The sequence below is a fragment of the Triticum aestivum genome, chromosome 5B (assembly GCF_018294505.1).
Source record: "Triticum aestivum cultivar Chinese Spring chromosome 5B, IWGSC CS RefSeq v2.1, whole genome shotgun sequence".
NCBI classification, from domain to species: Eukaryota; Viridiplantae; Streptophyta; class Magnoliopsida; order Poales; family Poaceae; genus Triticum; species Triticum aestivum.
In genome coordinates this window covers 706,976,524-707,045,594 of record NC_057807.1, presented here as the reverse complement: position 1 = coordinate 707,045,594, position 69,071 = coordinate 706,976,524, and the positions used below count along the sequence as shown (strand labels likewise).

The 69,071-nt window shown below is 43.1% G+C and overlaps 1 long non-coding RNA gene and 2 pseudogenes across 1 annotated transcript; all 3 read right to left on the bottom strand.

The window, feature by feature from the left end:
- Nucleotides 1-17,228: 17,228 nt before the first annotated feature.
- LOC123117860 (uncharacterized) lies at nucleotides 17,229-17,716 on the bottom strand. The gene is made up of 2 exons (XR_006457542.1): nucleotides 17,565-17,716; nucleotides 17,229-17,479 (listed from the first exon to the last, which is right to left on the bottom strand). It is a non-coding gene; the product is annotated as an uncharacterized lncRNA (long non-coding RNA).
- A 4,863-nt stretch (nucleotides 17,717-22,579) lies between these two features.
- Nucleotides 22,580-22,991, bottom strand: LOC123115360 (protein AMEIOTIC 1-like; annotated as a pseudogene).
- A 268-nt stretch (nucleotides 22,992-23,259) lies between these two features.
- On the bottom strand, nucleotides 23,260-50,375 carry LOC123115359 (uncharacterized; annotated as a pseudogene).
- Between the last annotated feature and the right edge of the window lie 18,696 nt (nucleotides 50,376-69,071).

Sequence of the window (69,071 nt, the reverse complement as noted above, 5' to 3'; positions counted from 1 at the left end):
CTTTGCACACAAAAGCATAGCAAACAGATTTGCTGAAATCTAGCTCATCAATATCAGATTTGGTGGCAAATAAAAATGCACTTTTCAATTTAATTTCAGAAGCAACACTAGATGGTTTATTATTAGGCTTCATTTGTTGCTCAAATTCTTTTGCCACAATCTAATTTTCATTCTTATTCTTCTCATGTTTTGCTTTATTAGCTCTATTAATATCATCTTTCAAAATAGAATCAGGAGTCATAGGAAGCAAAGTAATATTTTTATCCTTATGAACAAGAGTATACTGATTGTTTCTACCATGGTGTACAGAATTTTTATCAAATTGCCATGGTCTACCAAGTAATAAGGAACATGCTTGCATAGGTACCACATCACAATCAACATAATCAGCATATGTAGAGATACTAAAATGCACACGAACAATATGTGTTACCTTAACCTTGCCGCTGTTGTTGAACCATTGGATGTAGTAAGGATGTGGATGTGGTCTTGTGGTGAGAGAAAGCTTCTCCACCATCTCCATGCTAGCCAAGTTGTTGCAGCTACCTCCGTCTATGATGACGTGCACAGAACGTTCCTTCACAACTCCCTTGGTATGGAACAAATTGTGCCTCTGATTTTGCTCAGCTTGTGTGACCTGCACACTCAAAACACGTTGAGCAACTAAACATTCATACCTGTCAGCGTCTTCAGGAGCCATGTATTGCGTCTCATGATCAGAATCATCTCCACCATGTTCTTCACGTGTAATAAGAGTCAAAGCCTCCTCATCATAGTCACTAGCGGACTCATATCCACCATCCTCGGTAGCAATCATCACACGCTTAGATTTGCATTCTCTCGCATAATGACCTCCTCCCTTACAACGACGACAAATAATATCACTTGTGTGCCTTGTTGATGCAATGGAAGAAGAAGAACTCTGTGCAGGCCCGACAGGCGCGCTCTTGGCAGATAACGGTGGTTGTGCCTGTTTTCTTGTATCACGGCTGGAGGAGGCACCTGATTGAGGTGCTGGTGCAGTTGAAGTAGAAGATGCACGCGGTGTCCATGATGAAGGTCGGCCTGCAGAAAAGTTAGTTCGCGCCAATGCTTGTCGATCCTGCACTTCACGTTCAGCTTTACAAGCAAGATGGAATAAACGAGTGATATTAGTATACTCCTTATAGTCTAGAATGGTCTGAATCTCTCTATTTAATCCGCCCAGAAAACGTGCCAGCATAGCTTCATTCTCCTCAACAATACCACATCTAATCATGCCAGTTTGTAATTCCTGATAATATTCTTCTACAGAATTTTTCCCTTGTCTTAAACGCTGCAATTTTTGAAGCAATTCACGTTGATAATATGGTGGAACCCAACGCGTACGCATAGCAGTTTTCCAAAGCAGCCCAAGTAGTTGGAATAGGATATAATCTACAATGTTCAGACCACCATACACATGCAAAACTAGTGAAAGCACAAACAGCAGCAGCAACCCGTCTCTCCTCAGGATATTGTAAACATGTAAATCGTTGTTCAGTTTCTAACTCCCAAGTAAGATATATATCAGGAACATATCTACCCTCAAATGGTGGAATATTCAATTTCAGTTTAGGAATATGGACATCATCTCATACCTGAGGTGGTGGTGCAGGCCTACCATTGCGAATATTTGCATGTGGACGACCTGGTGGGTGTGGTGCAGGTGGTTGCACGTAGTTCTGATTTTGATCAACCTCATCCTCGTAATCTCCCACATAATCATCCTCCTCCGCATCAGCAGCAGGAGCCACAGAAGTATCAACAGCAGCACCAACAGTTTGGCCAAACGCAAGAGGGACACGGCTCGCTCGGCGGAGGTCTGTTTCACGACGTGGAGGTAGTCGTTGTTGTTGTTGTTGTTGGAGAGGTGCGTTAGGTGCAGCGGTGGTGGTGGTGGAAGACGCGCGAGCAATTCATTAAACTTGTTATCGAGCTTTGTTTCGAACGTCTTCTCCATGCCATCTATCTTCTCCATGGCCTCTTCAAATCCGTTTAGCACATCTTGCACCTGTCCACTCATCATTTGCTGAAATTTATCATGCAAATCCTTATTCGTCATGTTCTCCCAGTCAGTCTCGTCGGCTTGTGATCCTGGCATGGTTAGCAGCAATAGAAACATACAAGAATATGATCCTACAGACTACTAACAAGAGGTGGTGGTGGGTGTCACAAATCCGTCAAGCAAATCTCAAATTCTTACCAGTTCTTACCCAGCAGCAGGTGGTGATCGGCAACCGTTGGAGTCAAAACTCTCAAAGCTTGGATAGAGCGATTACCAGGGAGAGTCAAATGCACGACGTAGATGTATGTGGAGCTGGGAAGGCTTATAATATGGTAGCAAAAAGGGTCAGCAATAATCAATTCAGAGATGCAAAGTTGAATAAACGCTCAACGACGGTACAGTGCTGGTCCTAGGCTAGACTGTGCTAGAGACGCATGCCTAGAACACCAACAAAATCATGGCGCGGCACGTAAACAAGGGAGGAGCACACTCTGAATTTTTTTCTCTTTTTTTCCTTTTTTTGCACTTTTTTCCTCTTTTTTTTTGCTCCGCAATAATTTTTTTTCGAAAAAGTCTACAAATGGTCTAAAAACTGCCTAGCCAGAATTTTCCAGACTTAGTTTTTTTTGAAACTGGAACTATTTTTCTTCTGCGGATGGTTCGGAAGTTGGGGAGTCCTACTCTGTCACGACTCGGAGTATCGCGTGATCTGGAAATCGAGAACAAAGCAACAATTACTGGACTCGGACTAGGACTGGTGGCGGAGATGAATCTGGTGGAAACTTGGACTGGTGGCGGATATTTGCAGGGCGATGGAACCCGGACTGGTGGCAAATCTTTGATGGAGGTGGACTCGGATTAGCGTGATGACGGGGATATGTGGTATATGGCAGTGGTGATGACGATGGTGGTATATGGCAGCGGTGATGACGATGGTGCGGCGGCGGCGTGACAACTTGTGAACAGAACTCGAAACTCTAAAGTACTAGACGCTAGGACCAGCAACTTGACACGATGATGCAACCGCAAATTCAACAAAGCAAATACAGAAAATATTATGCAAAGGCTCAGATTGGTTCAGATAAGATGAACTAACCCTAAATTTTTTTTTGGCTTTTTCGTGGACTATAGGTATGAAGAAAAGACTCGATCTAAACTACGAAAACTGTAAAATCTCACCGAGCAACCTGGAAATCTGATACCACTTGATAGGGGCAAAGGTGTCCCGTCTTTCGATGAGATGATGGATATCGCTTTGGTGGAAGTCGACTTTGACGATCCGATTACGAACGTGCGAGGATGTCGCGCCTTAGCAATCGCTAAACCAACTCCGAGAGGTTATTGACCACGCCGGAGCACGATCAACCTGACCACGAGGGTCTGTTTCCTGCGAGCAAACGAAGAACAAGCAAGAAACTGAGATTGCAATCTGGATATTGCGAATATAAGATGAAAGCTTTATTGATCAAGGTGGGGTTCTGTGACGCCTTTGTCTGGTCGTTGAACACAAACGAAGTACACGAAGTTGCAGCTATGGCGAACTTTAATCTAAACAAAACCCCCAAAGTCTAAACGGTGCCCTAAGGGCTGTATATATGGAAGAAGAGAGGGGGAATTTCGTGGCCCTTGGTGGAGGGGTCCGAAATCAACCCTATCTCTTGTTTCCCCACACATACGGACTCTAAAAATAGCCTATACTAATGTATTTCGAAATTACATGGGCCTGGCCCAATAAAAAGGTGACGCGGCACCTATAATAGCCTCTGGACAAAATTTATGAAGTGGCATCTTGTATATTTCGTCCAAGGCTTCATGCACTCGTTATGGTGGCTTCAAAGACCTGAAATCATCACTCGTAACTCCGTTCTTGTTCCCCTTGCGCATGCCATCATCTCCATGCTTTCTCTTGCTCCAATGTTCATCCTTCTCCAAGCTAGGCCCTTCATTTGTAAGCAAAACAAATGTATCCAATTTAGGCAGCATCATATTCTCATGAACATTAGAATCATTACCAAGAAACGAAAGTACCTGGTAATTTAGTTGGCGTGCGCGAGCTCTAGTAATTGGTCCAGTATGTATAGCAGCAGGGGTTGTGGGTGTAACAATGGTATTGATGTCCTCATCAGTTTGAGACATGCGAACCATGTCTATTGGTGTATACGCATGAAGAAACTCCATGCAGATGGATCGTTTGGACTCACTTTGATTTTGAATCACTTGAGATATGCAAAACATACCACATGGGCAAGATGACTGAAAGACCTTGTTTTCAGTGAAATGGAACAAGAAAGCAACTTGTTGGAAGTAATACATTTTGATGTGTGTGCTGTCCAATGAGTGCCGAGGCATGCAGTGAATATAGTTATGTTCTCACTTCACAGATGATTTGAGTAGATGTTGAGTATATTTACTTGATGAAACACAAGTCTGAATTATTGAATGGTTCAAGTAATTTCAGAGTGAATTTGGAGATCATCGTGACAAGACGATAAAATGTCTATGATATGATCATAGAGATGAGTATCTGAGTTACGAGCTTTGGCACGCAATTAAGACATTGTGGAAATGTTTCACAATTAATACCGCCTGGAACACCATAGTGTGATGGTGTGTCCGAACATCATAGTTGCACCCTATTAGATATGGTGCGCACCATGATGTCTCTTATCGAATTACCACTATCGTTCATGGGTTAGGCATTAGAGACAACTGCACTCACTTTAATAGGGCACCACGTAATTCCGTTGAGACGACACCGTTTGAACTATGATTTGGAGAAACCTAAGTTGTCGTTTCTTAAAAGTTTGGGGCTGCGACGCTTATGTGAAAAAGTTTCATCGTGATAAGCTCGAACCCAAAACGGATAAATACATCTTCATAGGATACCCAAAATGGTTGGGTATACCTCATATCTCAGATCCGGAAGCAAAAGTAATTGTTTCTAGAAGCGGGTCCTTTCTCGAGGAAAAGTTTCTCTCGAAAGAATTGAGTGGGAGGATGGTGGAGACTTGATGAGGTTATTGAACCGTCACTTCAACTAGTGTGTAGCAGGGCACAGGAAGTTGTTCCTGTGGCGCCTACACCAATTGAAGTAGAAGCTTATGATAGTGATCATGAAGTTTCGGATCAAATCTCTACCGTACCTCGTAGGTCGACAAGGACGCGTACTACTTCAGAGTGGTACGCAATCCTGTCTTAGAGGTCATGTTGCTAGACAACAATGAACCTACGAGCTATGGAGAAGCGATGGTGGGCCCGGATTCTGACGAATGGCTCGAGGCCATAAAATCCGAGAGAGGATCCATGACTTTGGAAGAAATACTTGATGGTCGTAAGGCCATTGGGTAAAGATGGATTTTAAAAGGAAGACAGAGAATGATGGTAAGTATCACCATTAAGAAAGCTCGACTTGTCGTTAAAGATGTTTTCCGACAAGTTCAAGGAGTTGACTACGGTGAGGCTTTCTCACTCGTAGAGATGCTAAGAGTCTGTTGGAATTGGATTATCAGTTACTGCATTATTTATGAAATGTTGCATATAGGATGTCAAAGCATTGTTTCCTTGACAGTTTTCTTGAGGAAAGGTTGTATGTGATACAACCAGAAGGTTTTTGACAATCCTGAAAGACACTAACAAGTATGCAAAGCTCCAGCAATCCTTCTAAGGACTGGAGTAAGCATCTCGGAGTTGGAATGTACGCTTTGATGAGATGATCAAAGATTTTGGGTTTATACAAAGTTTATGAGAAACTTGTATTTCCAAAGAAGTGAGTGGGAGCACTATAGAATTTCTGATGAGTATATGTTGTTGACATATTGTTGATCAGAAATGATGTAGAATTTCTAAAAAGCATATAGGGTTGTTTGAAAAGTGTTTTTCAATGGAAAACCTGGATTAGGCTACTTGAACAATAAGCATCAAGATCTATAAGATAGATCAAAATGTTTAATAATACTTTCAAATGAGCACATACCTTGACATGATCTTGAAGGTGTTTAAGATGGATCAGTCAAGAAGGAGTTCTTGCCTGAGTTGTAAGGTATGAAGTTAAGAGTTAAAGCTCAACCACGGCAGAAGAGAGAGAAAGGACGAAGGTCGTCCCCTATGCTTCAGACGTAGGCTCTATAGTATGATATGCTGTGTACGACACCGGAAGTGTGCCTTGCCATGAGTCAGTCAAGGGGTACAAGAATGATCCAGGAATGGATCATTGGACAGCGGTCAAAAATTGTCCTTGGAGTAAATAAAGGACATGTTTCTCGATTATGGAGGTGATAAAGAGTTCGGCATAAAGGGTTACGTCGATGCAAGCTTTAACACCTATCCGAGTGACTCTGAGTAGCAAACCGGATACGTATAGTGGAGCAACCATTTGGAATAGCTCCAAGTGGAGCACGGAAGCAGAATTTACAATATGACATAGAGAATTGCGAAGAACATATGGATCTGAATGTTACAGACCCGTTGACTAAAACCTCTCTCGCAAGCAAAGCATGATCAAACCCCAGAACTCATTGAGACTTAATCACATGGTGATGTGAACTAGTTTGAGACACTAGTAAACTCTTTGGATGTTGGTCACATGGCGATGTGACCTATTAGTGTTAATCACATGGCAATGTGAACTAGATTATTGACTCTAGTGCAAGTGGGAGACTGTTGGAAATATGCCCTAGAGGCAATAATAAATTAGTTATTATTATATTTCCTTGTTCATGATAATCGTTTATTATCCATGCTATAATTGTATTGAAAGGAAACTCATATACATGTGTGGGTACATAGACAACACCATGTCCCTAGTAAGCCTCTAGTTGACTAGCTCGTTGATCAATAGATGGTTACAGTTTCCTGACCATGGACATTGGATGTCGTTGATAACGGGATCACATCATTAGGAGAATGATGTGATGGGCAAGACCCAATCCTAAGCCTAGCACAAAGATCGTAGTTCGTATGCTAAAGCTTTTCAAAATGTCAAGTATCATTTCCTTAGACCATGAGATTGTGCAACTCCCGGATACCGTAGGAATGCTTTGGGTGTACCAAACGTCACAACGTAACTGGGTGGCTATAAAGGTGCACTACAGGTATCTCTGAAAGTGTCTGTTGGGTTGGCACGAATCGAGACTGGGATTTGTCACTCCGGTTAACGGAGAGGTATCTCTGGGCCCACTCGGTAGGACATCATCATAATGTGCACAATGTGACCAAGGGGTTGATCACGGGATGATGTGTTACGGAACGAGTAAAGAGACTTGCCGGTAACGAGATTGAACAAGGTATCAGGATACCGACGATCGAATCTCGGGCAAGTACAATACCGCTAGACAAAGGGAATTGTATACGGGATTGATTGAGTCCTTGACATCGTGGTTCATCCGATGAGATCATCGTGGAACATGTGGGAGCCAACATGGGTATCCAGATCCCGCTGTTGGTTATTGACCGGAGAACGTCTCGGTCATGTCTGCATGGCTCCCGAACCCGTAGGGTCTACACACTTATGATTCGATGACGCTAGGGTTATAAAGGAAGTTTGTATGTGGTTACCGAATGTTGTTCGGAGTCCCGGATGAGATCCCGGACGTCACGAGGAGTTCCGGAATGGTCCGGAGGTAAATATTTATATATGGGAAGTCTTATTTTGGTCGCCAAAAAAGTTTCGCGCATTATTGGTATTGTACCGGGAGTGCCGAAAGGGGTCCGGGGGTCCACCAGGGGTCCACCTGCCCCGGGGGGCCACATGGGCTATAGAGGTGTGCGCCTTGGCCTATCTGGGCCAAGGGCACCAGCCCCAAGAGGCCCATGCGCCAAGAGATAAGGGAAAGGGAGAGTCCTAAAGGGGGAAGGCACCTCCTAGGTGCCTTGGGGAGGATGGACTCCTCCCTAGCCGCACCCTTCCTTGGAGGAAGGGCCAAGGCTGCGCCCCCCTCTCCCTTGCCCTATATATAGTGGAGGGGAGGGAGGGCAGCCGAACCTGAAGCCCTGGCGCCTCCCTCCCTCCCGTGACACCTCCTCCTCTCCCGCAGGTGCTTGGCGAAGCCCTGCAGGATTGCCACGCTCCTCCACCACCACCACGCCGTTGTGTTGCTGCTGGATGGAGTCTTCCTCAACCTCTTCCTCTCTCCTTGCTGGATCAAGGCATGAGAGACGTCACCGGGCTGTACGTGTGTTGAACGCGGAGGTGCCGTCCGTTCGGCACTAGGATCTCCGGTGATTTGGATCACGACGAGTACGACTCCTTCAACCCCGTTCTCTTGAACGCTTTCGCTTAGCGATCTACAAGGGTATGTAGATGCACTCTCCTTCCCCTCGTTGCTGGTTTCTCCATAGATAGATCTTGGTGACACGTAGAAAAATTTTGAATTTCTGCTACGTTCCCCAACAATTCTCAGTCTTGATATATTCTCAATGGTTTTGTGACTGAGATGGTTGTGGATAGATGGACAGATATGATGAGATCTTAGGTTGACATGAGAAATCCTTGTAGCAAGGCACACATGAACCATTTTTATGTCTTGATGTCAATCAATCTCGGCTATGGTAAACAACAAATTTCGGCATGTCTCGTGGCTTGATAGAAATAAACCTAAGTACGTATCCTTGATTAATTTCTTAATCTCTAAGGCCACAAATGGTAATGTTAAAAAGGAACCTTACTGGTAATTCTTCGATAAGCAACATAAACACGTATATGGGAATTAAGGTGACCCAGTCAATGGTTCTTCTCCCTATACGACAGGTGAACCTCAATGATGAGACAACCAACACTATCACTCAGAATCTTCACTCCTAGCAGCCACTACTCAACTTATTTGGCCTACGACACCCATGAGGTCGACCACTTGGACCAACTAGACATCCCTGATGAGCAAGTTCGTAGGGCTTATTTTGCAACATAGAGTTTGACCGACGAACACCTCCAAAGAAGAGGTTGTCCCAATTGTGGCCTATGCCAACTTTGTAGGAGGGAGCCAGAGACCTGCAGGTCGCATTCTCTTGAAATTTTGCCTCTTCATCTACACTTGGGCCATGCTTCGGGATTGGCTTGGCATAATTAACATGAAGATGCTTGGGACAATTTTATCTCGGTTTAGGAACTATGGTCTTCCATTATTCAACTCTCTGAAGGACCAAGTAAAGAAATGTGGACCAAGTAAAGACATGACATCATTGGTCATGTTTTGATTGCATGTACATATATAAACTCCCATCTTGATTGATGAAACATGGTAAAGCTTTTGCGTCTGTTTCAAAATAAATTCAGTCGAAACATAGTATTAATTCCATGATCCCTAAGTTCTTGGATCAAGTTTCATGTCCATGTAACTTAGGCACAAGGACGGGGCCATCATCTGAGTATAGAGGTGGTTAAATGAGTTGGGGCGGCATCTTATTCTTACATTTATTTGCGAGAGACACTCGCACTAGCATATGCTTTAGTAAAACACAATGGTTGGAATAGACACTCATACTAGGCATCTTAAACTTGAAAGGTCGGATTATCCTGCAACACTAGGGGTATTTGGATTAGCAAATATGAAAAACTAGCTAAATATGTTTCGGGGGGGGGGGGGGGATTTAATCTCGGAGCATATAAGCAAAAACTAAGTTCTCCAACTCATGCATTTCTTTCGGATTGCTCAACAGTTCTATGGTCATAGACAACCCAAAACAATCAAATCTTAAGCTCTCGAGGTCATGCTTTTACATAATGATGATAATCTATGATTTTAATCAAATAACTATGACGAGGCATAGTTTTACTCACGAGAAATGATTTGTTGAACCATGTTTTAGCCGATCAATGTCTCTACTCCATATTATACAAATTCCGCCACCTCGAGATCCATGATGCAATGCATAATATCCAAAATTCGCCTTTCCAGAGCACGACTTCTGCTTTTTTCATATAGACAAAACGGCTCATTTCTTTTGCACACATATATAAGATACAAGCATGTACGATGTAACAATTTTTTTAAAATGTATCTTTAATTTTTTGTTGTTGTGTGCTGGTAGGTTGTTGTCTATCCCCACACTAATAAATAACATATAGCCATAGCTTAGCTGAACGATTCAGCCATCTATTTCTCATTTTAGCCGATTCATCTTAGTATGGATTTACTTATGTGTAACTCTGAAGAGGCACTTGGTTACAAGCTGTTATATCTCTAGAACTAAGAGGCTAGAAAAGATAACGGCACAACAATACATTACAGTAACGAATCTTGGTGAGGGAAACCGAAACACTGGATTGGATGAGGAGATACGGTAAAACACACCTCAACGAGCCCAACTCAATCGGTGTCGAACCATCCAACGACCATCACGTCCAGGTGGAGAAAATGAATGCGCTGCATTAGGAGTGGCGGGAATGAGGTGGAGGAGGGCGGAGAAACGAAGGCGGGAAGAAAGGATGAAGGAGGGTAAGTAGGAAAACAAGAGATGGCTGATGCACATTAATTGAGGGAAGCAACTGCAACGTTCGAAATGGGGGCGTAGATATGTACACCACTGCTTAATCACACTTTATTGAACCCCTTCATTGGCCGGCTTAAATTAACCAGCACTAGCGTCCTCACCGCTTGCAAGCAAGAACAAGCTTGACATTTGCAATGAATTTCATTTTCGTCACGGGAATTTATTATTATTATTATATTCCTTTTATAAACCGAGTATGAGCACACTAGAACCAACCTATCAGGCCTAATCGTGGCCCATCACTAGTTGATCCAGTGGCCCAAAACAAAACCCTAATTACCCGAAACGAAACCTAATCGAAATTGCTATATAAGCTCCCCAATCCCCTGCCCTCAAAGTACCCATCTCAGCCGCCACAGAGCCCCATCCCACCGCATCTCGCATCTATCCTCCACCTCCACGCGGCGGCAGGCCAGCAAGCTCGACTCCGTCCCTCCTTTTGCTCTCGGTAGCAGCCGTTGAGATGAGATTACCCCATACCCTGCAGAGAGCGTCAGCCCGACGCCGCACATGCGTATAGGGTAATCTTACCTCAACAGCCGCTCCCTGTGAGCTTTTCCTTGGTGTTTGTTAAATCTCAAGAAAGTTGACCGCAGGGATTAATTAATGCTTTCAGACAACAAGGTTAGTGGTGCAATTTCTTGGTTATTGACAGAATTTTTTAGTCTTCGTCGGCAGGTTCTGCGCAGGAAGCTTTTGAAGAGGCAGTGTTGGTCTTCAGATGAAACAGCTGCCTATAGAGCAGATCTGGAGACTTAGCAGCTGCCTGTGTATCAGACCTGGAGGAGGCGATGGTTGTTTTGTGCCTCGTGAGAAGGATACAGATTGATAGATGAACTAGTCTTATCATTATAGTGTACGTATCATGTTCCTATCTAGCTCAATACCTGAGTTCTTATGCCAGTACACTATGGCAGAAAGTAATATATTATTAAATATGTGATTGGGAATGACACTATGGCAGGAAGTAATTATGTTATATAGCAGCTTTGCCCAAGAAAATTTAGTTTTGTAAGTAAGCTTGTCCGCACTGTACAAGATATGTATGAAATGGCCTGTATATGATTTGCTTTACAAAGTACATTGAAGGAGCTATCTTTGTAATTAGGCCATGTAAGTCTTGGCCGGTTGATGGGTTTGTTATATTTCTTAAAAAAAAACTTTGTGTTTTCTTCTCTTGGGTGTGGGTACTCGCCTTTTCTCATCTATTTTAGTGTGGAAATACTGTGCATACGATGGTTGCTGGACAAAAATCACATGACACTTTGATCTACATGGATACATGGCTTTAATGTTGTGTCGTGCGTGGTGAATCGGTTGCATAATATAGTCCATGTAGCAGTTGCCCATGGATCGGATCTGTGGGAGGAACTGGTTGTTTTGGGTCTTCCGAGGAGGACACAAACTGGAGGCCTGCATGGAGCTCGTCCTCTTAAGATTAAAAATTATGAATATAGTGGCATCTGAGATGAGTGAGGCGTTTTTGGAGGCCGAGCTACCTGGAGGCTATACGTTCTAACCTTGCGATGTGTGCTGCTTGATTTTCCAAATCGTATACCCTGCCTATCTGGTGGGAATACAGCGGTGCCATGGGCTGGGTACCGTCTTTGTACATGGGCCTGGTAATGTCCCAAGGAGCACATAACGGAAGGGCGTATGCAGAGATCAGAAGGTGCCCCAGTTGGATGGTGATTGCGCTTATTGGAAACACCATGGTCAACATCATCCTTGCCATCGTGCTACTGCCGCGCATATGAATCCACAGACACTCAGTTTAGTGTTTTTATTGCAAATCTCCTGCACGTTGGTCGATACGGTCTCATGGGCGAGCAAGCTTGCGATTTTGGCTAGGGTTGATGCTCTTCTAGACACACGGGTAGCCCGATCCAGCAATGTTCCTGTCCGTCGGTTGCTAGCAATGATAGAGGAGGCCGTGAATGCAGAGTTAGATGCAGCTATATGGTGAAAAACTGTTGGCGCCGCGTACACATTCTTCTCGATGTCGATGTGCTGCGTGAGGGTTACTTGAATGACGTTCTCAGTTTTTAAGATGCAACTCACGTGCGTGTTTTCTAATGTTTGTTTCATGTTTTTCCTCGTGCAGATACTGTTCCTGGACTGAATTGAATTTGGAGTAGATGCGATTGGATAACCTACCGGCTCGTCGCATCTGAGTGATACGGGGCATCCATGATGGAAGCCATGAGCAAGAAGCACTTTGAAGGACAGATGTTCATCAGCAAGGCAATCACGGTTGAAAAAAATGAAAAAGTTCAGATACCATGCCTGAACTGACGGATTTGTTTTGGTCTGTCTGAGCACATGAGGCGTGACTGTCTGAATTTTGTTTATAAGGTGATACGACTGATGCACATATCCCTCTACACCCTATCCTGACGGAGTTGTTGGCTTCCAAACACCCAGTACATAAAGGCAATGGTGATGGAACGTGTGCCGGCGCTGCTGGACCGATTCATCTACATGGGATGCCACTGTTCATTAATGAAAAATACAGTCACGTGTAAATGGCTCGTTGCTGAAATACAGATGTGGGATACGTGGCTGGGACTGATCCCGATAGAAATAGACGCGTGTGATACCGGCCTTCAGGTAGCTCGGCCACCAAAGAGCATTTTCGCATCTGAGATTGCAAAATTTAGTATTGTTAACAGGTCTGATTGTGTACTTATATTAACACTGTTTCGCCCGGCATGGCACAAGATATAAAGAATGATTGTATGAATGTTCCTGCTCGCTCAATACTTGAGTTCTTATGTCAGTAAACTATTTGATCTATCATTAAATATGAATGAAATGGGAATGGCACTATGGCAGAATATAGTAATGTTATATCGCAGCTTCGTTGAAACTTTTGTAACTAAGTTCGTCTACATAATACTTTTGTAATTAGATGGTACTGTTTTCTTCTCTTGGGTGAGGATACTCGCCTTTTTCTCATCTATTTTAGTGGCTTAGTTGCAGTTGCAGACCGATGACACAGATTATACACGTACAGTATAATATACTCCATCTGTTCCTAAATATAAGTCTTTGTAGAGATTCCACTATGAACCACATACAGATGTATATAGATGCATTTTAAGTTTAGATTCATTCATTTTGCTCCGTATGTAGTCCATCTAGTGGAATTTCTACGAAGACTTACATTTAGGAACGGAGGGAGTACAACATAACTTCAGCATGAAAAGTAAACTACAAGATTGTAAATTTTGATATAAGTTTAACCAATAGTCACAAAGACATACTTTGTAATTTAGAAAACTAATCGTGTTACTGCATGAACCTGTTAAAAAAATTGACACATGTAAGATAAACAATTAAAAATACAGTTTTGCTAGAACTCATATAGATGAGATTTAATTTGGTCTCATTCACCTTTTATAGCCATTGGATGTGATGCTATAAGATGCGTGTGTGCTACGTGGGTTGTATTTGTTCTTGTTTTCCAGGTGAATGAGACCAAATTACGTCTCATCTAGATGAGTTCTAGGTACTTTCTTAAAAATAATGCAAAATCTAATGCAAGAGTGCTCTCGTATGAAGCATGTAGCAGAAAAAAAATTGTTTGAAATTAATAGTATGCTCCAAGCATTCAAAATATATAACATCCCTGACAACAAATTATATATCATCAAACTCATGCCATTTGATTTTATTACATGGATATTTGTCCGATCTTTTTTATTTTTCTTTTTTGCCTTTTTTTAAACCCCCCATATATTAATCAGAAATAACAAAACTCTTACAATCATTCATTACAAAGCTAGCCATGTAGGGCGGAACTATTACATAAAACACCGTCTGACCTACTATCAAAACAAAATTTAGCAATCTCATGCGCCACCCTATTTGCCTGCCTGTCAATCTTCACTATCTTGAACTCCTTAATGAGGTTTGAGACACTCATCGCCTCCTTTTTCAGGTCCACAAAAGGAGACCCGTCAAAAGAATCTTTTGCCAGAGAAAAAGCAACAACCGTGCTGTCAGTCTTCAAAATAACAGGACTATGGAATGTAATACCAATATATAACCCAGCAAGCGCCACACGAAATTCTGCTTCATCCACATAAGTGCACGACCCGATAAAATCCCATGAGGAAACCAGGACTCACTAGTGCAGAACTGGCCTTTAGTGCCGGTTTGCCAACCGGCACTAAAGAGTGGGGACTAAAGCCCTCCTCCCCTTTAGTACCGGTTTGTCACGAACCGACGCTAAAGTGACACCACGTGGCACGAGCCAGACCCGTGTGCGCGTAGGACATTAGTACCGGTTGGTAACACCAATCGGTACTAAATGTTTGGGGGGTTTTTGGCTTTATTTTTCATTCCATTTTTTTGTTTGCTGGTATTTCACGATACTACAAATTGTACACGTTATAGGTGTACCAACCTATTTTCCTATATATATATATATATATATATATATATATATATATATTCGTCACCCTGGGTGAGGAATTCTTATTCCTCACCCCAGCCAACTTGTGCTCCCACGTCCAAAACCATAGACAGAACTTTTGTAAGGTAATATTATAGCTTTGAATCAGAAACGGGTCTCCGCACTAAAACAGCTGTAAAGAAAAGAGTGCAAGGTAATCTTATGGTTTGCGTGTGAGTCAATTACTTCCTGTAGGCGAGCAACCCACAGAGCGCCTCTTGCTGTAATTTTACAGCTAATCAGATAATCTTACAGTAGTGAGGCGTTCTTGATTTTTTCAGATATAAGTCTGCCTTTCTATAGTTCAGGTATTTTGCCTCAGATATATTGATGTTTACATTGGACTGAGTACACCGGTTTTCTACTAAAAATGAAATATGGTACGTGATTGATTTAAGTAACATAGGCCACTATCACAATTCCGTAGGAGGCATTTTTAGTAACCGTAAGAAACATAGGTCACTGGTTGATTTTGTACACAAGGAATTTTTGGTAACCATGGAATAACAAAGTGGTCTAGTAAATACTAGATTCCATGTAGTGGTTCCAAGAAATACTCACGTAACAAAAGCCATCTTAAGATTACAAATAAAATTCGTTTGGACGTAACTGAATGCCACTGAGCACTAAGTAACCAGCAACATGATTATTATTTTTCAGAAATCACTATTACAAAATTGAATGCTATCGAACTTGCAAACTGACTACTGTAGAACTTGATCTTGAAGCAGTAGGTGACCATAGATTTTACGCCAACTTCATCTGTTCAGCTATCTCTGCAACGACTGAAACATTCTTATCCATGGGCTGGAAGAAACATAGTATCCTATTAATAGTACTATTGCCTTTGGTTCACTTTTCTTCTCACAAAACCTGAACTTTGCTACTGGTTATTAGTAACGAAGGCTTGAATTTCAATTGCACATTACTCTTACTGACCATAAATATGAAGACATGACTTTCTATCCCTTGTACATTAACCGTCATCCACTTGAAGAGATACTAAAAAAAATAGAATATTTCAATTCTTGAAAGTATACCAACAAACAGGTAGTGGCCACCATCACAGAAGCACATGCACACTTTATGACTAATAGGTTTCACTTCCCTAAACTAGAAATAATATAATGTCAAAATCAAAGATATCACAGTGGGATTTTTGATGTACCAAATTCATCAGAATCACATGAACCCATAACATGCTAGCTGCAGGTGAATCAAAAGTATAGTGAGAAACAAGACAAAAAGCCAAATTCTGTAACTATTGTTTAAATGCTCACTAACCATGTCTTTTATCAAACTGTGCCAGCTTCAATGGTAGGAGTCGTCATATTGAACTAGTCTGTGTCTAGCAACTATTTACGACAATGTCTAAGTCTAACTAGTCTGACACCTGAGTGTCATCAAAATAAAACATAGAAGTATCTTAAGTCCCTTCAATATGGATTTTCTTAATACTACTAGAAGTTATGCTACTCCCTCCGTTCATTTTTATAAGACGTTTCAGACAGCTAAGATTGAACTGTTTTAGGCACTGTCTGAAATGTCTACAGCGTCTTATAAAAGTGAACAGAGGGAGTACTAAACTTCATTGCTTTGTGATGAAACAAAAGGAGCAAAAAATTGGAGGTAGATCATGTTGAAAGTAAAGACCTGAAGTAATTGAATTTCATGATTAGTTTGCAATGAACATTAATGTGAAAGAGGCACTCCCCATAATTCGTCAGACACACGATTGTAAGGGGAAAATGCCAAAGCCACCCATAATATAGCTGAATCAATATTAAATGGAACTAAATAAAAACATATCAAATATAGTGGTACTGTGGTAGTAAACACGGGGAATTAAAAAGAAATTAAGCATATTTTAGTGGATAGCTCAGCAAAATAGGAACATAGGTTAATGTGAACAAACTCAACATCATACAGTATACGAATCTCAAGCAAAAAAAGCCATAAGATTGAAATACACCTACACAATAGCTACTGAACTACAAAGTTCAGATTTTCAACAAAATAGGTTTGTCAACTTAAAAAAAATGTATGCCATTTGTTGACCCAATTACAATCTCTTTCAGTTAGTTGGAATGACAAAACAGGGGACGACCTATGAACAAAACCAAACATTACTTCTGATCGAACACATACAAATAGATTTTAGAATTTCAGTAGTATTAAGCTTGTACGTTCAGTTATGCCCAAAACAAGTAATGCTAATTTATGTCGATCTTTATAGCCAAGCAATCTATATACGTGTTTAATAGATATTTATTGCTCGTTCTTCTATCAACTTCATTTTTTCCTCAATTTCTCCAGCGATTAAAACATTCTTCTTGATAGTGCTGTAGCCATTAGGTTCACCTTTCTTCTCACCAAAACCTAAATTTTGCCACTGGTTGTAATGAAAAGAGGGCCTCAAATTTCAATTTAATATTACTTGTACCCACCACAAATATGAAGACATTCCTATCCCACATAAATTAGCAGTCATCCACCTGAACAGATACCTGAAAACAAAATATTTTCAGTTCTCAGAAGTATACCAACACACAAGCGCACATATAACACTTGAGGATTAGCAGGCTTCATTACCATGCATTGGAAAAAGAAAACACGACCCTGCATCTTGCATTTTTTGCTAGCTGCAAGCGTGTACTGCTAGTATTCAGGTCTGCGCCTAGAGAAAGTTCTGAAACCCTCCACACAGAGACCGTCAAATACTGCAGGTCAAAAGTGAAAATCCATATTTTTACACCTGAATGATCCATGGAGAGGTATATAAACTGATGTGAGAGAAAAAAACAAATATGATTGAATGCTTCCATTGAAAATAGAAGAACATACAAGAATAGTGCAGCGGCCACACATGACTTGTAGTCACCATGGGACTTGAGTTGCTTAGTTGCTTAAACAGTCTAATGTAGTCACCATTACCAATTGAGAATTTGATCATAAGGCAAAGCAACCATCACACTAAGGACGCGAGCACAAGTAATTCAGAATTTAATAAATATATAGACTTCTAAGGCTACACACAAATTGCTAATTTATGTCGATCTTTATTGCCAAGCAATCTATGGTGTCCTGCTTTTTTTTTTGCAGATTGCTAAGTAAAATGACGGGCAAGCAAATTTAAGCGGCTCCAAATTTGCATCTATAATGAAAAATCTATATATGTGCGAGAGTAGCGAGCATTCAAATATAAAAGCCTGTATTAGCAAGGAGCAACCATGGCAAGGATACAGACCACAACCTCCAGCTCTACTTTTTCATTTGACATTTAGGTGCAAGGCACTTCCCTTATTATTCTGAACATCACCAGCCGTCTTACAAATGGACAGAGAATTAGCATAAGGATCAAGAAACTGAACATAACTTCCAACTGAGCCATCTCCTCTGGCAAATTATGGATCAACGTGAGATGGCCTTTAGAAGAGCAAAAGCAAAATTAGTTTCACACTATGATAAGTACAGTTCAGCAGATTTAGAAGCTAGTCAGGTCCTATTTGCCCAAAATCATATTCAGGATAAGCAATCAACACGGTTCTTCATTTCTGCAATAGATAGTGGAGGCTTGTCGGCACTGATTGTTGATGTCTTAGCGCGACCTGAATCTCGTTGAGCATCACACTTTCTGATTTACAAATCCAATCTGAATAAAAGAGAAAATAGGAACAACCTGACCCGTCCAAGAAAGAAACAGACCCTTCAGTGAGAAGCAATTGCTTCACTTGAGCACCCGGAATAAAGCTCAAGAAATCTTAAAGAGCAACTGTTCTCAAGTATGTAATTACCTATCTCGACAACAATTTCTCAGAACAATTTCCACGCAATTACCTATAGCATTTGTAAAAGCTACTTCATGTCCAGTAATAACGGGTCGATGTTTCTACCAGCAAATTACAATTAAAGAGGTGCTTCTCGTATGTATGTATAGAGACCTCACTTTGGTATTTTTATACTAGGGGATAAACAAATGTTATGATGGCACAGGCAATATTATGTAATATTCCAGAAATTTTACCAAGGAAATCTCAAGAATTGTTTTGCAACTACGGATATATGGAGCCTAGCTAAACTATGACCGTATAAAATTGAATGAACAGGACAGATTGGGAAGAGATCAGAAATCAAACATGCATGCAAATTAGCTATCCTGGGTGGAATTGTAGGCGGCCGTGGCATAGCTTCTGGAATCTGAACATAGGGCGCACTTTCATTCCTGCAAGGCAATCATTCAGATCTAGCAGGGTGAGCTGGGGTTGGAAGGGAAGTAGAAGAGGGAGCGTGAGAAACGTGGAGAACCTGTGCCGGAGCCGCCTGTCGAGGAAATGGAAAATCTGGTTCGGTGAATGTTGGTTGTCGCAAGCGCCTTATCCGACTGAGCAGTGGGATGGATTTGGGATTGGTCGCCGCCGCAAAATCGTTGTACGCTCCATCACCACTGCCGCTGTCGGTCTCCGAGTCGCACGAGAGGACGGGGGGAGAGATGGACAGGGGAGCGAGGGAATCATCCGATGAGAATTCTCCGCCGAGCACCTCGCCATCTAGGGCTCTTTTCACTATTTTGACCCTGTCAAGAAACTTTCGCACAAAATGAACTCCACACAAAACTATTTCACAATCTGACCCTTTTGGTAACGCCACCGATCATGGCGTTTCATCTCTATTTAAAAACACCGAGCTAGCTAGCGTTGCTGGCCTGATCGAGACACTACATGGCAGGGCAGAAACGCCAAAGTATGTTGCGTTGCTGGAAACGCCAAGGGAGACCGGCGTTGCCGCCCAAGCATGAAACGCCAAGGGGTTTGGCGTTTCTACTAGCTTGTCCATATTACCATTTATTTATGAAGTGCAGCAACGCTAGCTAGCTCGGCGTTTCTAAATAGAGAAGAAACGCCACGTCCTGTGGCGTTATCAAAAGGGTCAGATCGTGAAATAGTTTTGCCTGGAGTTTATTTTGTGCGAAAGTTTTTTGAAAGGGTCAAAATAGTGAAAAAGACCGCCATCTAGCACGCCGCCAATCACCGCCCGCTAGTCGGCGTTCAGACGAAACCGCTCGCATCTATTGATGTATGGGGTGGGCTAGCTCCTAATCCCCACGACCTTCCAGCGTCAACGTAAAATTACAGCGGCACGATAAAAAAAATTGCTATAAATTTACATCGGTTTGTGCTGGGTTGAACCAGACCGTTACACGGCGGGACACGATATATATAGGACAGAGCTATTCTGTTACTGGTAACAGAATATTATTCTGTTACCCCCGCGCCTATATAGAGACGCGATGCGTTTTCCCGAATCAGTAAAAGAAACAAAAACATCCCACCCTAACAGCCTAAAAAAACAAAAACGTACCCATCCTCTCCTCTTGACACTCCCTCCGCCTCTTCCTCCGTGCGCGCCGGCCTCCTTTCCTCCCCACCGCGCCGGCCGCGTCCCTCCCCACCGCCTTCCTCCCCACCGCGCCGGCCTCGTCCCTCCCCACCGCGCCGGCCGCCTTCCTCGCCACCGCGCCGGCCGCGTCCCTCCCCACCGCGCCGGCAACCTTCCTCCCCACCGCGACCTCCGCGCCCCTCCCCACTGCGCCGGCCGCATTCCTCCCCACCGCGCCGGCCGCGTCCTTCCCCATCACGCCGGCAGCCTTCCTTCCCTCCCCGCCTGCTTCGTCTTCCTCCCTCTACCAGCGCCGCCGTCCTCCCTCCACCCTAGCGCCGCCCGCCTTCCTTCACCGGCTGCCCTGCCTTCCTCCACCGACCACTGGCCACCGGAGGTGCGGATACTGCCTCAACCACCTGCTCCCACCCCCCGCCATGACCCCTCACCGTTGGGTCGCTGGATCCCGTCCGTCGAGCGCCGGATCTCGTCGGCCCTGGAGTCGCGCGAACACGCAACTCCCATGTTGGCCCCGGCCGCCATCCCCCTACCCCCGAGCTCCACTCCAGAATCCTGCCTTTTACCCCTCAAGATCCAGCGCCGGGATCCTACTGTTGGTAAGCTCCATGGCCATCTCCTGCGTTGGGTTGTATGTGTGTTGCGTGTTGATGGTAACTGAACTGAAGGATCTTCAAAATATGAACCACAAGAGAGGTTCACCCTGTACATCAGCTCAAGATGTTAGATTATCCTTCAGTCCAAAATGTATGAACCACAAAGGGAGCTCATGTTGCTATTTCTTTTTGCTGATGTCAATTCAAATCTCATGCTACTTATGTGCTAAATTTGATGCTCTATAGTTGCTTGTCAAAATGCCCCTACGAGAACCAAAATATTTGGATAAAATTTGTAAGTGCAAGTTTTATGTGATAAAATTTGAAGAAACTTTACTGAAATATCTTCAGTGCAAGTTTCAAAACTCTGTAAGTTTAGATATATCACCTAAATAAGTGATGATTTGCAGCAAGTTTCTTCAAAATTCTGTAAAGTTTAGATATATCACCTAAAGTATCGTCAGTGCAAGTTTGAAAATTCTGTAAGTTTAGATATATCGTAAAGAAAAATTGATGAGTCACCATCTGCTTTATATTCATGTTCTCTGCAACACAGGTAGCAGTGGGACTGACTGGGAGTGATCCCTGAACCATTTGATTAAACGCCATGGTTTCCAACAATTGTAATGCTACTAGAAAGTGTTAGAGGCCATGAAGCCTCTTGGCTTCTCCAATAAGCAGGTTTGGCTAGTCCTGAAGCGCCTCCTCAAGTTCTGAGTACGCGATGCGTCGATGGACGCATCGTAGGCGGCCAAGCACGACGTGTTTTGTCCTGCACCCAGAAGCTTTGGAGGCGATGTGTTGCCCTTAGTACTTTCTTAACAAATCCAGCAGTGCTGGTTCATATAGAACTTGAAATTACTTATCTGCCACGGGGATGTACTGCCCTCAGTCCTCTCTCAACAAACCTAGCATTGCAGGTTCTCTGGTGCACCAAGTATTGCCGGCGGCGATGCCTGCTTATATATTTCCGCTTTCATGTATTAAACCTTATAGTCTGGTACTATTTCATGATATTGCAGCTAAAAGAAAGGTTCAACTATTTGTTATTTTAGCTGAGTTTAATTTCTTATTCTAGTTTAGTTCAAATTTGTATTCTACTTCAGTTTCATTTCTAAAATTTTGTTTAGTTCAATTCAGTTCGACAAAATAGGAGCTCGATTATTTCATCAGTGTATATCCACTAGCAAATATACATGTTGCTACTCACAGAATTTCTGCGAAAATCCTGGAGATGAACTCGCTCACCAGAGTTTTGATGTTTTAGTATTGCTACATAAAAATCTAAAATTTTCACTCTCTACTAGTAGTTTGTCAGTTTGAATGCAGTAGCTTAAATTCCTGCTAATGTTGGCTGTAGCTTGAATTCCACCAGGGGTGCTGGCAGTCGTCCAAGTGGACCATTGACGCCAGTACAAGTATAATCATGGGTTGCGGCCACCATCTTCACCAAACACTGCACATCCGTCCAAGTCGAGCACACACAGAGCGAGAGAGAACACACCAGCCCCTTTGCTTTGCACATTGCTTGGTTCTGCATGCCTGCTGATGAATGCAGCAAGCGTGGGAGTATCTCATTTGCAGGGGAGGGGAAGGGAAGGAGCTCAGCTTCAGGCTTCACCAGTAGGAGGGAGTGGCGAGGGCCAGGTCCGTGCCCACGGTGCTCATCCCTCCGGCCTCCAGGTTGGGCATGGCCATCCTCCTCCCCCCTGCTGCAGCAGACTAGCACCGCAGGGCGACGACGGCGAATCCTGCGCGCACACACCCAACGCAAGGTGAGGCCGGCGAAGGGGTGCAAGGCCGGGACGGTGAACCCAGCGGTGAAGAGCGGCTGTGGCTGGAGGGGTAACCTGGGGCTGGGCAGGGCCAGCAGCTTGCCGGCATTGGTGGTGGACGACGCCGATGGCGGCCTGGAGAAGTAGTCCCCGGCCCCCAGCTCCTCCGCCATCACCACCTCAACTCTGCGGGGGAGCTGCTGGTGGTGGTCCATGCTGATGATGCCGCTGCTGCCTGCCCCGCTCCCGCTCATGTCCGTGCCGCTGTTGCTTGGCCACAGGAACGTGCCCTGTGGCTTGCAGATGCGGAAGCTGCTCTTTCTTGCCGTCCTCTTCTCGATGGCGGTAACATCTGAACGCTGCCTGCTCTGGCTCTGGCTCTGGCTCTGCTCACCACCACCAAAATCTAGTGCCCGCCTCCCCTCGTTCTGACCCACACCCACCTCCTCTATTCCAGTACTCTTCAGCTTCTCTGCCAACAGAAATTGCTCCCGTGGAGTCGAAATGGAACACAGCTATTTATTACTCCAGGAACACAGATAGGACAGTAATTCTATGCAATGCAACAGGGCTCTGCACTGCAGTACCTACCTTTAAAGACATGAAGGAGCTAGAGAGAGAAGCCATCTGCTCCTCCAGCTTATCATTCTTTTCAACTACAAAATCATACTTATCCTGAAAAGGAAGTTAACACTGTCAGAATGTACTGCATACATCTACAGCAGAATAAGCAGACACCATGTTGACTAAATCAACACATTCTTAAGAACCTTCAAGTCCTAGTTAGATAATATCACAATGCAATGGTGGCATGCAAATAGTGGAAATTCAGTTAGCAACATGAGTGTACCTTCAGTGACCGCACCTCCTTTAACTTACTGTGTTTCTGAACCACATTCTCGTAGGTGTCTGTTCTTTTTGTTAGTTCAGTTTTTTATTGATTTACCTTGTTTAAGTAGTAGTGCAGCAATAAAAGGGGCAGTTGTTCTGAAGTTTTAGTTGCTATATGAGGAACCCAGAGGCCATTTATTTTGGTTTTCAGTTCAGCTTGTCTGTTCTTTTTGGTCCGGATGCTTTATTGCGCATAATCTTGTGGAAATCCCCAAAAATCATATGTCTCATGTGAATCTTGTTCAGTTCATCAGTTTGTCGAAAAAATATATCATCTACAAGAAGAATTGCAATCTGGTAATGCGAAATATGTTGTAGTCTATACCAGTAGAGTGCATTTTTGTAGTGCTGGTATTCGTGGTCACTCTTTTGTGTTAGAAACAATGGATATATATTTATATTTTGTAGTGTCAGTACTTGAGAACAAAAGGTTTAGTTTTCAAACTTTAAAACAGTTCATCGCAAGCTTTCGGTGTAGCAGACGCGTGCCAATGTGTGTGTGCACTTGATGCAACTCTATTGCAGTATATGAAGTTCATGCGATTTTCATGCATCAACAATCTGATAGAGAGCACCATTCTTTTCTGAATTTTGTATTTAAGAAATACCGCCCTTTTTATATTTTGAATACTAGCTAGTGCTTTCTTTTCTTGTTATAGTCAAAAAGTTCACATCAGTTCAAACATTTTTCAATGTTCAGTAAAAGTTCAAATAGACCATATGCTTTCACCTCATTCGAAAAAAACCTAAAATCTCAATGATAGAAAAAAATCAGTTCAAAAAAAATATATGCTGGAGGTTTGTCGGAATGACAGAAAAACATCAGTTCAATTTTTTTGTACCATCGCTTTTATTTCTAAATATTTAGTCACTTATTTCTTGATGCCATTAGGTATTTGCTTAAATACTTTGGTCTTCTGCCGCTGGTACTAGTGTGGATGGGTAGCAAGTTCAACTACCAGTCCACACCAAGTTCAGGTATGTTGCATGTTTCCCACACGTTCCTAGAAGTTGTTCTAGGATTGGAAAGCTAGCAGCAACACACTCTTGTTTTCACTCTTTAAGTTCAGCTCAATTTCTAATTTAAGTTCAGTTCATAGGAGTGCTTATAATCAATTAGTTTGGTTTTATGTATGTTCCATGAATTTCTAGTACCCTAATAGATTTGGTAGTGACATGAGCTCCCTCTCCACCACTCCAGGATATCAATCGTTGTCCTAGTCCAGCCCCATGACATACATTAACTTAGTTGTTATAGCAAAAATAGTACAAAACTCTTTTTTTTTGAACTTATGATATTACTCTACATTAACTTGGTTGTCCTTTTTACAAGAACTTGTACATTGCCTTGTCAGGTTGTGCGTCTACTACTCAAAACTCCGCAATAGTTCAACGAAAAATGTCTACATCAGTTTCAACTAAAAAGACCATAAGTTCAGAGGAAGAAAAAGATCACGGGCGCGTTTTGGTCCAAGCAGGCCACCAAAGGAATAAAAAATGTTTCTTCATTCAGTTCAGGTTGCTCTAGGATTTGTCCATGTTCTGGAGGGAAGTAATTAACTTGTGGTTTGCAGTGGGACCTATTGTATAACAAATATGTGTCAGCAAATATGTGTTGAACATTGTTGATTGGAGGGATGTGTACTGATGTACCTTTCCTGCTGGATCCTTCTTCTATAGAATAAACATTTGCTATTTTTACAGGAATAATTATTTGGTATATGTGATGTGATCTGCAAACTATGTATCCAGATTTGGTTCTTTTGTTTTTCTAAAATAGTACAAAACATTGAATGATCCATTATATGTAGATTCATTTGAAACCTTGATTTGATTTTTAAAAATGCAGAATTTTTTAATATGTACTTGTACATATGCTTATCATGTTTGTGCGTGTACTATACAAAAATATTTGAAGCAATTCGACAAAGATTATATTTGCATCGGTTCATACTCAAATATACAACAAGTTTAGAGGAAAACGAAAATAAAGTTCGAAGTTGAGAAACATGGGATGTTTGCTCATATGTATAAAAATAAGTTCTTGGAAAAGAACAACACAATAGTCCGGTCGAAAACAATGATCAGTTTCATAGTGCTCTCTCCTGCCTATTTTGGTTGATGTCCTCAAATGGACAAAAATTGTATGGGAAATGTTGTATTATTACTAGCATATAAGTACAGGAAAGAGTTGAACACGACGTCCTAGATAACTTTGGAAAAAAAGCTCAAACAAATAAACCATGGAAATTCAAAATAGGAAAAGTACAAGTGGTAAAATGAAAGAAGTCCAGAATATCGTTGCAAAAAATGTTGAGTTCAAAAGAAAACACAAAACATTTCTGTTTTATTAAAAATATCAGTCAGTTCAACAGTATAAATTATGCAAGTTCGGGGCATATAAGTACATGAAAGAGTTGAACACGACGTCCTAGATAACTTTGGAAAAAAGATCAAACAAATAAACCATGGAAATTCAAAATAGGAAAAATACAAGTGGTAAAATGAAAGAAGTCCAAAATATCGTTGCAAAAAATGTTGAGTTCAAAAGAAAAACACAAAACATTTCCGTTTTATTAAAAATATCAGTCAGTTCAACAGTATAACCTATGCAAGTTCAGGCATGATGATGTCATTGAGAAGTGACGAGGAAAATCATACCGAAAATACAGAGTAAAGTCTAGTACATAAAGACACGCTCAGTACAAAACCATACAGACATCCGTTCAAGTACACTCTTTTCCCGGTACCATTCAAAATTGCTCTGTGAGAAATGCATCAGTATAAACACACACATACATTAGTAACACCGCTACAAAACACGCTCAATATGTGAAAACACGCTCAGTACAAAATCATACATACATCCGTTCAAGTACTCTTTTTCTCGAACATATATTCGTCCGTTCTAGAAAGGAAAAATGGTTGAATTAAAAATATTGATCAGTACGAGTTAAAAATGGTGGTCCGTTCAGAATAAAAAAAATGACAGAAATTCAACTTGTAAAGCTCAAGCAAAAAGAAACCCCATGCAATTCAAATGAGAAAAGTACAATTCGTAAAATAAGAAAAGTCCAGAGCATCATTGTAAAAAAAGTTTAATTCAAAAAAGAATAAAAAAACATTTTATTTTAAAAAAAAATATCATTCAGTTCGATGATATAAACAATGCAAGTACAGGGGCGACGATACAATAAACCATTGAAAACTTACGAGCAAAACAGAGCAAAGTCCAGTTAGTGAAAACACGCTTAGTACAAACCCGTGTAAACATCAGTACAAGTACCCTTTTTCGGAACCATTCAAAATTACTCTAAAAAAATAGCTCAGTACAAACATACACATATATCAGTACGACTACTCTGTTTTTCAGACGAGAAAACAGCAGGATCCGTCATGCCGTATTCCAAATTACTCTTAAACAGTTGCGAAGTAGAGAAAACGTTCAACATGACTAAGTTTCGCATTTTTGATAGCTATCCAACGATATATTATTTGCCCCATTTCGATAAACTTTTTAAAAAAAGCGCATTCAAAACCAATTTTAACCGTATTTAAATTCGTATCTAAACCATAAGGAATTCAAAAAAACTTTCTATACGCAAAAGTTGCGCATTGGAAAGTAGTATATAAAGTAGTATATACGCAAAACTTTCTATACTACTTTATCATTTTAAATATATTCGTATATTATATGTAAGATATTTCAAAGCAAGTTACATGAAAAAATTGCATATATGCCCATAGTTTTTGTTATATTTATGAAATACGTACATATTTGTACGTAAAAAAAAGCATACTCAAAACATGGTATATACTACCTAAAAACTAGTATATATACTACCTAATCATTGTTATATACTACATACTCCACGTACATACTCTCGATTTCGACAGATACTATATACAACATACAAAACACAAGTGGTGGTAACTACCACTGCTTATATATATATATATATATCATCGAATATCTCACAACCAAAACCATTAATTATTCACACATACACATGTATATACATATACAATTTCTACTACATATGTTGCCTTGGTGCCTCCGGAGCACGATGACAAGTGGTTCATGGGGGCGGTAGCGGATAATAGTATTCTCCTTTGGGATCTATGACCTGGTCGAGCAAAAATCCGACTATTTTCTCTTGAAGTGCTAGTATGCGGTCCGATGGTAGGAGTTTATCCCGCACCTCTCTGAACTGTTAAGAAGGAGATCAATATGCATGTGTATTAGTTGTGTGACTAGATATCGATAACGGTGTGAATAGTGTTCTGACAAACGTATCCAGTCCTGTCTATCAGATCTGCTCCTTTCGGACGCCATCATGCGAATGTTCTTGCAAACGTAGAATGCACACAGATTATTCCCCGACGCCTGCTTCAGGGCCTTTACGAGAATGTAATTGAATCAGATAATGATTAATCAAGCATGATAATTAATTAATTAATGATATTGAAACAAGAGTTGAAGAGATGGTAGCTAGCTAGTACTACTTAATTACTTACCTTTGGTCGATGCCAAAACAACTTTTTTGCCCAGTTGCCTAGAGTCACCTTGATGAACTTTGTCAGGGTTGCGTATGATGTTGAACAATTCCTCTTCTTTGTCTCTGCTGGTATTGTCCGCCATAGATTTTACTTAACTAATACAGAAGAAATATAGAACAATTTAGTATTCAAATTACAATGCATGGATGCAATCAATAAGGAAAAACTGAATCATATAGTACATAATATATATGCATCGTCTTGATTAATATATAATCTCGAATATACATCATCGCCTCGAATAATATATATAATCTCGAATACATCGTCTCGAATATTATATATCGAATACATCACTGGCTAGGCACCTAATAAAGATCGAGTACTACAGAAGAATCTAGGGTGCCACTCGCGGTTCCTGGGGCGCGGGCGGTGGACACCCAAAGAGAAGGAACCATCACAGGATCATATCTCCGGTCATCTGCCCAAAGAACCTGCCAAGTAGTGGAGAACCTGACGTCGTCCATAGCAGCCATGTAGCTATGGACATGCTCGTCTTCCTCCCTGACACGGCGACGCACCACCTCCGGCGGGGCCGGCTGCCTCTGCACCGAATGTGGCACACGCGAACGCCACCAAAGGAGATCAGGGTCGACGATGGGACCCGAGGCCGGGTTCCTCACCAAGCGGCGCGCCCCTCCACGTAGCACCTCCCAGTGCCAGCCCGGCGGAGCCCAGTCCCGGACATGGGTCTTATGAAGCATGACGTCGTCACGAACGGGTCGACGACGAGGATGCGGGCCGGGCATATCGTCGAGAACAAATACTATATGCCCTCAAAAAGTAACATTAATCTAACATTCTATATGCAAATTCTAACAATTTGACATTAATCTAATTCATCTAACTAAAACTAATTCTAAAATTTCTAACATTTCTGATTATATAACTAACATTTCTAATATTTCTATAACTCAAAAATAGAAAAAATGCTAACATTTTTATAAATATATCTATAACTAAAAAACAGAAAAAGATTGTAACATTTCTAATATTTCTATAACTAAAAAACAGGAAAAATTTATAACATTTCTATATAACTAACATTTCTAAAAATATTACTATAACTACAAAACAGAATAATTTCTAACATTTCTATAACTAAAAAACAGAAAAAAAATTCTATAACTAAAATTCTATAATGTGTGTGTGTGTGTGTGTGTGTGTGTAGTGGCGGCCGGGGTGATCTCACCGGCGAGGCGATGATGGAGCGACGACGACGGGGCGACGGGACGGGGCGGCCACGACGGGGCGACGACAACGGGGCGGGGCGCGGCGACGGCGACGACGGGGACGGGGACGGCCAGGGCGGCGACGTCGACGGGGGCGACGACGAGGGGCGGGGGCGGCGACGTTGACGGGGACGGCCGGGGTCGGGGCAGGGCGGCGCGACGGAGGGAAGAAACAGAGAGGGAAAGTGAATTTTTTTCAACTGTTGTATATATAGGATGGACCTTTAGTACCGGTTGGTGCCACGACCCGGTACTAAAGGTCTGTTTTGGCCAGGCCAAGCGGCGGGAAGAGCCCCCCTTTAGTACCGGGTGGTGGCTCCAACTGGTACTAAAGACCCCCCCCCCCTTTAGTACCGGTTGGTGCCACGACGCGGTACTAAAGGGGGTGCGCTGGCGCAGTGCGATGCGGCAAGTTTAGTTCCACCTCGCTAGTCGAAGGGCTACCACACTGGTTTATAAGCCCCAGTGCAGTAGCTCTCTCGAGCTCCTCTCCTAAGCAGGCCTACTGGGCCTACCTGTTCAGTGCTGCCCTGTGGGCCTACTGGGCCTTTGCGGGCCTGCATCCTGGCCCAACAGAAGGTTGTGTTTGTAGTCGTATGCAGGCCGCTTTGGCCCAGTAGGCGGGCTTTTTTATTTACTTAATTCTTTTTGCTTTATTTATTTTTGTTTTATTTATTTTTGACTTGTTTTTTGATGTATTTAGAGTTTCTTTCTGAATATTTTTGCTTTAGGTATAAAAAATTACAAACTTTTTGTTAGTGCCGGTAGTTTTCAAATTTGAATAGTTTAAATTTTGAATTATTTAAAATTTGTGTGAATCACTAGTTTGTGAATAACTTAACTTTGAAAAAAGATTTTTCAGTGATTCTTTTTCCTTATGTTTAATATTATTGTGTTTTATCATTATATTCAATTTGGTAATGCTTAGGTTATTTAAAAAATGAAATGCCTTTATAACAGATGTGTTTTCGTCCGAAACCCTGATACTTCGAAAGAAATAGTAAATGCATGAAAGAATTTGTTTGCACATAAAATTTCTTCGCGTTTCAAATGCCAAAACACATAACTACCCTAACTATTACAGAGATTCCCTCCTGGGTGTGAAACATAGAAGAAATTGATGATAGTGAAGCCAATCACATCCCGGATCTTTGGGTGTGAAAATTTTTCTTCCCGTGTGTCCCTTTGCACCGTAGCCATGGAAAATCTTCATCATTTAACTGGATGCTCGGGTCAATATTCACTGCGAATGGAGCAATTTTATCAAACTTTTCATAATCTTCTGACATGTCTGCCTTGTCATCCACTCCCACGATGTTTCTTTTTCCTGAAAGAACTATGTGGCGCTTTGGCTCGTCGTATGATCCATTCGCTTCCTTATCTTTTCTTTTTCTCGGCCTGGTAGACATGTCTTTCACATAAAAAACCTGCGCCACATCATTGGCTAGGACGAATGGTTCTTCTGCATACGCAAGATTGTTGAGATCCATTGTTGTCATTCCGTACTGCAGGTCTTTCGTTACCCCGCCTCGTGTCATATTGACCCATTTGCACCGAAACAAAGGGACCTTCAAACCACCTGCATAGTTAAGTTCTCATATGTCCTCTATGTAACCATAATATGTTTCCTTTCCCGTGTTGGTTGTTGCATCAAAGCGGACACCACTGTTTTGGTTGGTGCTCTTCTTATCTTGGGCGATCGTGTAAAATGTATTCCCATTTATCTGGTACCCTTTGAAAGTCATTATATTCGAAGATGGTAACTGTGACAACGAGTATAGGTCATCTTCAATATCGCCATCGTGCATGGCACGTTTCTGCAACCAACCGGCGAAAGTCCTCGTTTGTTCACGTGCAATCCAGTCGTCAGACTTCTCCGGGTGTTTGGAGTGTAGAAAATTCTTGTGTTCCTCCATATACGGAGCCACCAAGGCGGAATTCTGTAGAACTGTGTAGTGTGCTTCAATGAGAGAATGCCCGTCCATACATATTATTTGATCCCCTCCTAGCGTGCCTTTTTCATCCACTCTGCCCTTATGCCGCGATTCAGGAACACCAATCGGCTTAAGGTCAAGAATAAAGTCAATACAAAACCCAATGACCTCCTCATTTTCATGGCCCTTTGTGATGCTTTCTTCTGGCCTAGCACGGTTATGAACATATTTCTTCAAGACTCCCATGAACCTCTCAAAGGGGAACATATTGTGTAGAAATACAGGACCCAAAACGTTAATCTCTTCGCAAAGGTAAACTAGGACGCGCGTCATGATGTTGAAGAAGGATGGTGGGAACACCAACTCAAAACTGACAAGACATTGCACCAAATCATTCTGTAACCTTGGTATGATTTCTGGATCGATTACCTTTTGAGAGATGGCATTGAGGAATGCACATAGCTTCACAATGGCTAATCGAATGTTTTCCGGTAGAAGCCCCCTCAATGCAACCGGAAGCAGTTGCGTCATAGTCACATGGCAGTGATGAGACTTTAGGTTCTGGAACTTTTTCTCTGCCATATTTATTATTCCCTTTATATTCGATGAGAAGCCAGACGGTACCTTCATGCTGAGCAGGCATTCAAAGAAGATTTCCTTCTCTTCTTTGGTAAGAGCGTAGCTGGCCTGACCCTGATGTATGCCATCTTTTCCGTGCATACGTTGCTGGTCCTCCCGTGCATCTGGTGTATCTTTTGTCTTCCCATACACGCCCAAGAAGCCAAGCAGGGTCACGCAAACATTCTTCGTCACATGCATCACGTCGATTGCGGAGCGGACCTCTAGGTCTTTCCAATAGGGCAGGTCCCAAAATATAGATTTCTTCTTCCACATGGGCGCGCGTCCGTCAGCGTCCTTCGGAACAGGTTGTCCGCCAGGACCCTTTCCAAAGATTACCTTCAAATCCTTGACCATATCATGTACATCAGCACCAGTACGGTGGTGAGGCTTCGTCCGGTGATCCGCCTCATCTTTGAAATGCTTGACTTTCTTTCTTACGGGATGCCTGCTCGGAAGAAATCGACGATGTCCCAGGTACACATTCTTCCTACAACTCTCCAAATATATAGTGTCAGTATCATCCAAACAGTGCGTGCATCCGCGGTATCCCTTGTTTGTCTGTCCTGAAAGGTTACTGAGAGCAGGCCAATCATTGATGGTCACGAACAGCAACGCCTTTAGGTCAAATTCTTCCTGTCCGTGCTCATCCCATGCACGTACACCTGTTCCATTTCACAGCTGTAATAGTTCTTCAACTAATGGCCTTAGGTACACATCAATGTCGTTGCCGGGTTGCTTAGGGCCTTGGATGAGCACCGGCATCATAATGAACTTCTGCTTCATGCACAACCAAGGAGGAAGGTTATACAAACATAGAGTCACATGCCACGTGCTATGGTTGCTGCTGTGCTCCCCAAAAGGATTAATGCCATCTGCGCTTAGACCAAACCATATGTTACTTGGGTCACCTGCAAACTCCTCCCTGTACTTTCTCTCGATTTTTCTCCACTGCGAACCGTCAGCGGGTACTCTCAACTTTCCGTCTTTCTTACAGTCTTCTCGGTGCCACCGCATCGCCTTCGCATGCTCTTTGTTTTGGAACAAACGTTTCAACCATGGTATTATAGGAGCATACCACATCACCTTGGCAGGAATCTTCTTCCTGGGGCGCTCGCCCTCGACATCACCAGGGTCATCGCGACTGATCTTATAATGCAATGCACCACATTTCGGGCAAGCGTTCAAATCCTCGTACGCACCGTGGTAGAGGATGCAGTCATTAGGGCATGCATGTATCTTCTGCACCTCTAACCCTAGAGGGCAGACAACCTTCTTTGCTTCATACGTACTCTCAGGCAATTCGTTGTCCTTTGGAAGCATATTCTTTATCATTACCAGCAACTTTCCAAATCCCTTGTCAGATACACCATTCTCTGCCTTCCATTGCAGCAATTCCAGTGTGGTGCCCAACTTTTTTTTGTCAGCTTCGCAATTCGGGTACAACAATTTCTTGTGACCCTCTAAAATGCGCTGCAACTTCTTCCTCTCCAAATCACTTGCGCAGTTTCTCTTTGCATCGGCAATGGCCCGACCTAGATCATCAGCGGGCTCATCTGATGCCTCTTCTTCAGCTTGTTCCCGCATTGCCGGCTCAGCTTCTTCCTCCATTGTTGTATCATCGTATTCAGGGAACCCATGGCCAGGATAGATGTCGTCGTCCTCTTCTTCTTCATTGTCTTCCATCATAACCCCTCTTTCTCCGTGCTTGGTCCAAACATTATAGTGGGGCATGAAACCGGACTCAAATAGGTGGACGTGAATGGTTCTTGACGTAGAGTAATTGTGACCATTCTTACAGCCAGCACATGGACAAGGCATAAAACCATCCGCCCGCTTGTTTGCCTCAGCGGCAAGCAGAAAAGTATGCACGCCATTAATGAACCCGGGAGAGCATCGGTCATCATACATCCATTGTCGGCTCATATCTTCATTATACACAACACCGAATAGACCAAATTAATACAAGTTCATACATAAAGTTCATACATAAAGTTCATATACAACACTTAATTAAATGCAACATACAAATAACTCTCTAGCTAAAGAATTTAAATGCAACAACAAATGCGATCAAGATCGCAACTAAGGTAACAATTGATCCAACAGCATAATGATACCAAGCCACACTATCAATGGCATATTTTCTAATCTTTCTAATCTTCAACCTCATTTTCTCCATCTTGATCTTGTGATCATCGACGACATCGGCAACATGCAACTCCAATTCCATCTTCTCCCCCTCAATTCTTTTCAATTTTTCTTTCAAATACTCGTTTTCTCTTTCAACTAAATTTAACCTCTCGACAATAGGGTCGGTTGGAATTTCCGGTTCACATACCTCCTAGATAAAAATATCTATGTCAACTTGATGGGCATAATTTGTCATAAACACGAAATGCAACAACTAGTTTTAAAAGAGAATATACCACATCCGAATCATAACAAGGACGAGGGCCGACGGGGACGGATATCAAAACCATGGCACTATGTATAACAAACAACGTACGGGAAAGACAATTATACGAGTAACTATATATCCAAATCACACAAACATCAATTTGGTAATGTAAAACATTCATGAACAAGAGCCTCACCACAAGGTGGTGCCGGCGACGGGACGGTGCGGGCGATCGACGGTGGTTACGACGGAGATATAGAAGGCACTAAGTAAACCACACCTACATATGCAAACTAAGTGTTATTTTTGACCTCAAATTGCATATAAATCAAATACTAGCAAATATAATTCCTCCCAAATTAATCACTATACAAAGCATTGTAAGAGCTAATCTAGCAATGAGAGTTGAAAGGACAAAGTTGCTAACCTTTGTGATCATTTGAATGGATGGGGGCCTTCAAATCTTGACAAATTTTGGGCAAAATTTGTGAGGAGCTCGAGGAAGAGAGGGGAAGAACAGAGGAAGTGAGGGGAAAGGGGAAGAATAGAGTGGCTCGGGTGGACGAAGGGTTTATGTACGTCGACCTTTAGTACCGGTTCGTGCCACGAACCGGTACTAAAGGTGCTGGATGGGCCCCAGACTGACAACATCCTGCCACCACTCTCTTTATTACCGGTTTGTGGCACGAACCGGTGCTAAAGGTTCGCCATGAACCGGTACTAATGAGAGCGGCCGGCTAGCCGTTGGAACCGGCACTAATGGACACATTAGTGCCGAATCAAAATCAAACCGGCACTAATGTGTCTCAGATTTTGCCCCTTTTTCTACTAGTGACTTCACCAAGGTGATTCCTGGCAATTATCCCAATGCTGGCAGATCTCATGCTCTCCACAAAACTAGCATCAACGCTTATCTTAATATACCCTTGGTCCGGTGGCTCCCAATTACGATGAGCCTTCGCGATTGGTGTGATGTACCTCCCATTATCAATCACCCCCTTACCTTTGATGCTTAAGTCAACTTGCGCACAATTGTTAACATTTGTGAAGGATTTCCAGTAATTTCCCACAAAAGTAACAGAAGCACGTAAGGATTCTTTCCCCTTCCCAAAGATCAAATCATTTCTGAGATGCCAAGCTCTCCAAAGCATGAATAAAACTTCATCACGTTCTGGCGACCCCATTTGATCAAGTAGAATAAACATCCAGTCCGGCCCCGTAAATCTGAAAAGCTCCTTAGCAGGAATATTCCACTCTTCTCTCATAGCGAAACAGAACGCACGCACCTTTGGACAAGACACAAGGGCATGGAAAGTACTTTCATCCTCCATTCCGCATATAGTACACATACCTGACACCGTTTGGTGATGAATAACTCTGTTTACCTGGATCGCCAAACTGTTAGACGCAGCTCGCCAGACAACAATTCTTATTTTTTGCGGGACTTTGGCTTTCCAGGTACACATACCTTTCGCCTTTTTCCGTTTGTTTGATTAAGTCACCTAGATGAGACTTAAGTATTCTCATTTAGATGAGCACTAAAAATATCCTAATGCTAATTTTACTTGACACGCATGAATTGATGATGTGTCATAGGCGCATAGATACGAAACATAGGTAGTTAGTTTTTTAGTGGAACTTGCTGCTTTAATTAAATCAAGTAGCGGTGCACTGCGTGGCTATCACTGAGTTCGCAAACTCGATACCGGATCTAGTCTTGCAAAGCTTATTTAAGCAGCCTTCCCTAGCGAAAGTGTGTGTGACCTTATTCGCCTACTGACGCACCCACTTAAGCATAAACTCCTCAAAGCCATGGAGTTCTTTCACCTTCTCCACGAGCAGCCTGGTTGCTGATAGATCTTTTGCATGTTGGCTAATCTTCTGCAGCACCAACTAAAAATCGGATTTGAGAATGATTTTTTGGATCCCCATCTCCCTAGCTAGCTGCAAAGCTCGTTTGCACCGCCTGCTCAGGTTTCGTCGTGGACGGGAAGAAATGACATGTCCCCACTCGAAAACAGCCACAGTGGTCCTAGAGAACCGCTCCTCCACTCCATCCATCCCAAACTATGTGCATATTAGGATTTTTTTTAAGCCAAACTTTGTCAATTTTGACCAAGTTTAAATAAAAAATTATAAACATTCGGGATACCAAATCAACATCATTAGATTCACCATGAAATCTATTTTCATATAATATATAATTGGCATTATAAATATAGGTAAATTTCTCCATAAACTTGGTGAACGTTTGCGAAGCTTGACTTTTACAAAAGCCAATGCACACTATATTATGGTGTGGGAAGCCGTGAGTTTCTCTTAGAGTGGCTGATTAGAAAGCACCTTATCCTAGAGGGCCGAAAAGATTATGGGGTTTTTGCAGAAAAAGAGCTTATGAGATTAATTGTTCTGTTTTTATAGGGATAAGCACACTGCATGTGACGCAATATAGCCATAACTATACAAAGCTCATTGAATGTTGCCATACTCATTAACCCCACACTACTAAATTTAATCATGCCTTGGTCTCGGTGTAGTAGCCCGCCGACCTTTTAAACGCAGACATAGGTAGTAGTTAACATTTTAGTTAATACCATGTGAAACAAACTCTAGTCATGACACAGGACTTGACACATTTAGTATTAGCCAATGTGTGCCCGCAGAAACAACGGACTTGAGTGGTTGCTGACTTGACCCTAAATCCTATGGAAAACCCACAAAATATACATACTAGCAGTGAATTGATTGGTAGTAATTTAGAAGCTCACCTCAGGGGTGGATGAAGGGAAGTGGCGAGAAGGGAGGAGGAATACCACTAGGTGGTGCTCCTCGTCGCAATGCACCGGTAATTTTGATGGCCATTAACTCATTTTATTTGTCATGAATATAATCTAAATATTAGAATAGTTTATTATCTTTATGTAAAAAATGTTTAATAGTCTGTCCCGTATACCAAATGCTTGTGCTACCAAACCTCTTTGTGAGGCTTGACTTGATGAACGGGCAAATACATCAAATTCGGAGGTGGACTTAGACTGACTTTTCAAAGTTTAGGAACCATCAAACTGAAGATCTTTCTTTGAAACTAGCCCAACAATCTTTACCAACAGCCGACCTACTTTATCATAGACATGCATCACATGTTATCAACTGCGGTATTTGTGAGAGGGACGGTTTGTGGAGACACCGCTCTTGGAAAGAAACATGGCATGTTGTGTCTGGGAGCCCGAGGATCCATACTTGGTTGATGTTCTGATGAGAAATACGGAATATGACGCAAGATGATGGATTTTTACACTCATGGATTCTCTCCCCGATGGCTATTTCACCATCATCTTGGTTTTACTTTGGGTGATTTGGCAAGCTAGAAGGAAAGCTTTGCACGAACAACTCTTTGAAAGCCCGCAGGCGACCTATGAATTTATGAAGAAATATATTAGTGAAGTTGAAAGTTGCAAACCCACAAGCCCACCTTCAAGCAGCCAGGGGGATGTCCGGGCCTAGTGCATGTTGGACACCTCCTCCACCTAGTGTTGCCAAAATAAGGGCCGATGGACTATGGCCAGGGGAACAATGAAGGATCTTCTTCTGTCATTTGTAGGGATTCATCAGGGAATAATCTGTTGAGTCATCTGTCGTGAAACTTCTAGGTGTTAGCGACCCTGCATGTCAAGAAGTAATCGCATGTCGCGAGGTACTAGCTCTAGCTTCTGATATGAATATTTCCCATCTGGTCATTGCTTCTGACTACAAAATGGTTGTTGAAGACATCAACAATGATACTGGCAGTTTGCATGGAAACATCATTAAGAAGATTAGAGCTCCGGTTGCTCTTTCTGGATCCTATTCTTTCATCTTTGAAAGTAGGAAGTCCAACATCGAGGCGTAGCCACCTTAGACACGCTATGGGTGTCTCAAGGTCAACATTGATGTCTTCTACAGGCTCCTAATTTACGTTGTATTCGCATGAACATTTTGAACATTGAATAAAGTTGAGTCATTTTATCCTAAAAAGACAGTAGAAGCACTCAAGTGAACTCTTGTTTCAGGGTTTAAGTCCATCTCAAACGCTTGGGCGCATAAAATCTTGAGCAAATCAACATGCATAAAGCCTTCGGCGCTAGTAGTTGCATTTTATTTATGTTTTTTAAGCGCCTGACTCCTTATGTGTCAATGCAAGAAAAAATAGCCGGGAAAGAAGCAAAAATGCCAAAACAGTCGGGATTTAATTCCTAGCACCCAGATTGTATGTCCTAACACGCCGTTCCTTGGTTATTGGTAGGCCATGCTCACACGTGTACGCTATTGGGCTGTCCCAAGGTTCGCATTTGGGAAGCTTCTAGGTTAGGCTTTTTGCTATGTTTTTATGCCGGGATTTTTCTGCTGGTTTATGTTCTTTTTTCTCTTTTTCCTTTTCCATCTTTCATTATCTCCTTTTGTGTTTTTCATATTTTTGATATCCACAACCATTTTCAAATTTGAAATTTTGTAAGCTCGTAACATCTTTTCCAAATCGTGAACAAAATTCAAATCCGGTGCTAAGGTGCTAACTAGCGGGAGTAACTAACTGGAGATTACCCCTAAAAAACTGACTGGAGGTTACCCCTTACGAGGGACATCTATGGGTCACTTTTGGCGTCAATTTACTAGCGGGAGCACATATTTTCTTGTGGAAAACCCACCAAATATACATAATGGATAGTGAATTGATTGGTACTAATTCAGCAACTAACCTTAGGGGTGGATGAATGAACTGGTGAGAGAGGAGGAATACCATTGGCTGGAGCTCGCCTTTGGAATGCGAGCTGATCATTGTGATGCCCACTGACACATCTAAATATTATGAAAATCTAAGAGTATTCATGTGCCTAAAACTTATTGTTCATCCCATATTAAGAGAAATATTTATCACATGTTAGAACATAGGTTCATTTTTTTAATTGTTTGCATATATTCCCCACCCCAAAACAAAACAAAAAAAGGAAATGAAAAGTGAAAGAGGAAAAAAAAGCATTACAAGGATCAAGCAAAAGATCAAGAAAAATAAATTTGTAATTGTGCCCCCCCCCCCTCCTATTGATCTCAGCCCAGCAGGTAAGATCTTCATCCGAAGCTACCATAAATGTCGCTACGAACATGTAATCCTATAAATCACTCAATGTCGGAGTTAGCACGCCTTCAACGAAAACGCTCAATGGTTGGTCTGACGCCCATTATGCGGGCCACATTGCTTTTCAATTGTCTCTTATGTTTTCTTTATTTTTGTTATTTAATGAGTTTTGATATTTCTTTTAATTTTTCTCACAATATAAAAAATTCAACTTTTCAGAGCACGACTTCTGTTTTTTTCTCATAGAGACAAAATGAGTCATTTCTTTTGCACACATACAAAAGAAACGAGCATGTGTGATGTAAAAATGTTCATTTTTTAACAAAATTTTGTATTTTTAATATTTTTGGTTGTGTGTTGGTAGGTTGTTGCCAATCCTGACATGAATAAAAGTGACATATAGCCATGGTTTAGCTGAATGATTCGGCCAACTATTTGTCATTTTAGTTGGTTCATCTCAGCATGGATTTACTTATGTGTAACTCTGAAGAGGCACTTGGCTACAAACCTTTATATTTCTAGAACTAAGAGGCTAGAAAAATATAACACCACAATAGATAAGATTGACGAATCTTGGTGCGAGGAACCGAAACAATAGATTGCATGCGGGGATAAGGTAAAACGCACCGCAATGAGCCCAACTCAATCGGTGGCGAATCGTCCAAAGACCATCATGTTCAGGTGGAGAAAATGACTACGATGCGTTACGATCAGCGATAATAATGTGGAGGAGGGCGGAACGGCAGATGCGGGAAGAAGGGATAAAGCAAGAAAAAGTAGGGCAAGAAGAGATGGCCGATGCGCATTAAGTGAGGGAAGTGACTCCGAAGTTTGGAATGGCTGCATATAAATATACACCATAGCTTAATATACTTTATTGAACCTCTTCATTGGCGGGCTTAAATTAACCAGCACTAGTGTCGTCACCGCTGACAAGAAAAAGAGTTGACATTAGCGACGATTCTTCTTCATTTTCATCATGGGAATTTACTACCAAAAATAGGTTACCTTTTTTGGAGAGTTTTTTTTAGAAGATTTAGGCAATCCTTTTTTTAGCAACTTGAGGCAATCCTTCTAAGTCGAGTATAGGAGCACACAACGACCTACTTTCTGATCTTTACCTAATAATAAAGCACGCAGTGCTTCTGTCTGTTCACCGTCACACACTTTTTACAAAAAATCCCTTGTGTTTTTCCGGTAATTAAACCCGCAGTCCCCTTTTAAGTGGATATCTAAAAAGTGATTCGTTTTTGCACACAACCCCCTGTTATTTGGTATATTCAACCCGCAGTGCTCCTCCCTCTCCATATTATGTATCTTATCCACCCCCTTTCTAGCACGAAGGACGGGGAGGTTTGGCCGGCGGGGATCGGGGATCGAAAAAGTCCTTCAATCCCGCGAGACGCAACCAATCTACCTACCATCTCTTGAGCTAGGGACCGGCAGCGACAAAACCGAAGAGTGGCCTGCACAACCTGACTTCCCGATTCTCACGCCCAACCAAGGTGCACAACGCATCTCCAGGCTATTTGTCGTCATGGCCAGGGCAAGGGCGGCAGCGAGCTCCTCAGGCTTTGTCCTGTGAACACACAGGGAGGGAGAGAGAAGGAGAAGATAGGAGGTAGGTGGATGGAGCAGGGTGGCGCAGGGTTGGAGCTGCCGCTCCGGTGGGGTCTCTTGGCGCCGGCGCCGTGAAAGACTGGGAGGAGGCAGAGAGAGGGTCTCGCGCGCTGCTCGGGCACACCTCGGGGGCTGCAGCGTGTGGGCAAGGGCGACAGCGAGCTCCTCGGGCTTCGTCCTGTGAACCCTGAGAGAGAGGGAGAGAGAAGGAGAAGATAGGAAGGAGACAGACAGAGTAGGGCAGTGTGGGGTCAAAGATGCTGCTCCGGCGGCGTCTATGGGCTCCGGTGGCGGGGAAGACTAGGAGTAGGCAGAGAGAGGGTCTCGGGGCTACTCGGGGATGCTCGAGGCGCGCCTCGGGGCTACAACGTGTGTGAAGGCGGTCGGGAGCTGGTTGAATCGGGGGATTCTGAAAGAGAGAGGTTGGCAGAGTGAAAGTATTACCGGGAGGGGGGGGGGGTGCCCTGCAAGTCGCTCATGGTTCGTCCTGTCGTTCACCGACCAGGATGTGTGGTGAATGTTCGAGCTGCGTGTAGCCACACCGCCAGTGTCGCTCGGCGTGTGGCCATTATGTTCCTGGGCAGTAACATTGTGGTCTATCGGCTGATCGACGGCAGGCGCTCCGTAAGCAGACATCACGGGTGCTTGCGACCCTGCTGGCTTTTTCTTTGATACAGGGCGAATTTTTATTGTCTCAAAATGAAGCATCAAGAGGATACAAACACTATGAGCACACACCCGACCTCTGCATAGGTAGAATGCATACAGCCAAGCGAACCTCTTGGCTAACACGCTGCATGTCGATTTTTGTGCCCTGCCTCATTCGGTTTAACATTTGGTCTTGCATGTTGAGCTGACCCTACTGGTATACGTTTTTTTGCGGCTGCCCCTTACTGGTATACACCCCTTATTAAACTCCAACATGTCCTTTTGTATTCAATCTCTATGAAATTTTGGAACATGGACTATTCAATGTGCCAACCTCTACTTTAATTAAATTTCCTGGTTTCATATGATTTGATCTTCTTTTAGTTAAATTCTTTGGTTTCAGACTTAGTTTGCGGCTGGTAGGTTTGCACTCCCGAGGAGCTAGCAGAGTGTGTCCCGTCATCATCTTCGAGGGGTCGCATCATAGGATATGCTGATATGATGCATGTTGGCAAAATCTTATATGTAAGTCGGTCTGGCTGTAAGACTTGGTGATTTCTAATAATAGAAATCGGAGAGGGAACTCTCTTTATAAAAAAAAAACCTGGTTTCATAAGTTGTGTTACATGAAACTCAATCCTCACATTGACTGCGATAAAAGAAGCATATATCTTATTTGTGATGCAAATATTCAGTTTCAGTAGTTGTGCATCTGCTCCAAAAGTTCTGCTTTGCTGAACCAATACTCGAATAACTACCTCGCCTATCTTATTTGAAGGTGGTGTTATATCAGCAAGTTGAGAACGATGATAATTAATGACATAATTAAGAAACATGTATTTTTTTTTCTTCCATTTACAAGGCACGGGCATTTTTGCTAGTGATAGGCCTAATCGTGGCCCATCACTAATTGCCCAGTGGCCCAAAACGAAACCCTAATCGAAATTGCTACTCCCTTCGTAAACTAATATAAGAGCGTTTAGATCACTAAAGTAGTAATCTAAACGCTCTTATATTAGTTTACAGAGGGAGTACTATATAAGTTCCCCCAATCCCCTGCCCTCTCACAGTTCCCATCTCAGCCGCCACTGAACCCCTCTCCCGATTGATAAATGGCACGCCGGAGCCACCTCCTAGCACATGTCGCATATCCTCCACCTCCACGCTGCGGCAGGTCGACAGCTCGACTCCGTCCCTACTTTTGCTCTCGGTAGCAGCCGTTGAGACGAGATTACCCCATACCCTGCAGAGAGCGTCATCTCGACGCCGTACACGCGTATGGGGTAATCTCGACTCAACAGCCGCTCCCTGTGAGCTTTTCCTTGGTCTTTGTTAAATCTCAAGAAAGTTGACCGCGCGGATAAATTAATGCTTTCAGACAACAAGGTTAGTGGTTACTGACAGAATTTTTTAGTATTCGTCGGCACGTTTGGCGCACAATTTCTTTGTTGGTCTTCAGACGAAACAGCTGCCTATACAGCAGATCTGTCTTCTTCATCTCGCCGTATACGAGACGAAGCAGCTGACACAGATTGATAGATGAACTAGTCTTGTCAGTATAGTGTACGCATCATGTTCCTAGGTCGCTCAATACTTGTGTTCTTATGCCAGTACACTATGGCAGAAAGTAATCTCTAAAGAACACTACTATGGCAGGAAGTAATTATGTTATATTGCATCCTTGCTAAAGAACACTTACTTTTGTAAGTAAGCTCGTCCTCACCGTACAAGCTATGGATGAAATGGCTTGTATATGATTGCCTTTTCAAAGTACATTTTGAAGGATCCATCTTTGTAATCAGGCCATGTAATTCCTGGCTGGTTGATGACTTTTTTAATTCAAAACCGGGCTCATTTCAAGCCTATTTCTAAAAAAAACTTTGTAATCAGATACTGTTTTCTTCTCTTGGGTGTGCACTCGCCCTTTTCTCATCTATTTTAGTGTGGAAATACTGTGCACACGATGGTTGCTAGACAAAAATCACATTACACTCTGGTCTACATGGATACATGGCTGTAATTTTGTGTATATGTAGCAGTTGCCCATGGATCGGATCTGGAGGAGGCACTTGTTGTTTTGGGTCTTCCGAGGTGAACTAGTCTTATCAGTATATGTACGGTACAAATACTATGATTTTTTTTCAGATTTAAAAAAAATAGAAATATGAAATTTAAAAATTGCAAATGGAGGCCTGCATGGAGTTTGGCCTCCTAAGTTCAAAAATCTCCAGATTAACAGGAAATTGAATATAATGTGGCGCATGTGATTGCAAAGTTTAGTATTGTTAATTAATAGATTTGATTGTGTACTTATTAACAGTGATTCGCCCTGCATGGCACAAGATGTAAAGAATGATTCTATGAATGTTCCTGCTCGCTCAATAGGTGCCACTATGCCAGAATATTATATCGCTGCTTCGTTGAAGAACATATACTTTTGTAAGTAAGCTCGTCTACATACTTTTGTAATCAGATGATACTCCCTCCGTCTAGATGAGTAAATCATCTTAGGTTGTGCACCGTGACCAAGAAGGAGGGAAAAACGAGAGACCTTAATGTTTATTCGCTAACAGTGCATGTAATGAACTAACTACTACAAGTCGTGTTTGATAGTCTCAAGCCATTAAAAGCATGCACACCCCTTATCTCTTACTGATTGATATGTAAGAAACAAGGTAGAAGTTAATGCACCATTGGGATTATTTGGTTTTCATAAGATGACTTACTCACCTAGACGGAGGAACTACTGTTTTCTTCCCTTGGGTGAGTTGCAGACCGATGTCATGGATTATACATGTACAGTATAATAGTACATGTTACAGACTGGTGACACGGATTATAATACTCGCCTTTTTCTCATCTATTTTAGTGGCTTAGTTGCAGTTGTAGACCGGTGACAGGGATTATACATGTACAATTAAATATATAAACAACATAACTTCAGCATGAAAAGTAGACTACAAGATTGTATTTCTTTTACCCTTACAAGATTGTAAAATTTGGTATAAGTTTAACCTTGAAAACTAATCATGTTGCCGCATGAACCTTGTCAAAAAATTGACACATGTAAGATAAACAATTAAAACTAATGTAAAATCAAATGCAAGAGTGCTCTCGTATGAAGCATGTAGTAGAGAAAAATTGTTTGAAATTAATAGTATGCTCCAATCATCCAAAATACGTAACATCCATGACAACGAAATATATATCATCAAACTCATGCCATTTGATTTTACTAGTCAATGTGTACGTGCAATGCACGTTAATTTGGAAGTATATTAAGTGCATGCGGATATTAAGTAGGATATTATTTGTGTGTTATTATGTGATTAACACTATATTTGATATGAAATTAATTGCACGCTAAATGTGTTGAACGCTCGAGATTGAAGCAGTCTATGTTGTTAGATTGACATGATTTGAAGGTCGAGATTAATTGGATCTGCCTCTTTGTGTCTTGTTATATTGGTATAGATTACATGGGATTTTTCAGAATTTTTTATTTGCATGTGCTAAAAAATTGAGAGGTTACCATAAAAATTGGATGCACTTCGTGTATAAAATGGATAATCTCTTTCGAAGTATCGGAGTTTCAAACGAAAATTTATCTGTTAGAAAGGCATTTTATTTTTTAAATAACCTAAGTATTACCAAATTGAATATAATGATAAAACATAGTAATATTAAACAGAAGAAAAAATAATCACTGAAAAATCTATTTTAAAACACTACAAGAAAGTCGTTAATCTGTGACAGTCAGTGTCCGTCACAGACATGCCAAAAACTGTCAAGGATGTCCGGGCATGACGGTCCAAAAATCCGTCATGTATATCGCGTCATAATTTGCCCACGCGCCCATCCTTGACGGTTTTTCATTTCTGTCATGAATTATGACGGTCTTTCTCCGTCACCGATCTGGCCCCTGGCCCGCCCAAGGCCCGGTCCTCTGTGACGGACTATTCCGTCACAGATTTACATGACGTGTAGACCGACAAGTCCCATGTGGCATCTCTTGCAATCTGATGTGGCGCCGGCGTGGAGCTGATGTGGCACCAGGGTGGAGCTGATGTGGCGCCAACGTGGAGCTGACGTGGCGCTAGCGTGGAGCGACGCGTTCGGCCCAGTGTGGTCTGGCCCATTTATTTTAGTATAGCCAGGTCTATGGGCCCATTTTACCGCAGCTAGTTGGCCCATTCGTTTTGGTCCGTAATCATTTACACTCTCGTTGGCCCATTTCCACGCGTTCGATATGCACATCAGCCCATTAAAATCATGCGGCACTTGTGTTTTTTTTGGCCAGAAAGTGTGTTTCGAGGCCACTTTATTCGGCCCATTAGTGTTTACTCTACCCGACACAACCCTTCTCTGTTTCTACACAAAATGGGTTTCCAAGCTTAAGAGCTTACATCTCCAGATCCATCACAAATACAGAAAATAAGAACAACATCACAAAGCACAGTAACATTGAGCTTACATCTCCAAATCGACCAACAATGGAGCAGCAAAATGCAACCAGTTTGCATCCAACAGTGTGCAGTTTGCACAGCAAAATCATTACAAAATAAGAAGGTAGGTTCTAGCAGTATATCACATTCACATAGCTTCCATGCATCAAGTAGAGACGACAGCTGATCTTGGACAAACAACTTACCCTTGAGATGATCTTGCTTGCAACTGACTTAGCAAAAAGTCCAGTTTTGCATCCATCTCAGCTTGCTTCTTCCTGTTCTCCTCATCTCTCTTTCTATGCTCCTCATCTTGCCTGGTCCTTGCTTCTTCGGACTCCTTCAACTGCTTGGTCAAGGTGTCAACAAGTGCCCGAAGCTCGACATTGCCCCTCTTTGCCAATTCTGCTTCACAGTTGCTATCGCTAGATCTCGCATGGACATGCTGGATCCCCACATGCTGAAGAAACCTTGGCTTCTTAGTGTGCTTAGCAAGCACTTCAGCTACAGCCTCCGTCGCAGAGTTCGATTCCTGTCCATCTTCTGTAGGTTGAGAGACCTTGTTTTCCATCTCGGTCTAGCAATGCAAGCAACAAACATGGTTATAAGACGTCTTAAGCACAAGCAGAGAAGACAACATCAGCAAGCTTACATGCATCGTCTTTGTAAGGAAAGCTATCATGCGTCCTTTACAACTAGACACTTGTGATAACAATCAGATTAATCTTTTTTCTGTGCGGAGGTGATTCAAATTATTCATATATACTATCATCTACAACAAAGTGGACTATTTCCTTAATTAACTAGAAGTGAGTAATGTTTAAATCAAATTATTTCTGGAGGTCAATCTATAATATATATATATATATATATATACATATATATATATATATATATATATATATATATATAGACACACACACACACACACAAAATATAAGACACTAAGGATGGCCAAAACTACAATATATAAAGCCAAATAATAGATTAATAAACAAATTCTGTAATTTTAGGTGGCTGATCGGTCACATGTCAAAGTGATTATGCGCTTTTATTAAAGTCATTTCATCTGGCCATATACTAAATCAAAACTGATGGTTTTCAATCGCTTCAAAACTTATCAGTTGTATGAAAATAAAAAAGGGTACAATCATATAGAACGGGCTATTACAAGATAGTTAAGTGAACATGTTAACATTTTCAATTAAGATACACTGACATTTGATTATCAGTTTTCAATCTGGTGGAGTAACTCAAACAATATAAGTTCTAGTACGCAAAAAGGTAAAATTGATGGTTGGTAGTCTTTTGAAGCTGACTTACAATTGCAGCTTGGACAACACCGGTGTAGCTTTTCTTTTTCTTGCTGTAGTGGCACTCCTTGAACAAATCCAATGCATTGGGTTCTTTATCTTTGTATTTGTCTCCCTGGAAACAACAAATATGAAGGCAAGGGAGCATCATACACAGTTACTACATGAACGCAACAGTTTACATGAACCTATGGTCAAGAATATTTCTCATGACAATGCACATCCAGAGCCACATGTTTGACTTACCAGATTATCACAGTGCACAGGGTAGCTGCGCGAGTGGTTTGGTGAAACTTAACTTGAGCTCGATTATTTTTGTTAGTTTCACATATCCCCTACATCAACAGACCAAATACATGTAAGGCACAATTTCTTGTTTAGCATGTAGAAGGCGAGAGATTGGTCTCGAGGAAGAAACATACCATCTTTTTGGGATCCTTCCAGCTTTCCACCAGCTCATTCCACTGCTCATCAGTCATCGAGGGGACAGGAGATGTTCTCGTCACCAAATGGAGTGGGTGAGGGTTAAAATACTCTTTCTTGAGCCTGTATCGTTGTTGGCGAGTCGCACATTTCAGCATTTCAGTACAAGCCTTCCTAACTGGCACAACATCAACGTCCATCTAAAACTTGTTCAAGTCCGATGAAAAAACATGGGTAAGTATCATGATTGCACATAATTGACACAATAGCACAAAATTGACAGGTTGATAGCCATTTGAGGAGAAAGCCTGAACTTTGTACTTACACCAACTTCTCCTACAAAGTTCCTGAAGATCCCATCTCGGACATGTCCATCTAGGTCCTTGTAATCCTTCCAGCGCTTAAACACGGGCATATGGTGTCTAACTGTGATGTTGCATTCAGTTGCAAACTTTGCAGCAAGAAGAGGTGCCTCCGGCCTTAACTTCCCTTCTGGAATGACAAGTGGCAGTTTGCCCTGCCGGCGTCGAGTGATCCTTTCCAAACCTTTTCCCAAATTGGGGCCCCTTTCCCTTGGCTCCTCATAGGATTGTGGACATGAAAAGAAGGTAAAATCAAGAATGGATACAATTAAACCGCAATTACACATATAGAAGTGTACTAATAAATGGAGAACATCGTTTGAAAATGAGTAACTATAACGACGGGAAGTAAGCTCACAAAAAGTCAAGACAATGAACTAATAACCATATGGAAACAACAACTAAATGGAATAATGCAGTATTTGTCATGTTGGCGTGTTTCTGATTGTTACAAATGCACAGGTTAACTGGAACGGAAGACACGGTTCGAGCAGATTTCAACAAGGCAATATCTTCAGCAAAGACAGAAGAAGATAAAACTAAAATCATGATATAATCCATTGCAAGAAACACAATTTTAAATTCAGTACTATGTAAATTGTCCTTATTTAAATACTGTGATATTAAGAAATGAGCAATGGAGTTGTCCTTGAGAATATCATCATCCCGCAACACTAGAATGACTTATAAAAAATCACGCACACATATGGTATAAATAAAGACAGGAAAATGCATAGAACAATAGATTGAACAAGAAGTTTAACTCTAATAGATGCTAGAAAGATTCAGGTTATAACATGCCTTCGGAGTTATTGTTAGGTTGGGTTTGCTGATTTGGTTGGGCACTACCACCAGCTTCGTTGGCCATCTCATTTTCGTCATCACGATGGGCAATAAGATCAGCTCCATTGGCAATCCAGTTGTCATCATCACAATTTCCAGGATCATCACCTTTTTAGAAAAAAGCATCCAGTGAGAGTATGTTCATCATGCAATCAGAGCTAATAGCCTAGGCTAGCAATTTAAAACAAAAAAACATGAACATGATATGATAATAATAGTAAGAACTTTCCTTCAACACCATGGTCATCAATGTTGGGAACAATATCTTCAGCTTGGTGAACAGAAGCCATAGAAGCAGTTGGGTCATGGATGACACTTGGTGTCTGATGTTTAGGACCAGACATTTCCTTACTTTGAGTACCTGCATCAGCATCTTGTAATAGAGCTTTCTTCGACCTTGTGACTCATGGATTAGCTGGGAGGTCCGCATGAACTCTCTTAGGAGGCCGAGGCTTGACTCCACCAGGGGGCATGGCAGCAGATCTTTTCCTACTAATTTTCTGACTAGTATTCTTACAGCCCTGATAGATAAGAAAACATGGTTTAATCAACAAACAATAATAAAATTCTGCTGCAATGGCAAACAAGCAACAAATCTAAGCAATGAATGACTAGATGGAGGAAATTAGCACCTTAGAGTTTGAGCTAGCAGCAGGTGTGGACTGCAGTGCTTCTGTTTCATCTACTAAACTATCATCGGATGACTCTCCTTCACTGGTATTGTCCTCGTTAGGATGGTACTCAGCTTCAGAATCATCACTACTATGCTTGGGTTTATTTTTTTCGGGTGAAATGACAGTTTTGGCTGCAACCAATGTCGATAGTGCAGGAATTCCGAGTGCTTGCAGCCTTGAATTGTTCCTTATGCATGTTCTGATGCGCGACTCCTCCAAAGGATGCAATGGTGCTTCTAAGATGAGTGAACACATGAGCACGAATTACTATGTGTATAATCTATAGTTAATAACAAGGTACTATATTTTGATTAAGTTTGTAACAATATGTGACACAAATCTACACTTGGCAGGACAAGACCCTTTTTTCATAGGTATGACCAGAACTCTAATGGACAAGAAACACTAGCAACTTAAATAGAACACAAGAAAAATGCTTTTACCACACACCCATTAGACATACATATGCATGAATAGCAAATAGGCAGGCGTGGGGTGGGTTAAGAAGATTATACCTCTTGTCTTGCGTCCTCGGGGTTTCTTCGCTGCAGTCTTCTTCCCCATCACTGTGACGCAGAGGTCCTTGAAGCAGCGCCATACGGTCGCGGCGACGGCTTGTTCTAGGGTTTGGTGGAGGAGAGAGGAGGGGGTGGGGATTCTTGACCGGCAGTTGAGGTGGAGTGGTGACCGGCGGTGGAGGCGGAAGAGCAAGGGGATTCATGCTCTGCAGTGGCACAGTGTGGCGGCGTTGGCGGTGGTGGCAACAGCTTACTCTAGGGTTCGGTGGAGGCGGATGGTGGGGGAGAGGGGGTCTTGACCGGCAGTGGAAGAGCAAGGGGAAGGGGAGGGAGGGAATTCATGCTCTGCGGTGGAGGTGGACGAGGAAGGGAAGTTGGGCTCGACGGTGGAGGAGGTGAAGCCGTGGCCGGCGGTGGGAGAGGAAGGGGAATGGGAGGGAGGGGATTTGGCGATACGCGGGGGAGGAAGGGGATTTGGCTGGTCATGCAGGGAAGGAAGGGGATTTGTGTTTGTAAAATTACTAATATGCCCTTCGTATTGGTACTGGTGGATGAATGGATATGTGTAATTTTTGGGAAAACTGCTAGGCAATGGCGTCAATTCGCGTTGCGTTGTTTTGGCCTTGGCGGGTGATGTCTACTACACAACCTTCTCCGTGTAGATGTTGTTGGGCCTGCAAGTGCACAGGTTTGTAGGACAGTAGCAAATTTCCCTCAAGTGGATGACCTAAGGTTTATCAATCCATGGGAGGCGTAGGATGAAGATGGTCTCTCTCAAACAACCCTGTAACCAAATAACAAAGAGTCTCTTGTGTCCCCAACACACCCAATACAATGGCAAATTGTATAGGTGCACTAGTTCGGCGAAGAGATGGTGATACAAGTGCAATATGGATGGTAGATAAAGGTATTTGTAATCTGAAATTATAAAAACAGCAAGGTAGCAAGTAACATAAGTGAGCGTAGACGGTATTGCAATGATAGGAAACAAGGCCTAGGGTTCATACTTTCACTAGTGCAAGTTCTCTCAACAATAATAGCATAGATAGATCATATCACAATCCCTCAACATGCAACAAAGAGTCACTCCAAAGCCACTAACAGCGGAGAACAAACGAAGAGATTATGGTAGGGTACGAAACCACCTCAAAGTTATTCTTTCGGATCAATCTATTCAAGAGTTCGTGCTAGAATAACACCTTAAGACACAAATCAACCAAAACCCTAATGTCACCTAGATACTCCATTGTCACCTCAAGTATCCGTGGGCATGATTATACGATATGCATCACACAATCTCAAATTCATCTATTCAACCAACACAAAGTACTTCAAAGAGTGCCCCAAAGTTTCTACCGGAGAGTCAAGAACGTGTGCCAACCCCTATGCATAGGTTCATGGGCGGAACCCACAAGTTGGTCACCAAAACATACATAAAGTGGCACATGATATCCCATTGTCACCACAAATAATCACGACAAGACATACATCAAGTGTTCTCAAATAAAGACTCGATCCGATAAGATAACTTCAAGAGCAAAACTCAATTCATCACAAGAGAGTAGAGGGGGAGAAACATCATAAGATCCAACTATAATAGCAAAGCTCGGGATACATCAAGATCATGCCATAGAGGGAACACGAGAGAGAACACGAGAGAGAGAGAGATCAAACACATAGCTACTAGTACATACCCTCAACCTCGAGGGTGAACTACTCCCTCCTCGTCATGGAGAGCGCCGGGATGATAAAGATGGCCACCGATGAAGGATCCCCCCTCCGGCAGGGTGCCGGGAGGGACTCCCGAGAGGTTTTTGGTGACTACAGAGGGTTGCAGCGGCGGAACTCCCGATCTATCTTGATTTTCGATCTTTTTAGGGTACATAGGCTTATATAGGCGAAAGAAGTCGGTCGGGGGGGTGCTCGAGGGGCCCACGAGACAGGGGGCGCGCCCAGTAGGGGGGCGCGCCCCCTATCTCCTGGGCTCCTCGAGTATCTTCTGACGTGAGCTCCAAGTCTCCAGGATGATATTCTTCCAAAAAATCACGTTGCCAAAGGTTTCATTCCGTTTGGACTCCGTTTTATATTCCTTTTCTTCAAAATACTGAAACAAGCAATAAAACAGCAATATGGGCTGGGCCTCCGGTTAATAGGTTAGTCCCAAAAGTAATATAAAAGTGTATAATAAAGCCCATAATCATTCAAAACAGATAATATAATAGCATGGAACAATCAAAAATTATAGATACGTTGGAGACGTATCAACGCGGCTGGAGCGAAAACTGTACCGTGCGCGCGCGTTTTTTGCCGCCGAGCCGTATTTAGAACATTCTAGAGCATATATCACAAGTTTATTATTTGTTACTGTAATTAGTAAGACATATATTTAATTATGCACTAGAATGAGCAAGACCTATGCACCCACTTTTTTTCAAAACATGTGGAAACGATGACATAGTATAAAAAACCGGACCGGACCGACGGTTTGACTGGTAAAAATTTGAACCGACGTCCTTACAGGTTCGATTATCGGTTTAGTTATTCACAATAGCTACATGTCAATTGCCTGAATTTCGAAGTTGGTGTCAGTCGATTTTCGGTTCAATGGAGAAACAGCCGGAGAGGGAGGAAGAACTCGCCGGAGAGGAGGAAGAACCTCGCTGGGCAGGCTACCCCACCATCTATCTTAGGGTGGCGGTGGGTGAGGCAGCACGACAGTTGTGGGGCGGCGGCAACGGGCAGTGGTGAAGGTTTGCCGGAGAAAAAACCGGCGAGGCTCGGGCCTAGAGGGATGTCCAAGGTGGTGGCAGTACAACCGTGGGAGGAGGTTCTAGGGAGGGCGGGGGCGGCGAGGCTGCGCGGTAGCGCCGCCGGCTGTGGGCGGTGTTGGCCTGTGGTCCGTGGGGCGGTTGGAAGAAGATTCGTAGGGAGGTTGAAGAAGACCTGGCAGCTAGTAGATTGGAGATCGAGGATGAAGAGCAGTCGACTGACCCAAATCTAATCGCATTCACTATGCACGATGAGAATTTTCGGACTCTCCGATCAGGACCACAAGCCAAGAAAAAGAGATCTTCATCTACCTCTTCGCCAACCTCATCTCGCAGCCTCATCATCTGCAACAGCACACAAACACATACATTAGAATCTGCAGTGAAATTTGACAACCAAAAATTATAACTAGATGTGAATGAAAACTAACATAGTTCCTGAACCATGTCTGAAATTTTTGTTGAAGCTCTTTATCACTGTCCGGCAACCGTTTTCTCTTTAAGTCATCTCTGAACATGCTGTAAAATAAAACAAATTAGTCTCAAGATCACATATGTACAACACAATGCAACAAGCGCAAGTTTCAAAAGTGACAACGTACTCGATATATTTCTTAGCTTGATCACAATTGTTCAACACATACCACACCATCTGGTCAAATTCTTTTTGCTCATGCACATATTCATAGTCATATCCTGAAGTAAAATTAACTCCATGCCCAAAAACGTCAACACCGTAGGCTTCTTCATCTGAATAACCTATATTTCTTGGTTTCTGATTAAATATTGTTTCAACATCATCCATGTACCTGGAGAAAAATGTCAGACATTCATCTACAATATATGCCTCAACAATTGAACCTTCTAGTCGCGCCCTATTCCTCACATAGCGCTTTAAATTATATAGCCTTCTTTCAACTGGGTACATCCACCCATATTGTACGGGACCTCGAAGCAATGCCTCTTCAGGTAAATGTACGGTAAGGTGCACCATCACATCAAAGAATGCAGGCGGGAAAATTTTCTCAAGCTTGCACAAAATTACAGGGATTTCCTTCTTCATTTCAGCCAAGATATCCCTATTAAGAGTTTTGCTGCACAGTTCTCTGAAAAACTTGCCTAACTCAGCTATTGCTTCATATATATCACTGTCCAAAATCCTCTCATGCCGACAGGTAAGATTCTCTGCAGAAGAATGTGACAATCATGTGTTTTCAGGCCTTGTACCTTGGTTCCATCAGCACTTGTGCATCTTGAGATGTTGGAAGCAAACCCATCTGGAAATTTTAACTCTCGTAAAAATTGACAAAATGCAACCACTTGCTCTTTGGACAAGGTATATCGGGCCCAATGCATCACATATGAGTCTCCCTCCTTCCTCAATTGCAACTCATCTTTAATATTCAAATCTTTGAGATCAATCCTAGCATTAAGTGTGTCCTTTGTCTTACCCTCCAGATTCAGAATTGTCCCAATGAGGTTTTCACAAATGTTTTTCTCAATATGCATGACATCAAGATTGTGTCTCAGCTTCAACTTTGCCCAGTACTTCAAATCCCACAAACAAACCCTCCGGGCGCAAATTGGCACATGATCCTTCTTGCTGCCCAAGTCAGAACGCTTCCTTTTCCTACTTTCTTGTTGTCTCCCAGGTCTAACCTTCTCCAATTCTTCTTGCAACTCTTTCTTAGAGAATTTACCTGGCTCATCATTGCTTTCATGAAGACCAACAAATTCATTGTTTCTCCGCAAACGATGACCCCTTGGAAGGAAATGATAGTGACCAATATACGCAATTTTATTCCTTAGGCTGTAAGAAAGAGGGTGTTTGTCACAATGAATACATGCAAAATAGCCTCTTGTGGTACGCCCTGAAAGAGTGCTCAGAGCTGGGTAATCGTGAATACACCATAGAACTACAGCATGAAGATCAAACATTTTTCCACTAAGAGCATCATATGTACGCACACCCTCCCAGAGCTCAAGTAATTCTTCTACAAGTGCTTGCCAGGTGATTTGGGACCTGGAATCAGCAGAGCCATCATAAAATTTGACTGATCCATGCATGCCCAAGGTGGAAGGTTGTATGGTATAACAAATACAGGCCACATACTATAGGTTGTGTTAAAATTTCCAAAAGGATTGAACCCATCAGTGGCAATGCCAAGCCTAAAGTTTCTGGCCTCTTTTGCAAATTATGGAAATTTTTCATCGAAATCTTTCCATGCATCACCGTCTTTAGGATGACTCGGTTCCTTCTCATTGGGCTGCCTCTTTAGCTCATGCCATTGTGCTTCTTCTGCGCCTTTTTTGGAAAGAAACATCCTCTTTAGCCTAGGCACCAATGGAAAATGCCTCAACACTTTCTATGGAATCTTCTTTCTAGTAGGGTCTTTCCACCTTGATAGGCCACAAACTGGGCAATTGTCATGATTGGCATATTGCTTTCTGAATAGAATGCAATTATTGAAGCACACATGTATAGACTCATACCCAAGGCCTAATTCCTTTAGAAGGTTCTTTGCTTCCTTATACAATTTTGGGAGCGTATTGGGTTTAGGGAATGCTTCAGCTAATAGCTTCAAAATTTCAGTAAATGCACTATTCGGGATCCTATGGTATGACTTCAAGTGAAGAAGCTTTACCACAAAGGAGAACCTTGAAAACTTGGTAGAACCATGATAAAGCTGTCATTTTGCCTCCTTCATCACATCCTTCAAAAAAGACTCCTTCTCAGAAGGGTTTCCACCATTGTAAGCATCTTGATTTTCAGTTTCACTCTAAGCTTGTTCTACTGCTGTGCGTAGGTCTTCAAACATCTCTTCAGATCGGTCAGCTCCATTGTGACCATCCTCGGTGTCATGCACATCAACAGGATGTTCAATAACATCTACATCAAAGTATTCTCCATGATATATCCAACGAGTATATGTACTTTCCATGCCATACATCAATAGGTGCGTGTTCGCAACGGTCTGATGCTGGTACTTATGATGAAGGAATTCTCTACATGGGCAGAGTATTTTATCATCCTCGCTGAATTTCTCTTGAATGAAGTTCATAAATTCGTTGACACCTTCGACGTACTCACGGGAAAACAATGTACCATGAATCCAACGCCTATCCATCTACATTGCAGAAAAAGAACCAACTCAATCAAAGGTTTACCCCGGCCATCAAATTAACATGTACAATATAGCAAACTAAAATATGTTCAGATTTAAAATTATACTGCTTCGCACTATAGTGAACACAATTCATCAAAAGATTTTTTCTTTTGTTGTGACAAAGGAACATACACCACTTGACAAAATATTTCACTGATTATTCGACATTAAAGAGGTCTACAAATCAATACAAATCCGTAGCACACATTTACTAGTATGAGCTTGCCTACAAAATCTACGACTACTAGTATGTGAATAAGACAATGCATCGATTGATGCCAACTCAATATGTATGTGGATGAATGCACCCTGAACAACATAATGTACATGGTTCACGTGTCACATCTATGGTGTCATGAAAACAAGAAAAATGGAACTAAAATCTCAAATGCTAACTACACTGAGATGGCATTTTCTGAATATGTATCTGCATCCATCAACACATTCATTAATTGGGTAATCTAACTACCTCAAATAACACACCATTAAACCTAAAGGGAAGAGGTTCACCCCAAATTCAGAAGGGGAAAATTGCAAAGCATAATATTTAGTCAACAAATTTTGAAGGAGAGAGATGATTTCTGCTGGAGGCATACCGTTCGCTCCTGGATGTTGGGAAAGAACGAGTGAGTTTCTGGTGCAGCAACTGCGGGCAGCGACTGGCTCGTCTGTGCGGCAATGGCGGGCGACGGCTGCCTCGTGGGCACGACAATGGTGGGCGGAGGCTGCCTCGTCGGCGCGGCAATGGCGGGCGGAGGCTGCCTCGTTGGCGCAGCAAGGGCGCACGGCGGCGAGGCGAGAGGCCGACGGGGTCGTGAAGATGGCGCCGAGACAGACCACCCCGCCGGATCTAACCACCCTCGCCTGGGCAGTCGGCGGCGGCGGCGGCGCCGGCCGATGGGATCTGGGGGGGTGAGAAACGGGGAAAAGAAATACCCAAGTCTCAACTGTTTTTTGTTACGGGAAGCAACATAATCCAAAATACACTGTCATGTGGGGCATACAATGGCACCCACGTATAATCACACTTTTATTTTTTTGAGCAAAATGTATGGTCCGATGGACATCTGGACCCAAGAAGGGGCAGAGCCGCCACATCAGCCGGAGCACAATCGGTGACGGTCTGGATGGTGTATATTAAAAAAAGTGATAGGCCAGACTGAGCCCGCTTGGTCGATTCATGACAGTTTCCGTGACGACAGCCCAACGTCCGTCGTGAAGGGCCTACTGTTTTTAGGCCCTACCACGACTTACTAATCGGTGACGGTATTCATGACGGGGCAGGGTACACCGTCATATTCTGTGACGGATTCCAGGAACAACATCAGTAATCTGTCATGGATTAACAAGTTTCTTGTAGTGAAAGTAAAGTTATTCACAAACTAGTGATTCACACACATTTCAAATAATTCAAATTTGAAAACTATTGGCACTAACAGAAAGTTTATAAGTTTTTACCTAAAGCAAAAAAAATCACAAAGAAACTCTAAATAAAGCAAAAAAACAACTCAGAAACAAAAGAAAATAAATAAAGAAGAAAAATAATAATAAATAAATTAATTAAAAAATCGCCTATTAGGCCACAACGGCCTGCATACGACTAGAAACCCAACCAGTAGTTGGGCTAGGATGCAGGCCCGGAAGGCCTAGTTGGCCCACAGGGCAGCGCAGGTGAGGTAGGCCCAGAAGGTCTGCTTTAGATAGGAGCTCGAAGGAGCAGCCGCGGCTGGATTTATAAACTAGTGCGGCTGCCATTCGCTGGGCGAGGCGGGACTAAACTTCGTGCACCGCGGCTGTGGCACCGCACCGCCTTTAGTCGCGGTTGGTAGCTCCAACCGCGACTAAAGGGCCGCGATTAAAGGCCCTCCTTTAGTCCCGGTTGGAGCCACCAACCATGACTAAACGTGGTCTCTTCTCGCTGCTTGGCCTGGCCAAAAGTCACCTTTAGCCTCGGTTGGTGGCTCCAACCGGGACTAAAGGTGCCTCCTATATATACAACACTTACGATTTTTTCACTCCATTCGTCCTCTTCCGCTCTGCCGCCCGCCTCGATGACGCCGTTAGGCTGCCTGACTACGCAGTCGCCGCTGCCGCCGGCCTCCACGCACAGCGCTAGAGCCCGCCCGCACCGCTCTTCATGCGCGCCCTGTCAATGCCTCCCACACGCCGCGCGCCGATGTCATCCTCTCCGATCGAGCCCGCGCGCCGGCGCCTCGCTCTCCCCCGACTCCGCCCCGACGAGCCTGTGCGTCGGCGCCTTGCTCCTCCGATCCCCCGCCCCGATGAGCCCGCATCGCTCCTCCACTCTGCCCGGCCCACACCCCGATGACCCAACCCCCTGATCGAGTGAGCTCCGGCGGCAGCCATCTTTTTTTTATTGTTGTTCATCTTTTTTTTGTGTGTTATATAGATGAGTAGGAATTAGATGTATATGTAGATGAATGTTAGATGTATATGTATGTATACTAGTGGTTGGGGACCGCCATTGCGGGTCTCTTGAGAGAAAGTTGTGCGTGCATTTTTTTCTCTCAAAGAAAAAAAATGACCTTAGTTGAACATGATCTATTATTCTAAAAAAACGTCATCTTCATCTAATTTTTTTTAAAAACTATCTCGTATCACGTGGACATCACATCCATCTAAAAAAACCTAAAAACTTTATGCAAGAAGAAAAAAGTCTCACTTTCATCTACCAAAAAAAATCTCAAATAAAAAAATATGAACACCACATCCATCTCCAAAAGAAAAAGGAAAAGCCTAAAATCTTTTCACAAAAAGAGAAAGAAAATTGCCTCTTCCAAAAAAAATCTCTAAAAAAACTTTTCTCAAAAATAAAGTCTCACTTCCATCTTTCAAAAATAATCTTCAAAAAGAAAATCAAAGAATTTCTCACCGCGGCCAACCAGCAGGCACCATGTGGCCATGCAGGCTGACTGCCATTCTCCCACATGTTAATGTGTGTGATATGAATACGCTTTCCTTTCTTCCCTTTATAAATCCAGTAAAAGTTGATTTTTTTTTATAAAGGATGCTTTTCTTAACTTATAATGTAGCATTAAGTAGATACAAAAGTAAACTTATGGTTAAGTTTTCAAGACTAAAAAGATTTGAAAGGCGCATGCAAAGCCTAAGGCTACTCATAGTGGGGAGTATCATATATTAGTATTATGCATATGATACTACTGATGATACTACCTTCATAGTGCATAGTATCATAGATTATCGTATTTATTATCATGCATGACACAAAGTAGCATATCACTTAATATGATAGGGTATCTACGGAAGCGGATTAGGAGCACTCGGGTGCTCCAACCCCCTATATTCAAAAATAATTTAACAATTTAAAAAAAAAGTAAAAAAGAAACCTGGATATATTTTTGAACAAAATATGACTAGGTATTGTACTCATATGAAAACTCTGGCCAAGGAATAATTCTCCTTGACTTCAGGGCAAAATAAATAAATTTATAACGTCAATATAGCATGAATAGTATTTGTATGTAGCATTTTTTGGGAAATCTTTGATACCAGATACAATAAAAGTCATTTCTAATTTAATCTTTTTATACGAGTGCAATACTTGGTCATATTTGATTCCATAAAAAGTTCCAGGATTTTTTGACTTTTTTTGAATTACTAAATTATTTTTGGATATAGGGGGGCGTACCACCCGAGAGCTCCTATGCATTTTCGGGTTATCTACCTATGTTACTCTAACACTCTCTCTCTTATTTAATTCTTTGCCACATCAGCGTGTTTGGTATTCTTAAATACATGATAGTAGCTAAGATACCACCACTATGACTGTGACGCCCCCGATTCAATCGTACACTAATCATGCACGCAAATGTGTACGATCAAGATCAGGGACTCACGGGAAGATATCACAACACAACTCTACAAATAAAATAAGTCATACAAGCATCATAATACAAGCCAGGGGCCTCGAGGGCTCGAATACAAGTGCTCGATCATAGACGAGTCAGCGGAAGCAACAATATCTGAGTACAGACATAAACAAACAAGTAGCCATAGATGGCTAACACAAACTGGGATACAGATCGAAAGAGGCGCAGGCCTCCTGCCTGGGATCCTCCTAACTACTCCTGGTCGCCATCAGCGGGCTGCACGTAGTAGTAGGCACCTCCAGTGTAGTAGGAGTCATCGTCGAAGGTGGCGTCTGGATCCTGGGCTCCAACGTCTGGTTGTGACAACCAGAAAGAAAGGAAAGGGAAAAAAAGGGGGGAGAAAGCAACCGTGAGTACTCATCCAAAGTACTCGCAAGCAAGGAACTACACTACATATGCATGGGTATATGTGTAAGGAGGCCATATCAGTGGACTGAACTGTAGAATGCCAGAATAAGAGGGGGATAGCTAGTCCTATCGAAGGCTACGCTTCTGGCAGCCTCCGTCTTGCAGCATGTAGAAGAGAGTAGATTGAAGTCCTCCAAGTAGCATCTCCAAGTAGCATCTCCAAGTAGCATCTCCAGTAGCATCACATAGCATAATCCTACCCGGCGATCCTCCCCTCGTCGCCCTGTGGAAAAGCGATCACCAGGTTGTCTGTGGAACTTGGAAGGGTGTGTTTTATTAAGTATCCGGTTCTAGTTGTCATAAGGTCAAGGTACAACTCCAAGTCGTCCTGTTATCGAAGATCACGGCTATTCGAATAGATTAACTTCCCTGCAGGGGTGCACCAACTTACCCAACACGCTTGATCACATTTGCCCGGCCGCGGAAGATCAACACGTCGCAGCCCCACCTAGGCTCAACAAAGAGGTCAGCACGCCGGTCTAAACCTAGGCGCCCAGGGGTCTGGGCCCATCACCCTGAACACACCTGCACGTTGCGAGGGCGGCCGAAAGCAGACCTAGCCTAGTGGCGTTCCAGTCCAATTCGGCGTGCGCCGCTCAGTCGCTGACGTCACGAAGTGCTTCGGCTGATACCACGACGCCGAGTGCCCATATCTTTCCCACTTAGTTGGTTAGTGCGTATAGGCTCGTAGCCAACTCAGATCAAATACCAAGATCTCCTTAAGCGTGGTAAATATCCGCGAACGCCGAACAGGGCCAGGCCCACCTCTCTCCTAGGCGGTCTCAACCTGCCCTGTCGCTCCGCCACAAAGATCCACTCGCGGGTGCTCCACCAGTCGACCCGTCTTTGGTCACCACATGTATCATGTATAACGTATATAGTATATACCCGTGATCACCTCCCGAGTGATCACGGCCCGATAGTATAACATAGCAGACGGACAAGAATGTAGGGCCACAGATGGAAATACTAGCATCCTATACTAAGCATGTAGGATTGCAGGTAACGGTAACAACAGTAGTAACAAGGACAGGCTATGCATCAGGATAGGTATAACAGAATGCAGTAACATGCTACACTACTCTAATGCAAGCAGTATAGAGTAGAATAGGCGATATCTGGTGATCAAGGGGGGGGGCTTGCCTGGTTGCTCTAGCAAGAAGGAGGGGTCGTCAACTCCGTAGTCGAACTGGGCAGCAGCAGCGTCGGTCTCGTGGTCTACCGGAGAGAAGAGGGGGAAGAAACAATGAATACAATGCAAACAAATGCATATCGATGCATGACATGACAAGTAACGATGCTAGGTGTGCCCAATCGCGGTAGTAGGTGATACCGACGAAGGGGGGAAACATCCGGGAAAGTATTCCCGGTGTTTCGCGTTTTCGGACAGATGAACCAGAGGGGGAAAGTTGCGTGTTTGATATGTTAGAGGTGTGTGGTGGACGAACGGGCTGCGTATCTGGGTTCGTCTCGTGGTTCTGAGCAACTTTCATGTAGAAAGTATTTTCATCCGAGTTACGGATTAAAAGATATGATTTTCTAAAGATTTAACTCATTTTCAGGAATTTAATTAATTATTTAAATCCAACATTATCCAGAATAGTAAATGATGACGTCAGCATGACATCAGAGTGATGTCAGCAGCCAACGTTGACCATTGACTTGGTCAACCTGACGTGTGGGTCCCACTGTCATTGACTAAGATTAACTAAAACAGATTAATTAGTTCAATTAGTGATTAGGTTAATCTAATCAGGATTAATTAACTTAATTAATTATTTAATTAATTAATTACTATTTTAATTATTTTATTTATTTATTTATTTATTTATTTATTTATTTAATATATATTTTTTAATTCCTTTTTTTAAACGTTCTGGGGGTGGGGTTTGCTTGTCATAGGGCTAATGGCCTTAGCGGGCATGGGCATGCGGGCGTGCGCCCGAGTCCACCCGGGAAGGGGGCAACGGGCGCTTGGGCGGCCGGCGTGGGGGGAAACGGAGTGCGGGGCCAGCGACGAGCGGGCCCACGGGCGGCAGGGGAGCCAGGCGCGGTGGTGGTGCGAGGAGGCGTGGCGTGCACGGGACGCACGCGTGCGGTGGCCGCGGCGACGAGCACCGGGCGCGCGCGGTGGCGCGTCGAGCAGGGGAGGCCGGTGCGGGTGGCGACGGGGAGACGTGCAGAGCGGGCACAAAGAGGAAGAGGAGGCCGTGGCCTCACTGGCGTTGCAGAGAAGCGGGGCGGCGAGGCTCGGGGGCGACCGTTGTGGAGGAGGACGGGGACGAGGCGTCGCCGCGGCATCGGGGAGGCGGGCGTAGTCCAGCGAGGTGGAGGACGGGGACGCGGCGACAGCGGGGCAGCGGGCCCGAGCTCGAGAAGCGTGACGGGGACGACGTGCGGCGGGGCGATGAGGTCCGGCGACGTAGAGGAGGAGGACGGCGAGGTCTGGCGATGGGCAACGGCGGGACGGCGCGCGTCCACGGCGTCCGGCGAGGAGGGGGTGAGGACGAGAAGGCAACGGCGAGGGCGATCCGGGGCGGTGGCGTGGTTGCCCCGATCTCGATCCAGATCGGGGGAGTAAGGGGAGAGTGGGGGGGAGTGGGGATCGGGGAGTGGGTAGGTTAGGGTTTGGTGCCCCCAGGGGGTTATAGGCCAGGGGAGGGAGTGGGCCGGCCTGGCAGGCCACTGGTTGGGCCGAGGCCCAGTTGGCCTGGGGGGTTTTCTTTTCCCCTTTTTTTTGTTAGTTTTCTTTTCTGGTTTTGTGTTTTCTCTTCTTTTTATTTATTTTCTTTTTGTTTTTATTTTACTTTCTTTTAAGTTTACTTTTTACTTAATATTAAAATGATCCCTAAATTAGTAATACCATGAAACCACTGCCACAAAAGGTTTTATCCCAAAACAATTTTGTTTAGTATTTTATTTGTTTATAAAAGCATTTAAATATCAGTTTTGCTACTGTTTTATTCATTTTAGATTAATTAAACATTTTATAAAAGTGTGGTTTCTCCACCATAATTACCTATGCATTATTCGCCTCCACCCAAACATTTAGTTTTTAATATTTGAAAACTTTTATTGTTTGCCTCAATTTGAACTTGAGTTTGAATCGGTTTCGAACTAACGCGAGATTAATCAACAGTAATCGAGGTGACGTGGCATCATTAGCGAAGGATTACTGTAGCGTAACTATCCGGGCGTCACAATGACCAGCCTAAATGTAGGTTATTTTCCTTGCTCGTTCTTCATGGACACATTCTTACCACCCATAATCTAGCGAAGAATCTGCATCCGCCCTGCTACCCACATTCTGACTAACACTAGTAGGAAAGGGGGCAAAGGTCCAGGCCGGGTCATATTATTAGTCCCGGTTCAGTCTAGAACCGGGACCCATGGGGGCATTGGACCCGGTTCGTGAGCCCCGGGGGCCGGCCGGACCACGTGGGACATTGGTCCCGGTTCGTCTGGACCTTTTGGTCCCGGTTGGCGGGACAAACCGGGACCAATGGGCCTCGCTCCTGGCCCACCATCATTGGTCCCGGTTGGTGGCTTGAACCGGGACCAAAGGCTGCCCTTTAGTCCCGGTTCATGCCACCAACCGGGACCAATGAGGTGCCTATATATACCCCTCGCGTAAGAGCAGAGCACACTGCTCTGTTTTTTCAGGCCGCCAAGCGGGAGAGGGCTTGGTGGTGCTCTAGCTCACCTCCTATGCACACAAGGTGTTCGATGGAATGCCCGAGCCACACTACTTAAGCTTTCTCCTTCCAAGCTCGACCTCCAAGCTCCATTTTCCTCAATATTTGTCTAGGTTTAGCGGTCCGTCACGCCCCGTTCCCGTCTTCACCGCCATCGATCACCCGCGCCGATCTCATCGCCGGCACCACCGTGGTGAGCCTCTTGTTCTTATCTTCTTTCTGAAAGGAAAAATATTCTTACTTGTATGTTTAGATAGATATTTGTATTATTTTCTTACTTTTATTATTGCATCTTATATAGTGTGATGGTTTTGGTATCCGCCCCCGTCGGCCCTCGTCCTGTCTATGATTCGGATGTGGTATATATTATCTTTTCATAACTATTGGTTCATTTATTATTTATGAAAATTATGCCGACCAACATGACATAGATTTTATTTATCTAGGAGGTTGTTGAACCGGAAATTCCAAACGACTCTATTGTCGAGAGGTTAAATTTAGTTGAAGAAGAAAACAATTTCTTGAAGGAAAAAATAAGAAAAATTGAGGAGGAGAAGATGATATTGGAGTTGGATGTTGCGGATGTCGTCGATGATCACAAGATCAAGATGGATGCAATGCGCTTGAAGATTAGAAAGATTAGAAAATATGCCATTCATACCGAGGCTTGGTATCATTATGCCGTTGGATCAGTTGTTACCTTGGTTGAGATTATGATCGCATTTGTTTTCACATTGAAATGTTTTACATAGTTTCAATGTATGGTTTAATTAATTTAGATGCTCTATAGAGCTTTACGTTGTTCTGTAATGATTTTCGCTTGAAGATGAGAACTATGTATGTACTTTGGTTTTAATGTGATGATGAACTTCTATTAATTTGGTCACTTAATTATCTATTCATGATGTTCTGTAATGATTTTTGACACACTTAATTATATATAATGCACACAGATGAACCGGCAATGGATGTACGGTAACAGACACACCTCTGAGTACATTAAGGGCGTGCATGATTTTCTCGATGTGGCTGAGGCAAACAAGCAGAATGGTTTTATGTGTTGTCCATGCCCTATATGTGGGAATATGAAGTCTTACTCTGACCGGAAAATCCTTCACACCCACCTGCTTTACAAGGGTTTCATGCCACACTATAATGTTTGGATGAGGCACGGAGAAATAGGGGTTATGATGGAAGACGGCGAAGAAAAAGAGTACGATGACAACTATGTGCCCCCTGAATACGGTGATGCTACTGAACATCAAGAGGAACCAAACGATGTGCACGATGATGCTGCAACGGGCGAAGCTGCTGAAGATCAAGAGGAACCAGACGATGTGCCCGATGATGATGATCTCCGCTGGGTCATTGTCGATGCAAGAACGCAATGCGAAAGTCAAAAGGAGAAGCTGAAGTTCGATGGCATGTTAGAGGATCACAAAAAAGGGTTGTACCCCAATTGCGAAGATGGCAACACAAAGCTCGGTACCGTACTGGAATTGTTGCAGTGGAAGGCAGAGAATGTTGTGCCAAACAAAGGATTTGAGAAGCTACTAAAAATATTGAAGAAGAAGCTTCCAAAGGATAACTAATTGCCCGACAGTACATACGCAGCAAAGAAGGTCGTATTCCCTCTAGGATTGGAGGTGCAGAAGATACATGCATGCCCTAATGACTGCATCCTCTACCGCGGTGCATACAAGGATCTGAACGCATGCCCGGTATGCGGTGCATTACGGTATAAGATCAGACGAGATGACCCTGGTGATGTTGACGGCGAGCCCCCAAGGAAGAGGGTTCCTGCGAAGGTGATGTGGTATGCTCCTATAATACCACGGTTGAAACGTCTGTTCAGAAACGAAGAGCATGCCAAGTTGATGCGATGGCACAGTGAGGACTGTAAGAAAGACGGGAAGTTGAGAGCACCCGCTGATGGGTCGCAGTGGAGAAAAATCGAGAGAAAGTACTGGGCTGAGTTTGCACGTGACCCAAGGAACGTATGGTTTGCTTTAAGCGCGGATGGCATTAATCCTTTCGGGGAGTAGAGCAGCAATCACAGCACCTAGCCCGTGACTCTATGTATGTATAACCTTCCTCCTTGGATGTGCATGAAGCGGAAGTTCATTATGATGCTAGTTCTCATCCAAGGCCCTAAGCAACCCGACAACGCCATTGATGTGTACCTAAGGCCATTAGTTGAAGAACTTTTACAGCTGTGGAATGGAAATGGTGTACGTACATGGGATGAGCACAAACAGGAGGAATTTGACCTAAAGGCGTTGCTATTCGTGACCATCAACGATTGGCCCGCTCTCAGTAACCTTTCAGGACAGACAAACAAGGGATACCACGCATGCACGCACTGTTTACTTGACACCAAAAGTATATACCTGGGAAGCTGCAGGAAGAATGTGTACCTGAGCCATCGTCGATTTCTTCGGACCAACCATCAATGTCGAAAGAAAGGCAAGCATTTCAAAGGCGAGGCAGATCCCCGGAAGAAGCCCGCCATGCGTACCGGTGATCTTTGGAAAGGTTCCCGGCGGACTAGCTGTTCCGAGTGACGCTGGGGGACACACACCCATGTGGAAGAAGAAATCTATATTTTGGGACCTACCCTACTGGAAAGACCTAGAGGTCCGCTCTTCGATCGACGTGATGCATGTGACGAAGAACCTTTGCGTGAACCTGCTAGGCTTCTTGGGCGTGTATGGGAAGACAAAAGATACACCTGAGGCACGGGAGGACCTGCAACGTTTGCACGAAAAAGACGGCATGCCTCCGAAGCAGTATGAAGGTCCTGCCAGCTACGCTCTTACCAAAGAAGAGAAGGAAATATTCTTTGAATGCCTGCTTAGTATGAAGGTCCCGACTGGCTTCTCGTCGAATATAAAGGGAATAATAAATATGGCAGAGAAAAAGTTTCAGAACCTAAAATCTCGTGACTACCACGTGACTATGACGCAAGTGCTTCCGATTGCATTGAGGGGGCTTCTACCGAAAAACGTCTGATTAGCCATTGTGAAGCTATGTGCATTCCTCAATGCAATCTCTCAGAAGGTGATCAATCCAGAAATCGTACCAAGGCTAAGGAGTGATGTGGCACAATGTCTTGTCAGTTTCGAGCTGGTGTTCCCACCATCCTTCTTCAATATCATGACGCACGTCCTAGTTCATCTAGTCAACAAGATTGTCATTCTGGGGCCCGTATTTCTACACAATATGTTCCCCTTTGAGAGGTTCATGGGAGTCCTGAAGAAATATGTCTGTAACCGCACTAGGCCAGAAGGAAGCATCTCCATGGGCCATCAAACAAAGGATGTCATCGGGTTTTGTGTTGACTTCATTCCTGGCCTTAAGAAGATAGGTCTCCCTAAATCGCGGTATGAGGGGAGACTGACTGGAAAAGGCACGCTTGGAAGGGACTCAATAATATGCAGGGACGGATATTGGTCTCAAGCACACTGCACAGTTCTACAGAACTCTACCTTGATGACCCCTTATGTCGATGAACACAAGAACAGTCTGCGCTCCAAACACCCAGAGCAGCGCGACGACTGGATTACATGTGAACACATCAGGACTTTCAGCAGTTGGTTGGAAACACGTCTTAGAGGTGACAACACTGTTTGTGATGAGCTGTACTTGTTGTCCAGGGGACCATCTTCGACTGTTATGATTTGGAAAGGATACGAGATAAATGGGAATACATTTTACACGATTGACCAAGATCAAAAGAGCACCAACCAAAACAGTGGTGTCCGCTTTGATGCAGCCAACGAGAGGGGAAAGGACACATATTATGGTTACATAGTGGACATATGGGAACTTGACTACGGACATGATTTTAAGGTCCCTTTGTTTAAGTGTAAATGGGTCAATCTGTTAGGAGGCGGGGTACAGGTAGACCCACAGTACGGAATGACAACATTGGATCTGAAAAATCTTGGGTACACTGACGAACCGTTCATCCTAGCCAATGATGTGGCACAGGTTATCTATGTGAAGGACATGTCTACCAGACCGAGAAAAAGAAAGATAAGGAAGCGAGTACATCATACGATGAGCCAAAGCACCACATAGTACTTTCAGGAAAAAGGGACATCGTGGGAGTGGAGGGCAAGACAGACATGTCTGAAGATTATGAAAAGTTTCATGAAATTCCTCCCTTTGAAGTCAAGGCTGACCCCAGCATCCTGATAAACGATGAAAATTATCCATGGTTACGGCGCAATAAGCAAATGACACAAGCGAAGAAAAAGTGAAGACTTTCTCCCGCAACTATTATGATGATACCATGCCAACATTGTAACAGACGAGTATGATACCATTGTCCGTTTTGTACATGCACATGCTATGTGGGTGAAATTATGATACCATGCCAACTTTCAACTTTTTCAGAGTTCATTTGAAATGCTTTAATGTCTTATGGTTCGGCCCTCGTAATACCATTAATCCCGATTCGCTCCTTGTCAACTATGTTCTCACCAAGAACACTCTCAAGAGGGAAGCCACGTGGGCCATTGGTCCCAGTTCGTCTGGACCTTTTGGTGCCGGTTCCACGCACGAATCGGGCCCAATGCGCCTCGCCCCTGGCCCATGACCATTAGTCCCGGTTTGTGCCACAAACCGGTACTAAAGGGTTGGTCCTCGTTGCGCTCAGAGTTTAGTCCCACCTCGCCAACCGAAGGGCGCTCACACCGGTTTATAAGGCCGTCCCTCTCTGCCTTGTTGAGCTCCTCTCAAAGTGAAAATAGATGCCCCTATACAGGGAATTTGACCTAAATTCATAG